The 52,626-nt window shown below is 42.6% G+C and overlaps 1 protein-coding gene across 1 annotated transcript; it reads right to left on the bottom strand.

Annotated features, from left to right (window-relative positions):
- Nucleotides 1-12,610: 12,610 nt before the first annotated feature.
- On the bottom strand, nt 12,611-47,016 carry LOC132818856 (prostaglandin F2-alpha receptor-like). Its single transcript, XM_060830000.1, has 3 exons — nt 46,947-47,016; nt 44,391-45,238; nt 12,611-13,194 (listed from the first exon to the last, which is right to left on the bottom strand). The coding sequence occupies exons 2-3, from the start codon at nt 45,180-45,182 to the stop codon at nt 12,901-12,903; spliced, it is 1,086 nt and encodes a 361-aa protein (XP_060685983.1). The 5' UTR covers nt 45,183-45,238; nt 46,947-47,016; the 3' UTR covers nt 12,611-12,900.
- Between the last annotated feature and the right edge of the window lie 5,610 nt (nt 47,017-52,626).

Below are 52,626 nucleotides of genomic sequence, written 5' to 3'. Positions count from 1 at the left end.
CAGGGAATCAGTGGGAAAGCTTTTGGAAATGATTCTGCCTATGGATCCACACATTATCCTGGAGACAACAGAACCCCCGACTGAAGAATGTCAGCTCACATAAAACAATTGAGGCCATCACAGAATGGGGAGACTGCATATCTCATTCACCACTTGATGCCACCCTGAGTTATATACCACAAGAGGAATTCACCTGGGAGAGTACCCAGCTGGTAAGACACGGACCTGCTTTAGTATCCACCTGACGTAATACTGGCCAGTAGCACCCACTCAATACAGTGCCAATTGATATAGTGTCCATCCAATAAAAGGCAATCCCGATGAAGTGCATGTCTGCCAAAGCTCCTACCAAATATACAACACATCACAGTGCAGTGCATATCTGGTAAATTCCCCTCCCAACATAGATCCCACCTGATACACTGTTCCCCCCCCCCCCATAATAGTGTCCGCCTGGTTCAGTTCTATCATGGTATACTGTCCACCAAATATGGTTCCATCTTTGTATAGTATCCATCTGATATAGTGCCATCTTTATGCAGTGTTCATCTGATGCAGTGCCATCTTGGTATAGTATGCAGTTCATCCTTCTCACCATGGAGCTTGACAATTTGAGGTACCCATCTGATGCCATAATAACCAAGGGAACCAAACCAGTGGGCATAGGTTTAAGGTGAGAGGGAAAAGGTTTAAAAGGGACCTAAGGGGCAGCATTTTCATGCTGAAGATGTTACATATATGGAATGAACTGGCAGAGGAGATAGTGGAGATTGTACAATTACAACATTTAAAAAGCATCTGGGTGGGTATATGAATAGGAAGGGTTTAGAGGGATAATGTGTCAAATGCTGGCAAATGGGAAAAGATTAATTTAATATGTCTGGTCGGCATGGACGAGTTGGGGACGACCCAAAGGGTCTGGTCCCTACAATGTAAGTCTCTTTGCTTTTCTTTGCTGCCCTTGATTATTGTACACTTTATTTTATATTGTTACAGCTAACCCAATTCAGAAAAATAACTTGAACTGGGAGAACTGACCACTCCCTACCATTGGGAGAAAGTGAAGACTGCGGATGCTGGAGATCAGAGTCAACAGAGTGGTGCTGGAAAAGTACAGCAGGTCAAGCAGCATCCAAGGGCAGGAAAATCGGCGTTTCAGTCATAGGCCCTTCATCAGGAAAGGCTTATGCCCGAAACGTCGACTCTCCTGCTCCTCGGATGCTGCCTGACCTGCTGTGCTTTTCCAGCACTGCACTCTCAACTCCCCTGCCATTGTCAATTGCACATTTCCAGACATTTTGGCACCTCTTCCTGTATAACATCTCTTGGAAAAAAACCCAGGGGCAAAATAACCTTGTTAATGTGACGGGATCGTCACAGTGGTCCTTTACCTTGTTGAAGGAGTTCATAAAAGCAAAATGCTGTGGAGAATGTGGACTCCTTCTGAGAGTTTAACTCAGAGTGAAGTCGGAGTCCCCATCAAAGATGTAACCATTTCCATTCCATGGTTGAGTAGGCTGCTGGTATTTACAACTGTACCTCAACAGGAACCTCCAATTTCGATTAGATTACTTACAGTGTGGAAACAAATCCACACTGACCCGCCGAAGCACAACCCACCCAGACCCATTCCCCTACATCTAACACTACAGGCAATTTAGCATGGCCAATTCACCTAATCCACACATTTTCAGATTGTGGGAGGAAACCAGAGCACTCACAGGAAACCAACGCTGACACGGGGAGAACGTGCAAACTCCACACAGAGAGTCGTCTGAGGTGGGAATTGAACCCAGGTCTCTGGCACTGTAAGGCAGCAGTGCTAGCCACTGTGTCACCGTGCAGCCTACAGTGAGAGAGTCATTCTTGGAACAGTAGCCAGGTCTTTGGAAGAAGAGGACAGGATAGAGTAGAAAATGTTTTACCTGGATCATGTTGGACCAACTATAGTCATACTGCAGGATAGACTCCCATAAATAAAAGAAACATGAACAGTAACATCCCACCAAGGAATGAGGCACTTGTTGTAGTCAGGTCTCAGTCAGCAACACTCTTGTCACTGGGTCAGAAAATTGTGAGTCCAAGTCTCCTGTACAGACACATGATAGGTGTTTGAACAGTATCTGTCCACCTTTGAGTTGGAAAATGGATAATGCTGTGTAACTACATAACCAGTCAGCAGAATTCCAAACATTTTGCTGACACCCAGGAGGATGGGCACTCACAGAAATATGTCTCATTAATATATATTTAAACTGAGTGAAAATAACTAACAAGCAGTTAATAATTTTTTGAAATGAACGTTTTGCAAATTTACCCGACCTTAACAGATCCCGAGCTCTCGATTCCCTTGAGACTTGTCTTTGTCTTGCCAATGAGTCACTTAGGTCCAACCCATTAAAATTCCTCATTCAAAATCTTCTGCCTTTCCACCTAAATCAGCACCTCCATGACCCCCCTCAAAATACATCTTTGTCAACCGAAACAGAACAAAGAACAAAGAAAATTTACAGCCCAGTAACAGGCCCTTCGGCCCTCCAAGCCTGTCAAAGCCTGTTGCCCAATTCTTAAGCATCTGTATCCCTCTGCTCCCCACCTACTCATGGATCCATCCAGATGCACCTTAAATTAATCTACCGTGCCTGCCTCTACTACCTCTGCTGTTCCAGACACCCACCACCCTCTGTGTGAAGTACTTGCCACGTGTATCCCCCTTAAACTTTCCACCTCTCACCTTTAACATGTGACCTCTCGTTATTGAATCACTCATCCTGGGAAAAAGCTTGTCTCTATCCATCCTGTCTATACCCTTTATGATTTTGTAAACCTCAATCAGGTTCCCCCTCAATCTCCTTTTTTCTAATGAAAACAATCCTAACCTACTCAACCGCTCTTCATAGCTAGCACCTTCCATACCAGGCAACATCCTCGTAAACCTTCTCTGCACCCTCTCCAAAGCGTCCACATCCTTTTGGTAATGTGGTGACCAGAACTGTACACAGAATTCTAAATACGGCTGAACAAAAGCCTTGTACAATTTTAACATGACCTGCCAGCTCTTATACTCAATACCCCATCTGATGAAGAAAGCATACCATATGCCTCTTGACCTTTCTATCCACCTGTGCAGCAACCTTCAGGGTACAATGGACCTGCACTCCCAAATCTCTCTGCCCATCAATTTTTCCCAAGGCTCTTCCATTTACAGTATAGTTCGCTGTAGAATTAGACTTCCCAAAATGCATCACCTCACATTTGCCTGCATTGAACTCCATCAGCCACTTCTCTGCCCAACTCTCCAGTCTATCAATATTCTCCTGTATTCTTTGACAGTCCCCTATGCTTTCTGCTACTGCATCAATCTTTGTGTCATCTGCAAACTTACTGATCATACCAACAGTGCCCTCTTCCAGATCATTTATGTATATTACAAACAACAGTGACTCCAACACTGACCCCTGTGAACACTGCTGGTCACCTTTCTCCATTTTGAGGAACTCCCTTCAACCACTACTCTGTCTCCTGTTGCTCAACCAGTTCTTTATCCACCTAGCTAGAACACTCTGTACACCATGTGACTTCACTTTCTCCATTAGTATACCATGGGGAACCTTATCAAATGTCTTACTAAAGTCCATGTGTGTGATATTTACAGTCCTTCCTTCATCTATCAACTTGGTCACTTCCTCAAAAGAATTCTATTAGGTTGGTAAGGCACAATCTACCCCCACATAAAATCACGTTGCCTATCACTGAGAAGCCTGTTCATTTCCAAATATAAATAGATTTTATCCCTCAGTACCTTCTCCAGCAACTTTCCCACCACTGACATCAGGCTCACTGGTCTGTAGTTACCTGAAAAATTATCCTACTACCCTTCTTGTACAGGGGGACAACATGAGCAACCCTCCAGTCCTCCGGCACCTCACCTGTATGTAAAGATGCTACAAAGATATCTGTCATGACTCTAGCTATTTTCTCTCTTGCCTCCCTCAGCAGCTTGGGATAGATCCCATCCGGTCCTGGGGATTTGTCCACCTTAATATTCTTTAGCCTACCCAACACATCTTTCCTCCTTATATCAACACGATCCAGAGTAAACAAACTTCGACCTCTAATTTCAGCATTCTTCACCTCCCCTTCCTCAGTGGACACTAATGCAAAGTAATCATTGAGACTCTTACTCACTTTCTCAGGTTCAACACACAACCTTCCTTCCTTATCCTTGAGTGGACTAATCCTTTCTCTGGTTACCTTTTTGCTTCTTATATAAAAATAAAAGGCCTTGAGATCCCCCTTAATTCTGCTTGCTAAAATTATTTCATGACCCCTTTTAGCCCGCTTGATTCCTCGTCTAAGATTGGTCCTACTCTCCCGATATTCCTCCTAGGCCCGTTCTGTTCTTAGCTGCCTAGACTTTATGCACGCTTCCCTTTTCCTCTTGGCTAGTTGCACGATTTCTCCTGTCACCCACGGTTCACGGATCTTGCATTTCCTATCCCTTGTTTTCAAAGGGACATGCCTATCCTGCACAATCTTCAACCTATTTTTGAAAGTCTCCCACATATCATCTGTGGACTTTCCTTCAAATAGCAGAAATTGCATAATGTGCAAGTTATAGCCCAATAGCTACATGGTCATTCTGTTACCCTGGAATAGGGGTCACGAGCTGACATTTTAGCAGAGTATCCATCTGGTATGGAACCACCATGGATTAGTATCCATCTGGTATGGGCAGCACGGTAGCTCAGTGGTTCACATTGTTGCCCCACAACGCCAGCGACCTGGGTTCGATTCCAGCCTCAGGTGACTATCTGTGTGGAGTTTGCACATTCTCTCTTTGTCTGTGTGAGTTCCCTCCCACAATCCAAACATGTGCAGGTTAGGTGAATTGGCCATGCTAAGTTGCCCATAGTGTTCAGGGATGTGTCAGTTAGATTCATTAGTCATGGTAGGGGATTGGGTCTGGGTGGGTTATTCTTCAGAGGGTTGGTGTAGACTTGTTGGGACGAAGGGCCTGTTTCCACACTGTGGAGATTCTATGGTATAATAACCATCCAGTATCGTATCTAGCTGGTAGTGTCCATCCACTATCGTGTCCACTCATTGTAGTGTCTACTTATTATAGTGCCCACTCAGTATAGTTTTCAACTGTGATAGAGTACACCCTTTATAGTGTTCATCCATTACAATGCCCACCTACTATACTGTTTACCATTACAGCTTCCACCATATGCCATCTTGAAAGAGTGTCCACCTGGTATATAGAACCACCAGGTATAATTTCCATCTGGTGTAATGTCCACCCATTACAGTGTCCATGTGGTAGTGTCCACCTAGTATAGTATGCGCCCACTACAGTGTCCACCCATTATAGAGTCCACTTACTGTCATGTCCATCTGCTATAGCATCTATAAAATGTAGTACCTACCATTTATAACATACACCCACTATCCATTATAGTGTCCACCCATGATAATGTTCATCCATTAAAATGTCCATCTATTATAGCGTTCACCATGTTAGAGTTCACCCATTATACTCCCTACCCACTATCGAGTGAACCTGGTATTGTACTTACGTATGTAGTGTCCATTTGGTAAATTTCTTATTCACTGAGTCTCCCTGATTTAGTGTCTGCTAAGTAGAATGCACTCTTAGTATAAGTGACCCCTTGTTATGGTGTCCATCTTACATAATGACCACATCATATAGTGGCCTTTTGGTATATTGTCCACCTGACCTAGTGACCATCTCATATAGTTTCTACTTGGTATAGTGTCCACCTTGTTTGCATGGCTATGCTCATATTATAGTCAGACCAGTTTTACACCAACATCACTATGACTGGTGACTGAGGGGAGTATCTAGTGATGGGAGTAATGAGATGTTGGAAAATGAATGAATGTTATCAGGTGGGAGAAAGTGAGGACTGCAAATGCTGGAGATCGGAGTCGAGAGTGTAGTGCTGGAAAAGTACAGCAGGTCAGGCAGCATCCGAGGAGCAGGAGAATTGACATTTCGGATGTAAGCACTTCATCAGGAATGAGGCCTAACTTTTGGATTATCAGGTGGGAGGGAACTTGCACTGGGGAACCAGACCCCAGGAATCAATTCGGCTGCTTTCCTTCAATGGATAAGGCATTGAGTTGAAGGCACAGTCAGATGGAAGTTAGACTTTAAGCATAAATAGTCGATGTTGTGTTGATGCTTTCCAGATAATTTGATCATTTGGACACTATACCAAAAGTGCAGTAGATTGCGTGAACATTATATCAGGGAGACACTATACTGAGTAAGACATTTACCAAATGGGCACTCATTTAATCATGAAGTCATTGCAAGCCGGATTGAGAGTCCCAAATAGTGGGACTGTCTGTCTGGTCCCTGGGTGCGGGACGTCTCTGAAAGGATATTGGATGGGAAGGATCCAGTTGTTGTGGTCCACGTTGGGACAATCAACATAGGCAAGGCTAGGAAAGAGATCCTGTTTAGGGATTATCAGGAACTGGGAGAAAAATTAAGGAACAGGTCCTCAAGGGTTAAAGTCTCTGGATAACTGCCCAAGCCACATGCAAATTGGCATAGAAACATGAGAATAAGGGAAGTAAACACATGGCTTAAATGAGTGGTGTGGGGAAGAAAGGTTCCTTTTCATAGGGCACGATATCAATATTAGAACAGAAGGGATCTGTGCTCTCCACCTGAACTGAGCTAGGGCCAGTGTTCTAGAGAAAAGGGTCAATAGGCTGGTGGGGGTGAAGGGAACAAGACGTATAATGGCCAACTGGAAGCAAAGCTGCACGTTAACATCTGTGGGGGTGGATTCAACTGCATGGAAAAGTATGAAAAAAAGGAAAATTCAGGAGAGATTATTAAAGTCTCCGGCACACAAAACAGGACAGAGTGTCTGCAAAGGATTAGAAATCAAACTTCAAACGTACTGAATAAACAAATGGCAATAAGAAGAGGGCCAGTCAATACAGGACTGAAGGTGTTGTATCTGAATGCGTGCAGTATACACAATAAGGTAAATGAGCTTGGGATGCAGATCGAAATTGGCAAGTATGACGTGGTGGGCATCACAGAGAAGCAGCTGCAAGGGGATCAGGACTGGGAGCCAAATATGCCAGGATATACATCCTATTGAAAAGACAGGAGGTGGGCAAAGTGGGTGGAGTTGCCTTATTAGAAAGAAATGAAATTAAATCAGTAGCAATAAACAAAATAGGGTCAGATGATGTAGAATTTGTGTGGGTAGACTTGAGGAACAGCAAAGCTAAAACAAAAACCCATAATGGGATTTAGCCCCCAAAGTAGTCAGGTCTTGGGGCACAAGATGCACTGAGAGGTAGAGAAGCCATGTAAGAAAGGCAAGGTTACGGTGATCATGGAGAATTTCAATATGCTGGTGGACTGGGAAAATCAGGTTAGTTGTAGATCATAAGAAAAGGGTTAATTTGGGAAACACAACAAAAATTCATCCTGAGGAAAAAGGAGCATACCAGAGGGAGGATGAGGAAACCATGGCTGACCAGGGAAGTCAGGGATTGCGTAAAAGCAAATGGGAAGCACATAATGTGGCGAAGGAAGCCAAAGGATTGGGAAGCTTACAAAACCAATAGAGGACAACGAAGGAAGAAATAAGGAGGGAAAAGATTAAATATGAGGGCAAACAAGCCAGTAATATTAGAAAAGATTGCAAGAGTTTCTTTAGATATATAAAGGGCAAAAATGAGAGGCAGAAACGGACCTCTGGAAAATGACGCTGGAGAAGTAGTAATGGGGAACAAAGAAATGGCGGACAAACTGAATAAAAACTTTGTGTCAGTCTTCATGTGGGAGACATGAGTAATATCCCAGAAATTCAAGAGATTGGGGGGCGAGAGATGAATATGGTGGCCATCACCAAGGAGAAGGTGCTAGAAAAGCTGAAAGGTCTGAAAGTGGATAAATTCCCTGGACCAGATGGGCCACACCCCAGAGATCTGAAGGAGACAGCTGAAGAGATAGCGAAGTCTTTAATGGTGATCATTCAGGAATCACTGGAGTCAGGGAGGGTCCCAGAGACTGAAAAATCACTATTGTAACCCCTCGTTGAAAAAAAGAGTAAGGCAAACAAAATCGGGAAAATCTAGCCCAATTAGCCCGACCTCAGTCATTGATAAGATTTTGGAGTCTGTTGTGAAAGATAAGATTTCTGAATACTTGGAAGTGCATGTAAAATAGGGCAAAGTCAGCAAGGTTTCATCACGCAGGTGTCATGCCTGACCAATCTGTTAGAATCTTTTGAGGAGGTAATGAACAGGTTAGAGCAAGGAGAGCCAATGGATGTTATCTATCTGGATTTCCAGAAAGCCCTTGACAAGGTGCCGCACAAAAGGCTACTGAGTGAGATAAGGACAGAGATGAGGAGAAACTTCTCCACCCAGAGAGTGGTGGGTGTGTGGAATGCTCTGCCCCAGAGGACAGTGGAGGCCCAGTCTCTGGATTCGTTTAAGAAAGAGTTGGATAGAGCTCTCAAGGATAGTGGAATCAAGGGTTATGGAGATAAGGCAGGAACAGGATACTGATTGAGGATGATCATCCATGGTCATAATGAATGGTGGTGCAGGCTTGAAGGGCAGAATGGCCTATTGTCTATTGGCTCATGGTGTTGGAGGTAAGGTACTAGCATGGTTAGACCCTTGGCTGTCTGGCTGAAAGCAGAGAGTGGGGATAAAAGGGTCCTTCTCAGGATGATAGCAAGTGACTAATAGTGTTCCAAAAGGGTCAGTGTTGAGACCACAACTTTTCATTTTATATGTTAATGATATGGATGAAGGAACTGAGGGCATTCTAGGTAAGTTTGCAAATGAGACAAAGGTAGGTGAGGGTACAGGTAGCATTGTGGAGGCGGGGAGGCCGCAGAAGAATTTGGAAATTGGGCAAAGAAGTGGCAGATGGAGTACAATTTGGGAAGGTGTGAGGTCATGCACTTTGGCAAGAAGAATAGAAGCATGGACTAGTTTCTAAATGGGGAGCAAATTCAGAAACCTGAAGTGCAAAAGGACTTGGGAGCTCTAGTCCAGATCTCTTATAAAGCAAACTTGCAGGTTGAGTCAGTAGTTAGGAAAGCAAATGCAATGTTGTCACTCATCTCGAGAGGACTATAAAAGCAGGAATGTACTTCTGAGGGTTTATAAAGCTCTGGTAAGACTACATTTAGAGTATTCTGAGCAATTTTGGCTTCCAGACCTCAGGAAGGATGTACTGGCCCTGGAGCAGGTCCAGGGGAGGTTCACAGGAATGATCCCAGGAATGAAGGGTTTAACATATGAGGAATGTTTGAAGACTCTGGGACTATACTCAATGGAGTTTAAAAGATGAGGGAGGATCTGATTGAAACTTACAGAATGCTGACCAGCCTGGACAGAGTGGACATTGGGAAGATGTTTCCATTGGTAGGAGAGACAAGGACCTGAAGGAATGGTCTTAGAGTAAAGGGAAGACTCTTTACAACTGATTAAAGAGAAACTTTTTCAGCCAGAGAGTGATAAATCTGTTAAATTCATTGCTACAACAGGCTGTGGAGGCCAGGCCATTGAGTATATTTAAAACAGAGATCAATAGATTCTTGATTGCCAAAGGGATCAAAGGTTACGGGAACAAAGCAGGAAAATGGGGTAGAGAAACCTATTCGCCATGAAGGAATGGCGGAGCACACTTGATGGGCTGAATGGCCTAATTTTTGCTCCAATGTCTTATGGTTTTATGGTCTAGAGTACAGCATGGAAACTTCAGTCCAACCCGTCCATGCCAACGAGATATCCGAAATTAATTTAGTCCCATTTGCCAACACTTGGCCTATAACGCTCTAAACCTTTCCTATTCATGTGCCTGCCCAGATGCCTTTTAAATGTTGTAATTGTACCAGCCTCCACCACTTCATCTGGCAACTCATTCCATACACACACCACCCTCTGCAGGAAAAAGTAGTTCCTTAGGTCCCTTTTAAATCATTCCCCTCTCACCTTGGACCTATACCCACCCCCAGGAAAATATCTTGCTTTTCACCCTATCCATGCCCTCATGATTGCATGAACCTCTATAATGTCACCCATCAGCCTCCAATACTACAGGGAAAATAGCCCCAGCCTATTCAGCCTCTCCCTGGAAGGTAAGTTGATTTTCTAGTGTATGCAACATTTTGAGTAGGACAGCAGTTGTGTGCTGCTGTTGGTGGTGATCAGAGCAAAATATGAACAGCAGTGCATATGCAAATCTTCTCAGCAATTTTAATTTAAAGAATTCATTCGCATTAACCCTCCTTACAGAAGAATGGGAAAAGAAATTGATCAGACAGGGAAGAGCAAAGCACATGTATGTCAAATTGACTGCCTCGTCACACTGCACACGATTTTCACTCTCAGTCACCTCGGAGTCAGAGGTTGGGGGTTCCAGTCTGACTCCAACCTCTTGAGTACAAAATATAAACTGAACACTCCGGTATAGTACTGAGGGAGTGCTGCAATGTTGGAGAGAGTGTAAAATACAGTACCTCATGATGCTATTTACAAAAGGAGTAAGTGCATTCACCCCAGTGCCCTGGGAAATAATTATCCTCCAAACAACATCAGGTTAGAATCTCATTGCATACAAATTGATTGTGGTATATCCTACACTGCAACTTTGAAAGTACTTCATGAGCTACATCGTGCTGCGGATGTTCCTGCAGATGTGAAAGCCACTACATAAATGTAATTCACGTGCCTCTTCCGTTGTAATGAATGGAAATAAAAATCAGGTGCGGTGTGACAAGAGTGGCCAACTTGACATCCCCCCACCCCCTACCCCTCCCCCCACCACTGTTGGCATCAAGCAGGTTTGCTCCATTAGCTCAGGCTCAGCCTTTACATTCACAGAGAAATAAATAAATATGGCAAGTATCAAAACAAGCATACTGAGTGAATATTTACAAGAAAAAAACATTTGTAATCTGAAGCACAAAATTCATATATTATTAGCCTGATTCTTCATGTGTATGTGTAGATCTTCAGACACATGCAGAAACTTAAAATAACTTCCCTATATTGCTCTTCTTGAGAGATTAACTTTGATGATTTTTCATAATCTTTCAAACCTAATCATGTTTGTTTTGGTCTTTTTCTTTTCCAAATCACAAAGCATTGATTTTTTTTTAGGTTTGTATGAGGTCAGGCCTCTGCAGGTTTGTCGATTCCAAGTCCTCGCTGCCTTCTGGGCATTGACCCCTCAATGATGTCCTCAGATCACAGAATCATTGCAACAGTACAGCCACTTACTTTCAACAGCCAACATCAATGGCCACATGGTGGCAACAGTGACTGCCAATGGTATCATGTAAAATCAAGGACTCATAGCTGTGCTATTGACTTGAACCCTGACATGAAGGCATTTGTAAACTCCAGAGTTGACCGATGATCGGGAGCAAGTGACAGGAGAAATGAGGGAGGTTATGAGCAGTCTGAGAAATAACGTGCAGTGCATGTAACATGTTTGGAAAGACTTTGGACCTATGATTTCCAAATCTATATGCCATTGAGAGGTTTTCTCACCTTGTGCCTGGTTCAGTCCTAGGTGGATTGCTGGAAATTGTTTAGCAAATATCTCCAGTATTATGTGACTGTGAGGAAGGCAATGATGTAGGGGAGCCAATAGCCTAGTCAGATTACCACTAGGCTGCTCGTTGAGGGACCCTGGTGTTGCTTTGAGGGCCTGAGTTCAAATCCCACCACAGCAGAAGGTGGACTGTGAATTCAACAAAAATGTGGAATTAAGAGTCTACAGATGACCGTGCATCAATTGTCAGGGGAAAATATCCATTTAGTTCACAAATGCCCTTTGGGGAAGGAAACTACCATCCTTCATGTCTCCATGTGACTCCTGACCCATCAGCAATGGGGACGACACTCAACTGCCTCTTGGGCAATAAATGCTGATCCAGCTTAATGGATGAAGGTAAAAAAGCTTGTGCTACGTTTTTCCACCCAGCAATGTTCAGATGTTTCCAGAACATGAGCAGGTGAAGCTACACTGCAGTACCTGCAGAGTGCTGCATTAACAGGAGGACCCTGTTTTGCGCTGAAGATCCCATGGCACTGTTTTAAAAAGAGCAGCCGATCCTCCTAGAAGCATGATGAGTAGGCCTCCCTAAACCAAGACCGCCAAAACAAATCAACTGTTCCATTGCATTGCCGTCACTGGGATCTTTCTGTGTCTGGCAGGCTGGTGCGTCTACCCATTAAATTTCATGTTAAAAGTCTTCCACAGGCTGAGGAGTATGTCAGGACGTCATACAGATATGAGAAGTCACAAAATCATAACAGGCCATTCAGCCTGCTGAGCCACTGCTTGCTCCTTGTGCTATTGCATTTCAAAAGAAACCAGCAATTATGCTCAACGATTTCTGTATGAACATTTCTCTTCCAGAGCCCGAGAAGCAGACTACAAGTGCATATATATTTATGGAAATCATAAGTGGTAAAGACAGCTCATATATATCTGTCTGACAGCATCAATATGAAAACTTCCAACATATTATAGTGAACTGTACAAATACATCAATTATGAATTGTAATGATGTCCAACCTTGATAGCTTCATGTACCCAAATGTGAATATTGCACAACTTTATGAGCCATGAGTAAAATGTGAATTAATGTTTCAGCTCATTTGCATGTATTCTGCAGGAGATCTTTACTAACAGATCTTGGGTTTTGTGATTTGCGATTTATTTTTCAAACCTTCCAGACCCACAATGCTTGAGGAGGGCACAGGTAAGCCATTGAGAAATTTAAGCACAATTGGAGACCTCCACAGTCCAGTTATGGCTCTGACAGCCCTGATATAACACATGGTTAAAGACAACTATCACTTGGTTTAATTTATTCTCGATATCTCTGGCTGTCGTTTAACTGCAGTTAGTGAGCTTTCCATAGCAGCTGACTTAATGGTGCTTTGGAGTGAGCTGCAGTTCCAGTTGTGAAGTCTAATGTTTTGCCTCCCCATGCACATGTTCGTAATTTTCCAAATTTTCTTTAGAACTGATTTCCGAAGCAAGATATAAACCCAGGGATCCAAGATCTGGTTCCAGGCAGCCATTCGAACACTGAAGAGAAGTGAAGTTATTGCTTCTGGGCTTGCATTTAAGCTGCCTATAGTTGCCACGGATACCTGAATGAAACAGAAAATAATTTAATTGTCAGAAACAGCAATGACCATTGTTCAGCTCAATTATGGCATGTCATAGAGTCACAGAGTAAGTCTTACAGCATAGGGACTGGCCCTTTGGCCCAAACTGGTCCATGCCAATCAAAATGGGAGGAGAAAGTGAGGACTGCAGATGCTGGAGATCAGAGCTGAAAATGTGTTGCTGGAAAAGTGCAGCAGGTCAGGCAGCATCCAAGGAGCAGGAGATTCGGCGATTCGGGCATTCCTGAAGAAGGGCTTATGCCCGAAACGTCGAATCTCCTGTTCCTTGGATGCTGCCTGACCTGCTGCGCTTTTCCAGCAACACATTTTCATGCCAATCGAAATGTCCACCTATGGTAACCCCATTTCCGTGCACTTGGCCCATATCCTTCTAATCCTTTCCTATCCATGTATTTGTCCAAATGCCTTTTAAATATTGTTAATGTACCCACCTTAACCACTTCTGCTGGCAGCTCATTCCATATGCGTACCACCCTCTGGGTAAAAAAGTTGTCCCTTAGGTTCCCTTTTATCCATTCCCCTCTAACCTTAAACTGATGCCCTCTGGTCCTCAATTCCCCAACCCTGGGGAAAAAAACTGAATGCATTCACCCTATCCATGCCTCTCATGATCTTATACACTTCTTTTAGGTCCCCCTCGGATCCCACGCTCTAAAGAAAAAAGTCTTAGCTTATCCCAACTTCTCCCTATAACTCGAACATTGAGTCCAGGCAACATCCTTGTAAGTTTCTTCGGCACTCTTTCCAGTTTAATAACATCCTCCCTATAACAAGGTGACCAAAGCTGAACACAATACTCCAAGTGTGGCCTCACCAGTGTCCTCTATAACTGCAACATAACTTCCCAACTTCTATACTCAATGCCCTGACTGATGACTCCACTTTCAAAGAACTGTGAACCTGAACTCCGAGGACCCTCTGTTCCACTACACTCCTTATGGCCCTACCATTCACCATGAAACTCCTACCTTGATTTGACATTCCAAAATCTTCAAACATTTACAGAGATCTATAAAATCATGAGAGGTAAAGATAAGTTGAATAGAGATAGGGTAGAGGAGTCCAAAACTAGAGGGTATAGGCTTAAGGTCAGAAAGGAAGGATTTAAAAGGGTACTTTTTCACATGCTGCCAGAGGAAGTGGTAGAGGCAAATACAGTTACAACATTTAAAAGTCATTCGGACAGGTACATGAATAGGAAAGGTTTTTAGAGATAGCGGCCGAACACAGGAAAGTAGGACTAGTTTATTTTGGGAAACCTGATTGGCGTGGATGAGTTGGATTGATAGGCCTGTTTTTGTGCTGTTTGACTCTATGACTCTATTTCTGTCAAATTAAGCTCCTTTGAAATCACAACTCAGTATATTATGGGGCAGATTCTTAAACTTGTTGACCTGTTTCAGTTGTGGGAAATGCAATAATTTGGAATTCACAACCGGTTATGACCCTTCAGCTCCACGGCATGTCATCGAATCCCTAATTTGCAAAATGCAGCAATTTGAGTCTTCACTGACCTTCCTATGTAGTCCCAGCCCCACCGCCATAATTGGAGTGGCTAATTCCTCACACAGACATGAGGAGAACATACAAACTCCATAAAGACAGTCATCTAAGGCTGGAAGTGAACCCAGGTCTCTGGTAGCATGAGGTGGCAGTGCTAACCACTGTGCCACCATGACACCCACTATCACTGAAACAATTAGCAGCTGGAGTAGGCCTGAGGTCTGCTTGAGGGTGCTCTGCCATTCAGTAAGATTACATCTGGTCTGATCATGGGCATAGTTCCCACAACCCTTGCAATCCTTGCAAATTTGAAATCTGTCTTCTTCAACCTTGAATATATTCAATCCCCCAACCTCCACTGGTGGCCCTCTTTCTTTTCATCTGGAACCCCTCGAGAGGAGAAACATGTTCCCAGCAGCAATCATATCATGCCATCTAAAGACCGTTTAACTAGTAAGAGAAATGTCCATCTTTCGTTTAAACTCTGATAGATATAGGCCCAACTTGCTTAATCACTCATCTGAACAAATATCTTTCAGTCCAGGAATCAAATGTCTGAGTCTTCTCTGAACTATCTCCAGTGCAAAAGTATCCTGAACTAAATGAGGAGATTAAAATTGCTACATCTCACCACAGCAACACTTGCCTAATTTGATACTCCATCTCCCCTACAAAACAGCCAAACCATAGCGCCATGGGAAACAGCAGCAGGAGTAGGCCATTCAGCCTCTCCAGCTCGCTCATGGCTTATCCAATGTTGCTCATATTCATTTTTCTGTCTTTTCCCCTTAACCCTTCATTCCCCAAATGATTGAGGATTTACCTACCTCAGCCCGAAATATACTCAGGAATATACACAAACATTCCTTCTGCCTGCATTATTGCTTGTTGCTCGTGCATGTTAACTGTTACGAGACCAGTAACTGTTACGAGACCTGTAACTGTTACGAGACCTGTAACTGTTACGAGACCTGTGATAGTTCAGCCAGTGGAGCACAAGTAGTTTTGGACCATGATCACCTTTTGGGTCAACTTTCAGCTCAAGGCTTTTTCATAAAATTCCGAACGAAGCGACCAAAAGCAATCAACACTGAGTTCTCCTGCTCCCTCAAATTGAGACCTGATATTAATTGCAAAAAACGTGCCCAGTAATATTTTGCGATTCATGCATCAGTGATCAGCTCGTGATGCGCAAACAATTACCTCATTCCTTGAATGAACCGTGAAGAAGACAGGTTTAAGAAACTAGCTCAGAATAAACATTGAAATCAAAACTTTCTGTCATCTCCCTGTCATGGACTTGAACAATGTAGCTTCTGTCTCAGGGCTTATCAAACTGGATCAGCCAGAATTTCAGCATTTACATTGTTAACTATTGGAGGGCCTACTTTGGGAGATAGTGGGGAGAAGGTTATAACCTGAGGGAGCTGCCAGGGTACAAAGGTCCCAACAGTTGCTCATCACCCACTGTTGGCATTGTGCCAGCAACAAGGCAGGAGCCAGAAGGCCTGGTCAACTTTGACCCAACCGATGTCCTTCAGTCAGTAAGGACCACACAAGGGTCTGTTTAGGCTGATATGAGTCAGTTAGTTCAGTTGGCTAAACAGCTGGTTTGTCATGTAGGGTGATGCCATGGGTTCAATTTCTGGATTGGCTAAGGTTACCATGAAGGATTTGCCTTCTCATCTCTCCCCTCACCTGAGGTGTAGTGACCCCCAGTCATCTCTGTCCAAAAGATGATTTATTTCATTGTCCAAAAAGTGCGGCACTGGAAGGGCACAGCTGGTCAGGCAGCATCTGAGGAGCAGCAGAGTCAACATTTCGTGCGTAAGCCCTTCATCAGGAATACCTTAAACATTGACTCTCCTGCTCTTCGGCTGCTGCCCGACCTGCTGTGCTTTTCCAGCACCGCACCTTTTGACTCTGATCTCCAGCATCTGCAGGCTTCACTTTCTCCTATTTATTTCACTGGCTTTGAAGAAGTGTCACTGGGTTTAAAAAATAAAATTAAGAACCAAGTAAATAAGGGCCAGGGAATATGCGGTAGCTGAATGTTTTGGGAGCTGATGTGCCACAATTTGAATTGCAATGAACATATCTGTAGCAGTTATTGGTTGCTTGAGGAACTCCAGTTCAGAGATGATGAGCTGAAGTCTGAGCTTGGGTTTGTGGAGAGAGTGACCCTCCAGAATATTTAGTGGGGAGAGGGACAGAAAATATTTCTCTCTTCACAGATGCTGCCTGCCCTACTAAACATTTCCAGTTTTTATTTTTGTGCACCTACTTTTCTGAACTATTGCTACGATGAAACTTGGCACTAATACAATCACTCCACCCAATGTCTTATTCCATGGAACTCCTAAATATTTACCAACCTCATTGACGTCAATAAAATTGGCTGCAGCCAATTTGTGCACAGTAAGGTGCCTCAATAATGAGATGATTGATCAGTTCATAAAAAAAAACCCCAAGGAATTGCTGCAAGTCAGAAACAAAAACAAAAATTGCTGGAAAAAAGGACTCAGCAAGTCTAGCAGCATCTGTGGAGAAAATGTAGTTAATATTTTGGGTCCAATGAATCTTCATCAGAAGTGTTTGTAGCTGGGAAAACGTTGCTACGTATACTAAAGATGGGGTTGGAGAGGAAGGGGGAGGAGAAGTAAATGTTAGGTGGAGATTGAGCCCAGAGAGAGAGAGGGAGAGAGAGAGAGCAACAGTTGTGCAGACAAAAGATAAGGTAAAGTTCAGCCTGACAGAATCAAAATCTGTTAATGGGGTCTATTAATGACTGAGGGGATTAATACAGCTGTACTAATCCATTCAGTCGCTCAACACATTGGAAGAAAAATATTCTCCTCATATTTGTCCCAAAAGGGGCAATTTCTTTCTTATTCGTTGGTTATGGGCAACAGGGGCTAAACTAGCATTTCTTACCTCCCTAATTGTCCACAGGAGAGTAAGGAGACACATGTAGGCCAGACCAGTAAGGGCAGCAGATTTCCTTCTCTAAAAGACATTAATGAACCAGGTGGGCTTTACCTGACAATGAATAATATTTTCATGGTCATCATTAGACTATTAATTCTAGATGTTGTTTTAAATTTAATTCAAAATCTCTATCTGCCATGAGAAGATTTGACTCCAGATGGACAGCAGATTAAGGGAAAATACCACAAGGCCATCCATACTGCCTAACTCCTTATTTTAAAACTGCGTTGACTCGTCCAGACTCACTCACAAGTGCAGACTCGTTTTCCATATCTCCTTCATCAACCTCTTCTATCTTCCTTCGTCAGGCAGAAGATACAGAAGCTTGAACATATGCACCAACAGGTTGGAAATCAGCTTCTTCCCTGCTATAATTAGCCTGCTGAATGGACTCTCTCACTTCAAATAATGTTGATCTTGCTTTGTGCACCTCCTGTGTAGCTGTAACCTTGTACACCTCAGCACCCTATGATCTGTATGTCCTTGTTTGTAATGATTCACCTGTACTGATCACAAAACAAAACTTTTCACTGCACTTAGGTACACAAGACAACAATAAATCAAATCAAATCATGACCATTTAGAAGCATATACACTTATAACAAATCACCCCTTGCTTTTCTAACCTCTGATGAAAACTCGAAGAAAGTGAGGATTGCAGATGCTGGAGATCAGAGCTGAAAAACGTGTTGCTGGAAAAGCACAGCAGGTCAGGCAGCATCCAAGGAGCAGGAGAATCGATGTTTCGGGCATAAGCCCTTCTTCAGAAAGGCTTATGCCTGAAACGTCGATTCTCATGAAAACTTGCCCAGCCTGTATGACCTTTCCTCAACAGGCAACCCACTTATCCCAGATAATAAACCTAATACACCTTCTCACATCTGCCTCTATTGCATTTACATCCTTCATTAACTAAGGAGACCAAAACTGTGTGCAGTATTGGACCAACACACCCTATAAATGAAGCACAGCATCATTACTTTTATATACTTTTTCACGCAGAGGGTGTCACGTGTATGAAATAAGCTGCCAGAGGATGTGGTAGAGGCTGGTACAATTGCAACATTTAAGAGGCATTTGGCTGGGTATATGAATAGGAAGGGTTTGAAGGGATAAGGGCCAGGTGCTAGCAGGTGGGACTAGATTGGGTTGGGATATCTGGTCGGCATGGACAGGTTGGACTGAAGAGTCTGTTTCCATGCTGTACATCTCTATGACTCTATGTTGAATTCCTCTCCTAATAAAGCTTAGCATCCTCTTAGCCTTCCTGATTAGGTCTGCTCAGTCCATGAGCCTAATTTTGAACTTCTGTTGGCCTGTCATTATAATCCTCCATTTTGTCCCCTTATTCCCTGACCTCCCCGTTCTTCACCTGCTGTGCCATTCAAATTAAGCTCAATGTTAACTCAAGAAAGAACAACTCATCTCTGGATTCTGTTTCAAGGAATAGGGGAGCTCAACAACATTGTCTTCACTTTCAAAAGGCAGCTCCTCACCATTCTAACATTTATACCTCCTCTCAATCACATCCTTTATGTTTGCTTATTGCCTCCTTCGGCTGTGACCACTTCCAGTCCTTCAGTTACTTGATCTTCCTAAGTCCTCCACCCTGTCACAGGCCATTTCATTTGTCATTCTTTCCACCTTTTCCATTTTCACTTTCCTAAAAAGATGATTACAGATCTCACTTTTCTTGAAAGGTCAATGATTTGAAAGGTTTGCAAATGTCCCTCAGGGAAGGAAATTGCCGTCCTTTCCTGGTGTGACCTATGTACGACTCCAGACCCACAGCAATGTGGTTGACTCTTAACTGCCCTCTGAGCAATTAGTGACTGGCAATAAATGCTGGACTGGACAACGATGTCCTCATCCCACCAATTAATTTTTAAAAATTAATCTTTCATTTTCTCTTTACAACTGCTGCGTGAACTGTTGAGTATTTCAAGCATTTTTCTGTTTATTTTTGTTCCAACAATCATCGAATTCTGATTGCGTAAATGGAACAGCACTCAAACAGGTTTCCCTGCTTTATATATAGATCAAGCATTGTCAATCCTTTATTAGGGCAGGTTTTCAAATTCACCCAGAAAATAAAATAGATGCATGTTGAAGCTGCATCTGATCGATTTAGAATTGTATAAATGACAGATATTCCAAGCTGTCACACTGAAATCAACCAGGGAAAGATTCGAGGCACACCCGAATACATAAACATTTATATCGTCTTGCAAGTACAAACTGGATCAACTCAAAAACTCAAAGAGCTTATGGGATGCTCAATAGAGTGAATCAAGTGTGAACCAAAGTGGAAAACTGAAAGAACTGCAATTGCTGGAAATCAGGAACAAAAACAGACCAGCAGGTCTGGCAGCACCTGTGGAGAGAAATCAGAATTAACATCTGGGGTCCAGTGACCCTTGTCCAGAACACTGATTTCTGTGAACTAAAGTGACACTCTGCCATGTATATTGAAATTGGAGGAGGAGGTGCAACTGTCGACACTGAATTAATAATGCTGGTAGTCAATTATGAATGCAATCTGTTCTTTCAGATACAGAGGTCTTTTCCTTTGCACCCTGCAGGGTAGTCTATCAGGATGCTCAAATTTCTAAACCCTTGTCAACTTTTATAGGTGTGCCATCGTGAGCATTCTGTCTGGATGTATCACTACCTGGTATGACAACTGTACCATTCAAGATCGGAGACAGTTATGGAGAGTGGTGAACTCGGCTCAGACAATCACAAAGGCCTCCCATCTGTGGAATCCATCTACCAGGCCCGCTGTCAAGGAAAGGCCGCCAACATTCTCAAAGATCCATCCCACCCTCGCAATGTTTTTCCACAACCTCTAACATCAGGGAAAAGTCACAGAAGCCTGAACACATGCACCAGTCGGTTTCGCAACTGTTTCTACCCTACTGTTATTAGAATACTGAATGGACTCTCAAACTCTTAACATTCACCTGTACCGGTGTTTTTGTTTTTGCCGCTATTTACCTGTTATTTACTTATCTTTGCTACTTAACTCTGTGATCTGCCTGTATTGCTCGCAAGACAATGCTTTTACTGTGCCTCGGTACACGTGACAATAAATTCAATTCAATTCAATGACAAATCACTGCCTTACCTAAGAGAGTGGAATAGCATCTTCACAGACAGAAAGGCAGGGTCTCAGGTTAAAATCTCATCCAAAGGAGAAGCCCCATGGAGAGTGCAGCACCACCGCATTACTATATGATGCAAATCTCTGAGGTGGAGCATCATTTGTTGACTGAAAAGCAAGCACTTTGCCACAGCATTACATCAAAAACAAGAAAAGCACTCATCAAACCAAACAGTTTGCATTTATATAGCTGCCTTCACAACTTCAGGGCTTGTCAAAGCACCTTACAGCCAATTAAGTATTATAATTTGTAATTCCTGCCATACTGCAAAGAACTTTCTCACATCGTTTGCCATCCTAAAGTGTTTCAGAAGAGTGCCATCAATAAAAATGTAACCTCAAGCCACATAACGAGATATTTGGACAGATGATTTAAAGCTTGGTCCAAGAGTTTGTTTTTAAGGAGGATCTTAAAGGAAGGAGCATAGATACATGGAGAGGTTGAGGAAATTACAGAGCTTAAGGCCAAGGAGCTGAAGACATGGCCACCAATGAAGGCACTATAAAATTAGAGCATGCTAGAAATTTGTAGGAACACAGAGGTCTTTGTGGGTTTTATGAGGAGCTTGCAGAGTGACAGTGTGTATGTGAGAAGGAGTGACATGGTCATGTGCAAGGTTATGAAAGAAAAATTATGAATGTTAAAGCTGAACAAAATTGGAGCAATATTGGTCAGAGAACACGAGGGAAATAGGAAAACAGGATTGGTGCAAATTAGAATACAAAAAAGCGTTTTGTATGAGCTTAAGTTTACGAGGCAAAGGACTTGGGAGGTTAGCCAGGAGAACTGAGGAATACTTCCGTCTAACAGCAACAAAGGTGAGAGTTTCAGCAGCAGATGAACGGATGTAAGGGCAGAGACAGGAGATGACCTGGGGTTAAAAGCAGGGCAGTTAATAGAGAGGATATGGTGTTGGAACATCAGCTCCATGTAAAATTGTGTGCCAAAGTTGCAAACAATCTGGCTCAGCCTCAGACATTGGCAAGAGAGAGAAATGAAACTGGTGGCTAAGGAACAGAGTAAATGATGGGAACCAAACTATACTCTCCAGGTTACTGTGACCGAGGTTAATCTGCTCCCACCTCCCCACCATCACCAACTCCCTTGGAAGTTGTCCACATTCATGTGTTGAAAGTACAAACTTCAAATCAAGGGCAGACTTGCCTTTTATTCTTGAGGTTCAGGTTTGGAACATAACATCACATCCCTAACAACTCAGTATCTCTGTCCTTTGTTGACTGGCTCAGAAATGCTGCCTGGTTTGAATCACACTGATAAGTGAAGCAATACCCCTTTGTTTTCCCTTGACGACAGCGAATGATTTGGATATCTTCACAGTAAACAATGTCCAGTCAAACAGTCAACTATTTGATGGTGCTCCCAGTCATTGCAAGATTTGCTGAATTTATAATAATTGGCATGGGTTGCCATGACCCTACATATTATAAATATGTAGCTCTCTGCCAAGAGTAGTGAGTCAGTTATGGACAAAACCAACTTTTGGTCCAGAATTGTACCAAAATCCTTCCTTTGCCTTCTCATATCCAGTACTGACAACTCACCCGCACCAAGGACATTGACCCACTTTCTCCTTATTCAAATACAGACAGGCCTGCAGTATATTGATAGTGCTTCCAGTTTTTAGTTCAAGTTTGGAACTTAGCACATAGAACAGTACAGCTCAGTACAGGCCCTTCGGCCCTCGATGTGTTGTGCCAACCTTTTATCCTAAGATCAGACTAACCAACATACCCTACATTTTACTATCATCCATGTGCCTATCCAAGAGTCACTCAAATGTCCCTAATGTATCTGACTCTACTTCCACTGCTGGCAGTGCATTCCACTCATCCACCACTCTCTGTGTAAAGAACCTACCTCTGACATCTCCCCTTAACTTTCCACCAATCACCTTAAAATTATGTCCCCTCATGACAGCCATTTCCGCCCTGGGAAAAAGTCTCTGGTCATCCACTCTATTTAAGCCTCTCATCATCTTATACACCTCTATCAAGCCACCTCTCATCCTTCTTCGCTTCGATGAGAAAAGCCCTTGCTCCCTCAGCCTTTCTTCATAAGACCTGCCCTCCAATCCAGGCAGCATCCTGATAAATCTCCTCTGCACCCTCTCTAAAGCTTCCACATCCTTCCTATAATTAGGCACCAGAACTGAACACAATTTCTGTGCTTCTTTCTCTGTTGACTGCCTGCATTCTGGACATCTGTCAAAACTAACATCTCCAAGTACCTGAGGACACTTACTTACATTGAAGGCAATGTACAAATAGATATAAACATATGACATAGGAGCAGGCGAAGACCAATCTGCCCCTTGAACCTCTTCTACCATTTCTGATTGCTTTTATCGTCAAGAGGATTGATGCCACTCCATGAGTTTAGTTTCCTTACAGATTGGTTCAAGGAAACTGCAACGTTGAGAACTGTCTTGAAGTTTAGAATTCAAAGTAACATGATGTATTCTCCATTAATACTAAATATGGCACAGATACAACAGGTTCTGAAATTATAGGTACACGTGGTAATCGATCTTTGTCATGTACTTGTGACCATTTGCTTTCTCTGTCTAGAGTGTTCTACCTCTCGCCATACTGTGCTATTTTTACTCAGAGATGTGCAGCTCATGACATTGTTGCCATCCTTCTCCAGGGTCCTAATGCCCTTACTTTACAATTGTGGCCTTACATCCACTTTTCTGCTTCCCTCCAATATCTTGGTTCCCTCCTCAATGAAGAATCTGAGTAATTCAGTCTCACAAATATTTAAGGATACAACCAATGCAGCTTTCTGAAGAGAAGATCTCCACAGACCTCTGAGAGATAAAGATTCTCCTCATCTTCACTTTAAGTTGGGAATCCCTTATATTTAAACCATGCCATGTAGCTCTAGTTTCTCTCATGAGGGGAGACACTCTCTCAACGCTCCCAACCTGCCAAGTCCCTTCCCAATCTTGAAGGTGTCAGCAAGATTACCTTGCATTTTTCTAATCTGCAGTTTAACATGCACAGCGTGTCCAACAACAACTTATATTTAATTAGCACCTTTGATATTGTGAACAGCCCTTTACAGAAGAGTTACCAAACAAATCTGACACACTAACTGCTATTCCACCACAGAAAAGTCATTAATAGTTTATTTGTAACTCAGCTGCTACCTTTGCCCGCGGCTGCAATCTGGCTTTGATTCCAAAATGAATCAGAAGTATTAAAGAGTTTATTTCATTTGAATTCATACAACCACAAAAATGTTTGCACGTAAGAAAACCTTTAGCCCTCGCTTTTGTGGCAGTACTGGATATTCAACTTCTATTGTCAACCTTAATTCTATTTCCCTGCATGCACGTGTAAGTAGTGATTAAACTTACAGGAATTTGCAATGTTAACCACTTGGCGAACAGCATATTAGAACATAGAACATAGAAGGATACAGCGCAGTACAGGCCCTTCGGCCCTCGATGTTGCGCCGACCGAATCCTACCTAACCTATACTAGCCCATAACTTCCAAATGCCTATCCAATGCCCGCTTAAATGAACATAAAGAAGGAGAGTTCACCACTGATACGGGCAGGGCATTCCATGAACTCACAACCCGCTGTGTGAAGAATCTACCCCTAACATCTGTCCTATACCTACCACCCCTTAATTTAAAGCTATGTCCCCTAGTAACACCTGACTCCATTAGCGGTAAAAGGTTCTTAGTATCTACCCTATCTAAACCCCTAATCATCTTATACACTTCTATCAGATCTCCCCTAAACCTTCTCTTCTCCAATGAGAACAGCCCCAAGTGCCTCAGCCTTTCCTCATAAGATTTTCCTACCATTCCAGGCAACATCCTGGTAAACCTCCTCTGCACTCGTTCTAAAGCTTCCACATCCTTCCTATAGTATGGCGACCAAAACTGCACACAATACTCCAGATGAGGCCTCACCAGAGTCTTATACAACTGCAACAATATTGTTACTGACCTTAAAGAGCAAAACATTTCAATCTGATTTATACAGAAGCAGTTATCTGTATTGAGTTTTCAGAGGTATTGAGGAAGTTCTGTATTGCGAGAGGACCATCTTTCAGTTATGTTAAACTGTTAAAGCCCATCTATCCTGTCACATTAATGTAAATGGTATCACAGAATTTTTGCAACAATAGCAGAGGAGACCAACAAGTGCTCAGACTAGCTTTCATCTCTTAAACAACATAACAAAAACAGATCTAAAAGTAGAAATTGCTGGAAAAGCTCAGCAGGTCTGACAGCATCTGTGAAGAGAAATCTGTGTTAACATTTCAGGTCAAGTAATCTTCCTCTGAACTGAGAAAGGATCACCCGACCTGAAACGGTAACTCTAATTTTTCTTCACAGATGCTGCCAGACCTGCTCAGCTTTTCCAGCAATTTTGCATTTTTGTTTCTGATTTACGACATCCATAACTCTTTTGGTTTTTATTAACTACAACAGATTACCAGTTTGTTTCATATTCAGCTCACTCAGTGCAAATTTTCTATAGCTTTCCTGAAACATAACATTTAAAACCCTTTTCATTGACTGCAAAGTGGTTTGGGAAATGATGAGACTTTAAAAGTTGCTATCTAAATGCACAACATTTTTCTTTCCATTATAGCTTTACACTGGAATTCCTAAACATGGTAATAAGTTGCCTTTCACATCCTAATGAGCAAGAACAGATGCTATCAGTAAGTTGAGCAAAACAATCCAAGAAGCTTTTATAGTTTCACATTTCTTTAAAGTGATCATTTATCAATGATCACTTTAATGCACCATATTAAATAATACTAAGATAAACATAAGATAGAGAATTGCTAAGCTACAGAAATGAATTGGACAGAGTCCCAATTCATTGTTCCTTGTCTCTTAAAGTTTGATTAAATTTTAATATAAACCAACGTTCGGATGAAACTTTGCTGGACTCAGAATGCTAGCTCTGTTTTTTGTCTACAGATATTGCCAGACTTGCTAAGTTTTTCCAGCATATTCTGTCTTGTTAATTTAAATGTCTTTGGTTGTGTCATTATTGGACTACAACTAATGTTAGGCAGTTTGATTATCACTGAATCACAGAATTATTGGAGTGCGAAAGGAGCCCATTTGGCCCATTGTGCCTGAACTGGCTCCATTACCTAGTACCAATCCCCTTGGATTTTTTAAAAGAAACATATGCTTTAATACAGGTTGGCATGGTATCGCTAAAATATCTCAACGTTTATAGCACAATGAAATGCTTTGTAAATGTGCCGTTGTTGACTAAACATTTTTTATCAGCTATGTTGTGAATTGGTAGATAATCTGTTGTTTTTGCTGGGTGCTGATTGAAGGCACATGTGGAATGCTCTGCAAAAGGCCCATTGGACATTTAACTGGCCCCTCGGTCCTCAGCTCGGTAACACATGAGATGGAGCAAGCTGTAATCAGCTCACAAGACATCATGCCCTTTAGGAAAATGGAAATATTCTGAATGGCATTCTCAGAATAGGGCAACACCATCAAATATATCACAAAAGAGTAAAGGAGGAGGTGAGGAGCATTTTCTTCGTGTTGCGCACCTCAGAGAAATCAAATGTAATCATCACTTGCAGAGCTGAAGCATAGAAAATAGGAGCAAAACTCGGCCCATCAGCTCTTCAAGAAAGTAGCTGCTGAAATGAAATCAATAGCAGGGCTGTGGGTAAAGAGTGGGGAAAGGATCTACTTGAATAATTCTTTCAAAGAGTTGACAGGAGGCCCCAGGGCTGAATGGTCTCCTTTTTGACAACCTTGGGTGACTGTCTGTGTGGAGTTTGCACACTCTCCCCGTGTCTGTGTGGGTTTCCTCTGGGTGCCCCTCCCATTATCCAAAGATGTGCAGATCAGGTGAATTGGCCGTGCTAAATTGCCCAGAGTGTTCAGTGCATTAGTCAGAGGTAAATATGGGATGGGCTACTCTTCGGAGGGTCGGTGTGGATTTGTTGGGCCGAAAGGCCTGTTTCCAAACTGTAGGGAATCTAATCTAATCAGGACGATTCTGCACTAGCTATTTCTGAACCAAATATCACTGTGCTAGATACTTAATAAGCATCTGTGCTTTCTTTCGTCATTGAAACGTCCCAGTTGAGATCCAGACTGCAGGATTATACCAAGGACAAGGCAAGTTCAAAACTCAGCCATCGAAGGTGAAGAAGCAGGAGGTAGTGGTTAGACAACTTTGGATTCAAACACATAAAAGCCATCAGATGAAAAGAAGACTGAGTGCAGTCATATAGCACAGAAACAGACCTTTCGGCCCAACCAGTCCATGCTGACCATAATCCCAAATTAAGCTAGTCCCACCTGCCTGCCCTTGGCCCATATCCTTCGAAACATTTCTTATTCATGTATACTACTGAAATTAATAACGGTAAGAAATCTAGAAATAAGCCTGAATCTCAGGCCTGCAATATCCATGCTACTTTCATTCCACCATTTTAGCGTTAAACTATTTAAGAAATTAAATTATCAATGTGTTAACATTCTAAATGCCTAGGTTTCAGGTTCAAATCCCTCTCCAGGACAAACATCAAGGCTGATGCTCTTGTGTAGTACTGAGGGAGGCACTAGCTTTCAGATGAACATAACATAAGAACTTGGAGCAGGAGGAGGCAGTCTGGCCCTTCAAGCCTGCTCCGCCATTCAATAAGATCATGGCTGGTCTTTTCATGGCCTAAGCTCCACTTACCCATACTCTCACCGTATTCGTTCATTCCTTTATTGTTCAAAAAAATCTATCTTAGCTTTAAAAATGTTTTCTGAAGTAGCGTCAACTACTTCACTGGACAAGGAATTCCATAGAGGTAAAAACAATGACTGCAGATGCTGGAAACCAGATACTGGATTAGTGGTGATGGAAGAGCACAGCAGTTCAGGCAGCATCCAAAGTGCAGCGAAATCGACGTTTCGGGCAAAAGCCCTTTATCAGGAATAAAGGCAGTGAGCCTGAAGTGTGGAGAGATAAGCTAGAGGAGGGTGGGGGTGGGCAGAAAGTAGTATAGAGTACAATGGGTGAGTGGGGGAGGGGATGAAGGTGATAGGTCAGGGAGGAGAGGGTGGAGTGGATAGGTGGAAAAGGAGACAGGCTGGTAGGGCAAGTCTGGACAAGTCATGGGGATAGTGCTGAGCTGGAAGTTAGGAACTAGGATGAGGTGGGGGAAGGGGAAATGAGGAAACTGTTGAAGTCCACATTGATGCCCTGGGGTTGAAGTGTTCCGAGGCAGAAGATGAGGCGTTCTTCCTCCAGGCGTCTGGTGGTGAGGGAGTGGCGGTGAAGGAAGCCCAAGACCTCCATGTCTTCGGCAGACTGGGAGGGGGAGTTGAAATGTTGGGCCACGGGGCGGTGTGGTTGATTGGTGCGGGTGTCCTGGAGATGTTCCCTAAAGCACTTTGCTAGGAGGCGTCCAGTCTCCCCAATGCAGAGGAGACCGCATCGGGAGCAACGGATACAATAAATGATATTAGTGGATGTGCAGGTAAAACTTTGATGCTTGTGGAAGGCTCCTTTAGGGCCTTGGATAGAGGTGAGGGAGAAGGTGTGGGCACAGGTTTTACAGTTCCTGCGGTGGCAGGGGAAAGTGCCAGGATGGGAGGGTGGGTTGTAGGGGGACATGGACCTGACCAGGTAGTCACAGAGGGAACGGTCTTTGCAGAAGGAGGAAAGGGGTGGGGAGGGAAATATATCCCTGGTGGTGGGGTCTTTTTGGAGGTGGCAAAAATGTCGGCGGATGATTTGGTTTATGCGAAGGTCTGTAGGGTGGAAGGTGAGCACCAGGGGCATTCTGTCCTTGTTACAGTTGGAGGGGTGGGATCTGAGGGCAGAGGTGCGGGATGTGGACGAGATGCGTTGGAGGGCATCTTTAACCACGTGGGAAGGGAAGTTGCGGTCTCTAAAATTCTGTGGTGGTGGAACTGGTCCTCCTGGGAGCAGATACAGCGGAGGAATTGGGAATACGGGATGGCATTTTTGCAAGACATAGGGTGGGAAGTGGTGTAATCCAGGTAGCTGTGGGAGTCGGTGGGTTTGTAAAAAATGTCAGTGTCAAGTCGGTCGTCATTAATGGAAATGGAGAGGTCCAGGAAGGGGAGGGAGGTGTCAGAGATGGTCCAGGTAAATTTAAGGTCAGGGTAGAATGTGTTGTTGAAGTTGATGAATTTCTCAACCTCCTTGCAGGAGCACAAGGTGGTGCCAATGCAGTCATCAATGTAGCGGAGGAAGAGGTGGGGAGTGGTGCCGATGTAATTACGGAAGATCAACTGCTCTATGTAGCCAACAAAGAGACAGGCATAGCTGGGGTCCATATGTGTGCCCATGGCTACCCCTTTGGTCTGGAGGAAGTGGGAGGATTCGAAGGAGAAATTGTTAAGGTGAGGACCAGTTTGGCCAAACGAATGAGGGTGTCGATGGAAGGGTACTGTTGGGGACGTCTGGAGAGGATAAAACGGAGCGCTTGGAGGCCCTGGTCATGGCGGATGGATGTGTAGTGGGATTGGATATCCATGATGAAGATGAGATGTTGGGGGCCAGGGAAACGGAAGTCTTGGAGGAGGTGGAGGGCGTGGGTGGTTTCTCGAACGTATGTGGGGAGTTCCTGGACTAGGGGGGATAGGACAGTGTCGAAGTAGGTAGAGATGAGTTCAGAGGGGCAGGAGCATGCTGAGACAATGGGTCGGCCAGGATGGTCAGGCTTGTGGATCTTGGGAAGGAGGTAGAACTGGGCAGTGCGGGGTTCCCGGACTATGAGGCTGAAAGCTGTGTGTGGGAATTTCCTGAGGTGATGAGGTTCATTCCATAGATTCACAACCCACTGGGTGAAGAAACTCTTTCTCAATTCAGTCTTAAACCTGTTCCCCCTAATTTTATGGCTATGCCCTCTTGTCCTAGTTTCACCTGCCATTGGAAATATCCTCTCTACTTCTACCTTATTTATTTCTTCATAATTTTATATGCTTCTATAAATATCTCCCCTCATTCTTCTAAATTCCGATGAATATAATCACATTCTACCCAGCCTCTCCTCATAAGCGAACCCCCCTAACTCCAGAATCAACCAAGTGAGCCTTTTCTGCACCCCCTCAGTGCCAGTCCATCCTTTCTCAAGTAAGGAGACCAAAACTGCACCCAGTACTCCAGCTGTGGTCTCACCAGCACCCGATATAGCTGCAACAAAATCTCCCTGCTTTTAAACTCCATCCCTTTAGCAATGAATATTTATACATTGATCAACATCACTAAAACAGATAACCTGGCCAGTGTCACATTATTGTGAGTGGGAGCTTCCTACGATCAGATTGGCAGCTGCTTTCCTACATTACGGGGTGGCACGGTGGCTGAGTGTTTAACACTGCTGCCTCACAGCACCAGGGGCCCAGGTTTGATTCCAATCTCAGGCGACTGTCTGTGTGGAGTTTGCACATTCTCCCCACGTCTGTGTGGGTTTGCTCCAAGTGCTCCGATTTCCTCCCACAGTCCAAAGATGTACAGGTCAGGTGAATTGGTCAGGCGAAATTGCCCATAATGTTAGGTGCATTAGTCGGAGAGACACGGGTCTGGGTGGATTTCTCTTCAGAGGGTCACTGTGGACTTGTTAGGCCGAAGGGCATGTTTCCTCACTGTAGGGAATCTAATCTAATCATTACATGAGTGACTACATTTCAAAATTGGTTTGAACTGTTCAGTGGTTATTAAAAGCTTTTATATAACTGAAAGCCCTTCTTTTTTTTAAACCTACCTGAGGTAGCCCAGTTATGAAGCATTTTGTTAAAGTTTTGACCCTGTTAGTATTATGCAAGAATGTATGGATGCACGTACAAACTTACAATGATTTTGAATTACTGACGTGGATATTTGTGGATGTTAAAGTCTAAAGACTCAATACAGGGACTGTGGTAGTACAGTGGTGGTGAGCCTGTAGCACTGGGTTTAAGGACAACTGCTCCAGAGGTATGTCAAAACACCTCTGGGCAGGTTGATTAGAAAATATCTGTAGATTTTACGCAAGGTGATGCTTTTTTTTCAGTCACCGCAGATTGTCATCCATTAAATGTTGCTGTCATTGACATCAGAAATTGAGTCATTTTTGACTAACAATGATAACTGATGGACCAACACTTAGTTGAGAAGCTTTTGGACTGATTGATTTTTATAGTAATTTGAAGGAAACCCTATAAATTGGTGTTGTTAATGAAGGTGTACAAGTAGTCAGCTATAGTCATAGAGTCATATAGCACAGAAACAGACCAAAAGAGAAAATGCTGGAAAATCTCAGCAGGTCTGGTAGCATTTGGTTTCAGATTCAGCATCCACAGTAATTTGCTTTTAGAACATAGAACATAGAAAAATACAATGCAGTACAGGCCCTTCGGCCCTCGATGTTGCACCGATCCAAGCCCACCTAACCTACACTAGCCCACTTTCCTCCATATGCCTATTCAATGCCCGTTTAAATGCCTATAAAGAGGAAGAGTCCACCACTGTTACTGGCAGGGCATTCCATGAACTCACGACTCGCTGAGTAAAGTATCTACCCCTAACATCTGTCCTATACCTACCACCCCTTAATTTAAAGCTATGCCCCCTCATAATATTTGACTCCATATGTGGAAAAAGGTTCTCATGGTCAACCCTATCTAAACCCCTAATCATCTTGTACACCTCTATCAAATCACCCCTAAACCTTCTTTTCTCCAATGAAAACAGCCCCAAGTGCCTCAGCCTTTCCTCATACGATCTTCCTACCATACCAGGCAACATCCTGGTAAACCTCCTTTGCACCCGTTCCAGTGCCTCCACATCCTTCCTATAGTATGGCGACAAAAACTGCACACAATACTCCAGATGCGGCCGCACCAGAGTCTTATCCACAGAAACAGACCATTTGGCCCAACCAGTCCATGTTGACCATAATCCCAAACTAAAGTAGTCCCACCTGCTTGCACTTGGCCCAAATCCCTCCAAACATTTCCTATTCATGTACTTATGTAAATGTCTTTTAAATGTTGTAACTACACGCAATCTCTGGATGTTCATTCCACACACATATTACTCTCTGTATAAACAAATTGCCACTCATGCCCTTTTTAATTTTCTCCTCTCACCATAAAAATAAGACCCTCAATCTTGAAATCTCCCACCTTAGAGAAAAGACACTTGCTATTCACTTTATGTATACTCCTCATATTGTGTTGCAGTGACAGTGTCCGAGTGACTGGGTTCAAATCCTATCTGCTCCAGCCATCTGTTGTAAAATGTCCAAAGAGCTTGATTAAAAGCAGTCAGCTTATTCATAGGATTGTTTATCTCCCATTGTGAGAGATTTATTAGTTGAATTTTAGTGAAAGTACATGAGGTGCTGTGGTCCATCCTCAGCAACAGAATTGTAATCAACCACTATATATGACCCCCCATGGTCCAGCATACCCATCCCTCTACTATTCAAGCTGGGCAAACAATCATGCTTCAGGGAAAATGCATGAGGCTGAACAAGGGCAGTTCCGGCAAACCAAAAAAAAATGATGTGCTTCCCTGGTGATAAATTTGTGCAGAACAGCAGAAGCAGCACATGATTGACAGAGCTAAGAGATCCCAGTCAATAAAGTATGGTGCAAGAAAAAGCACAGCAGGTCAGGCAGCATCTGAGGAGCAAGAAAGTAGACATCTTGGGCATAACGCTTCATCCACTCCCTTGCTCTTCAGATGCTGCCTGACCTGCTGTGCTGTTTCCAGCACCACACATTATCAACTCTGACTTCTCCAGCATCTCCACTATCTCCAAGAGCTAAGAGACCTCACAACCAACAGTTCAGATTGAAACTCTGCCATCCTGATGGCAAACAATGAGCCAACTAATTAGAGGAGGATCCACAAGTATCTCCATGTTTTAAGATGGGGTGTCTTGACACATTTGTGCAAAACACAAGAACGCAGCGTTTGCGAGCATTTTCATCCAGAAATGCTAAGCAGCTGACCCATCTCCTGAAATCCCCAGCATCAGAGACACCCACTGTCAGCCGACTCGATTCACCACACGATATCCAAGGAAAAGAGATTTCATCCGTGGTTAATTAAGGAAGTTAAAAATGGTATTGAAATGAAAGAAAAATGCATGCTTCCACAAGGATGAGTGAGTGACGAGTCAAAATATTGGACAGAATGTAAAGAACAACAAAGAAAGACCAAAAGATAAAAGGAGGGAGAAATTAGAGTATGAGCAAAATCCAGTTGGAAGTATAAAAGAGATACGAAGATTTTCTACAGGTATTTAAGAAGGAAAAGAAGAAGTAAAGTGACCGTTGGTTATGTACAGAGTGACTCTGTTAGAAATGAAGAAATGGCAGATGAATTGAACAAATATTTTGCATCTGTATTCGCTGTGGAGGATACAAATAACATCCCAGAAATAATTACTGTCACCAGGGAAAAGGAGTTATTGGAACTAAAGACTGACATGTCTCCGGGTCCTGATGGACTGCATCTTACAGTTTCAAAAGAAGAGGTTGCTGAAACAACAGATGATTCCGGAAGTAATAAGTATTGTAGTTAAAGAAGAAACTCATAGACATGATGTACTTCGATTTCCATAAGGCATTTGACAATTGCCCAGATATGATCCTCTTTAAAAAAAGCAGCACAAATCCAAACTGGCCAATGACTACTCCATCAGTCTCCATCAGCAAAGTAATGTCATCAACAGGTGCTATCAAGTGGCACTGACTCAATGATAACTTGCTCACTAATACTCAGCTCCTGATCTCACTACAGCCTTGGTCCACAGATGAAGAAAAGAGCTAAACTCAAGATAGGAAGTGAGGGTGACCACCCCTGACATCAAGTTAGCAATGAACCAAGTGTGGATATCAAGGAGCCTTAGCAAAGTTGTAGTCAATTGGGATCATGGAAAAATATTCCACTGATTGGATGATTGTACAATGTTCAGCACCATTTGCAATTCCTAAGACATTAAAACAGACCATATCCAAATACACCAAGACTTGGGCAACATCAAGCTTGTACTAATAACTGGCAAATAACAGTCATGCCACACAAGTGCCAGGCAATGAGCATATCCAGCAAGAGTAAATTCTGGGATCGCTCCTTGACATTCAATGGCATTTCCATCACTGAACCCTCCACTATAAACGAACTGGGGTTAACCATTGACTAGAAAATGAACTGGTTCACCCCTATGGGGATCGTGGCCACAATAGAAAGTTAGAAGCTGTAAATTCTGCAAGTCACCTCCTGACTCCTCAAAACCTGTCTACAATCTACCAAGTACAAGTCATGGAATATTCTCCTTTTGCCTGGATTACTGGAACTCCAAAAACGCAGAGTGCTGTCTCCAGTTCTGGTCACCCAGTCATAGGAAGATATTATTAAGCTGGAGAGGGTTCAGAAGTGATTTACCAGGATGTTGCCAAGTGTGGAAAGTTTGAGTGATAAGAAAGGCTGGATAGACTGGTTAGGTTTTTTTCATTGGACTGTCGAAGGTTGAAAGGTGACTTGTTAAAAGTTTATAAAATAGAGATATAGATAGAGTTGATGGCAGTTGCCTTTTCCTTAAAATAGGGAATTTCAAGACTAGGGGATATATTTTTAAAGTGAGAGGAGAGAGATTTAAGAAACACATAAGAGGCAAATTTTTCATATGTGGAATGAACGTCCTGAGGGAGTGGTGGATGTAGGTACAATTACAACGTTTAAAAGACATTTGGATGGATACATGAATAGGAAAGGTTTGGAGGGATTTGGGTTAGGAGCAGGCAGGTTGGACTAGTTTAGTCTTGCATTATGTTCAGCACGGACTGGTTGGACCAAAGGGTCTGTTTCCATGCGGAATGACTCTATGACTAAGACTATTAGGATAAAGCTTGATTACTACCCCTTCAACATTCACTCCCTCTACCTCTGAAATGTCCTGGATCATCCCGAAACATCTATTTTCCTGGTCCTCCGATGTTGCCTGACCTGCAGTGCTTTTCCAGCACCACTCTAATCTTGACTCTGATCTCCAGCACCTGCAGTCCTCACTTTCACCCTGGTGCATCATGGCAGGTGTGTGCTGTAAGACCACAAAATGCAAGAAGTAGGCCATTCAGCCCATGAAGTCTACTTCAGCATTCCATAAGATCATGGCTGATTTGGTCATCTTTAATTCCACTTTCCTGACTTTTCCCCATAACCATTAACTGCCTTATTTTTTAAAAAATATATCTTACTCAGTTTTGAATATACTGAATATCTGAACCTCCACAGCCCTGTACAGTAAAGAATTCCACAGATTCACACTCTCAAGAGAAGAAATTTCTGTTCATCTCACTTTTAGATGTGTGACGCCCGTACTCTGAGATTATGCCCACTGGTCCTGCTCTCTCCCACAAGGGGAAACTACCTTTCCGCATCTAATCTGTCAGATCCTCTACATATATTTCAATAAAGTTGCCTCTCATTATCCTGTATTCCAATAAGTATAGGCCTAATCCACTCACCTCGTCCCATAAGGCAGTCCCTCCATACCCGATACCAGCCTAGTGAACACTCTCTGGGCTGCCTCCGGTGCCAATATATATTGCCTTAGATAAGGGACCCAAAACTGTTCATAGCATTCCAGCTTCGCAGCAAGCCACCAACAGCACATTTCACGCTCACAATCTCTACCATCCAGAAGGCCAAAGATTCAAGAGAACACCACCCACATGAAAGTTCCCCTCCCAACCACACACCAACCTTACTTGCAATGACATCCTTTACTTTTGCTGGATCAATATCCTGGAACTCCCTCCCCAACAGCAAGTGCAGGTGTCCCGACATCCCAAGGACTGTTATAATTCACATAGGCAGCATATACTACCATCTTCACAAGAACAATTAGGGATGGTCCAAAAATGCTAGTGACGCCAGATCTGATGAATAAGTAAAAGAAGTAAGAAAGACTGTCAGGTATATTAAGCTCTGATAATAAAGAATCGATTGTAGGTGATGGCAATACTAGCTATGACTTAATAGCAATACATCAGCTTCTTAGGTTTAAATCACATTTCACACACTCGACTACATAATCCAGGCTGCTATTCCAATGCAGTACAAACGGAGTGCATGTCTCTCAATCAGACATTAAACTGAGGCTCTGTGTACCCTTACCCTGTAAAAGGTCCCATTACATTATTTAGAGGAACAGAGTACATATTTGGCCCAGTAATTATCCTCAAATGCATCAGCAAAATACAGTTCATCTCATTGTTGTTTGTGAGATTTGTCAGTCCATTTTCTGCACTGCAACAGTGGCACCACCTCAGGGGTATGACAATGGTTGGAAAGCAATTTTGGGCACTTTAAAAGCTGGACCTATATAAATGCAAATTCTTTGTGTAAAATTCTCTAGTTCCCTGTTTTAATAAAGGCCTAAATGCAATTCAAGTAAACCCCAAAGTCAAAACCGCCACAGCACAAAAAAAACATGGATCAGTGTTTCTTTTTGAAACCAGCGCCATTGACCTAACTTTGACAAAAGCCAGTGTTTGCTTCAGGGTTCTGAAAAAGTCATGAGCCTGCTGGGTAAAATTTATTGTTTTGTGGAATGGAATGGAAAATGTGAACCTGGGACTCAGATCCCTGATCTTTCAAGATCTTAATGTCTTCAGTTTAGTAGAGAGAGAATATAGAAACCATTCCAAAGAGTGGAATAGCTTTGAAGGGACCCAAATTTTGGTAGAGGATAGTTTTAATTTGTACATGAGAGTGACATAGTCAAATATATTAACGAAATACAGGCGAGATAACTATGATTTTTATTCCGACTGTGTGTTATATAGAACATACAGCACTGAAACATGCCATTCAGTCCCTTCAGTCTATGCTGGTGATAACATTCTGTAAAAGAAAAATATTGAGTATGGCATGGGTTAACCTCAAATCAATTTATTTGGGAAAGATTAAGAAACTCTTAAGATGGCATTAGCAATGACATGAGAAAACAGAAAGGAATTTAGTTACAAAAACAGAAATTGCTGGAAAAGCTCAGCAAGACTGTATATGGAGAGAAACCAAATTCCTCGGTTCTAAACTCTGATTTCTCGTCATACATGTTGCCAGACCTGCTGAGCTTTTCCAGCAATTTCTTTCGTTGTTTCTGATTTCCAGCATTGCAGCTTTTTATTTGGGAATTTAGTTAGCCTGATTTCTAAGATTCTTTTTATTCTTATTCAAGACAGGTTGTCAAGACAGAATTTAGAAATGCAAGCAAATTCAAAATGCTGCTGAAATAGATTAGATTCCCTAGTGTGTGGGAACAGGCCCTTCAGCCCAACAAGTCAACACTGACCCTCCAAAGATTAACCCACCCAGATCCATTTCCCTCTGACTAATGCACTGAACACTATGAGCAACTTAGCATGGCCAATCCACTAGACCTGCACATCTTTGGACTGTGGAAGGAAACCTACACAGACACAGGGAGAACGTGCAAACTCCACACAGACAGTCACCTGAGGCTGGAATCAAACCTGGCTCCCTGGTACTGTAAGGCTGCAGTGCTAACCACTATGCCACCATGCCATCCCAAAATAGCAGAGTGCCAGCCATGACAATGAAGAATTTAAGGCTGAGATAGGCACATAGAAGATAAGGGGAGCTGATTAAGGCCAGAGAGTTTATACCATTTTTGATATGCAATATACACAATCCAAGATATATGGGAATCAAATTATTTGGCTGAAACAGAACATTTCAGAATTTGATTAGTGCGCTGTCTAAGTGATTTACAATGTATAAATATTTAATGTTTCTCTCTTGCTGGCAGAGTCTGTCCTCAGAATGCTTTCTGCGATAGTCCTTTCCTCACATTGACTCAATAAATGATCATTAAACCTGTACCTGGGACTCATGAGATTATTTTATGAAAAAATTAACTTCAACAGTTCCTTCTATCATTCTTCATCTCACCCGATCAGTGTATCATCTTAGTCCTGCCCTCATCTTGTACTTAACTCACTTTCCCTTAAAGACACCTACGCTATTCACTTTCACTAATCTTTGTGAAGCAAGTTGCATCTTCTCACCACCCTTTATAGAAAGATCTTTCTACTTGGACTCCTTATTAATTTATTAGCTCAGTGGTTAGCACAGCTGCCTCACAACAGGAGGGACTTGGGTTCAATTCCAGCCTCAGGTGACTGTGTGTGGAGCTTACATATTCTCTGTGCGGGTTTCCTCTGGGTGTTCTGGTTTCCTCCCACAATCCAAGGATATACAGGCTAGGTGGATTACCCATGTTAAATTGTCCCTAGTGTCCAGGGATGTGCAGGCTTGGTGGATTAGCCTGGGGAGACGCAGGGTTACAGGGATAGTGTAGGGCGCAGTGTCTGGGTGGGATGCTCTTCAGACGGTTGAGATGGGTGCAATAGGCTGGATGGCCTGTTTCCACGCTTTAGGGATAATATCATTACAGTGATCATGGTGATTCATACTAACAGCCTCTAGTTCTGGTCTGCCCAACTTATACTCTCTCCCCACCCATCACAACAGCAAGATCGCACAATCTCTTGGATTGCCTCTGTGCATATGGTTATTGTGCAGAATGAGTACCGCAGAGACCACGATTATTAACCCTGGAGATTCTGACTTGTCACAAAAGCGATTTTGAGCATTCAATGAGAACATCCCCTTTAGGGTAAATTCAGTTCCTGCAGTATTGCATTCAACTATTTGAAAATAGTTGGTAACTTTCAATTCTGACTAACAATAGGAGAGCCGCTCATTGTAAAGTTTTCGATGTGTCACTCAAGACAGTTCAGGGGTTTTCGAAGAGGAGTTCAAGGTTATAGAAATTAGTGAATATGACAGAAGGCGAGGTAAAGAAGTAACTGTAGTTAGTTGCACTGCAAAGAAGGCAGCTCAAGCACAAACATTCTGTGTAGGGGACTCAGTGAGAAATCGAGAGCAGGAGGATGGTTTTGTACTGTCAAAACTCAGGAGGAACTTCCAGGACTTAGTAGATAGCTAAGTGTTGGAGGCACGACTCAAACAGAGTGATTGCTGGTTTTGTGTTGCCAGAGGCCATGGAAGGAAACTGTGAGCATTAATACTTCAGTACAGCTGGTAAGGTGGTCAAAAAGTTCATAAGGAGGACTCCCTGGATGTCACTGAGCAAGACTGGAGCTCAGGCACAAACCATGCTAACTGGCCTGCAATTCAGGACTACAGGTAGAAAATGGCACTCAATTAGTTTAGGATATCTGGTCAGCATGGACTAGTTGGACCGAAGGGTGCATTTCCATGATGTGCATCTCTATGACTCGATGACTCTAACAGATCATAGAAAAGAAGAGTGATTGATCAGAACCAGAACATTCATTGAATCAGTCAATGACAGAACATCTCTTGTGAAGCAGTTAAAGACCATATCTGCAAATGTGAAGAATTGTGATCCCTTGTGAAGTTTAATGAGATTTCATAACCCACTATGTCATTAATGCCTGTGGGGAGCAGCTAAGGATGTGAGCTGGAAGAAATCCAGTGGCTGACAAGGGAAATCTGATTTAGATGCTTGATTTCACCAACAATCTTTGTTTCATTCCTGACTGGAAGACGGGATAGTGAGATATTTTATTTCGTTTGAGAAAGTTGCAAAACAAGTGAAGAGGCCAAAGGACTCATGGACATTGAAGCTGCAATATTTGATCATTCACAAGAGCAGTTCTTAAACTTTGAGATGACTGAAACCATGGCATTAATATCAATTAGATAATTCCTGATGTCTACCAGGTAAGGTTTGTGCAGTAATGTCAAAACACATTCAAACAGCCATTTGCTGATTTCACTGGGGTAAAATGAACAAGATGGAATTGATGGTGCCATTCATTGAAGTTAGAGCAAACCTTTGAAAATCTGAGTGAAATTGTGAAAATGGAAGAATTCAGGAATTGCGCTTAAGTCCTATTTCATAGAATCATAGAGTCAGACAGCATTGAAACAGGCCCTTCAGCACATCATGACTATGCCAACCAACAAACAGCAAACTACAGTAATCCTATTTACAAATGTTGACTAATCCTGCTTCTCAGAACTTTTTCCAATAACTTCCATATCACTGTCATCAGCCTCGCTGGTCTGGAATAACCTGGTCTCTTCCTGCTCCCCTTCTTGATCAAAGGAACTACATTAGCTATCCTCCAGTCTTTCAGCACTTTACCTCTGGCCAGCGAAGTATTAAATATCTCCATCTGGGCCCAGCAATATCCTCCCTTGCCTCCCATAGCAGCCTGAGATACATTACATTGGACACAGGGGATTTATTCCTCTGCATGCCTTGTAAAACATCGAATACTCCCACCTTATTAATCTTAACATGTTCTCGAATTTCACCATCCCAAGTGAAATTCCCAGCTACAATGTGAACACAGATGAAGTATTCCTTTAAGACCTCACCACTACCTTTTGGTTCCATGTCCATATTGTCACTTTGGTCTTGAATAGGGTCTACTCTTTCTCCAGCTATCCTCTTGCTCTTAAAACACTTATAAGATGTCTTGGGGTTTTCCTTTATCCTTTCTGGCAAAAATATTTCTTTACATTCCTAACTTCCTTTTTAAGTAACTGTCCACTCTATATTTTTGAAGAGCTTCCCTGTTTTTAATGTGCTGTACCTGACATATACTTTTTATTATCAAATTCTTAATATCCCTTGATGGACTTGCTGCCCTTGTCCTTCACTCTTGGAGGAATGTGCTGGCCCTGAATTCTCACCATACTACAAATGTAGACTTATCTGCAAATAGCTGCTCCCAATCTAATGATATTGAAATCAGCCTTCCCCAATTTAGACTGTTCGTCATGTTTACAAATGACCTGGATGTGGGCATAGAAGGATGGGTTAGTAAATTTGCAGACGACACTAAGGTCTGTGGAGTTGTGGATAGTGACGAAGGGTGTTGTAGGTTACAGAGAGACATAGATAAGCTGCAAAGCTGGGCTGAGAGGTGGCAAATGGAGTTTAATGTGGACAAGTGTGAGGTGATTCACTTTTGTCGGAGTAATCAGAATGCAAAGTACTGGGCTAATGGTAAGATTCTTAGTAGTGTCGATGAGCAGAGAGATCTCGGTGTCCAGGTACACAGATCCTTGAAAGTTGCCACCCACATTGACAGGGTTGTTAAGAAGGCATGCAGTGTTTTAGCTTTTATTAATAGAGGGATCGAGTTCTGGAGTCATGAGGTTATGTTACAGCTGTACAAAACTCTGGTGCGGCTGCACTTGGAGTATTGTGTACAGTAATGGTCACCGCATTATAAGAAGGATGTGGAAGCTTTGGAAAGGGTGCAGAGGAGATTTACTAGGATGTTGCCTGGTATGGAGGGGAGGTCTTACCAGGAAAGGCTGAGGGACTTGAGGCTGTTTTCGTTGGAGAGAAGGTTGAGAGGTGATTTAATAGAGACATATAAGATAATCAGAGGGTTAGATAGGGTGGACAGGGAGAGCTTTTTTCCAAGTATGGTGACGGTGAGCACGAGGGAGCATAGCTTTAAATTGAGAGGTGATAGATATAGGACAGATGTCAGAGGTAGTTTCTTTACTCAGAGAGTAGTAAGGGCGTGGAACGCTTTGCCTGCAACGGTAGTAGATTCACCAAGTTTAAGTACATTTAAGTCGTCATTGGACAAACATATGGATATACATGGAATAGTGTGGGTCAGATAGGCTTCAGATTGGCATGACTGGTCAGCGCAACATTGAGGGCTGGAGGGCCTGTACTGCGCTGTCATGTTCTGTGTTCTATGTTCTATGTAGACACATAATCTCTGCTCTATTCTTATTCTTATTTTATAATGACTTTGAAAGTTAGAGTTATGGTCACTTTCTCAATTCTCCCATTGACACTTCAACAACTTGATTGGCTTCATTCCTAGTATTAAGTCTAGCACTGCCTAATCTCCTGTCGGACTTCCTACATACTGGCACAAAAAAAGACTGTCTTGGATGGACTTTGAAAATGCAACCCCATCTAATTCTTTCACACTAAGGTGAGCCCAGTTAACGTTGGCAAAGTAGAAGATCCCTACAAATTGTATCTCGTTTAGTGTGCATTAAAGAGGCATCAGTTCTGGCAGATGCATGTAATTATTCTCAAAGACCATAATACCATAAGACATAGGAGTGGAAGTAAGACCATTCAGCCCATCGAGTCCACTCCGACAGCGAAGCATTTGTCAGAAACAAAAACAGAAATTGCTGGAAAAGCTCAGCAGGTCTGGCAGCAACTGTGGAGAGAAATCAGAGTTAATGTTTCAGCTCCGGTGACCCTTCCTCAGTACTTGACACTTGGCATATGGAAACCAATGGGGCATCAGGAAGAATATACAGGAGGCTGAGTTTAGCGAGAAGGCAGAAGATTTTCTAGTTGAAGAAAATTATAACATAGAGAAGGAACGTGATGTTCGGATATCAGTGTGATTTATTTGCAACAACATGGGACCCATAAAAGCAAAATAAAAACCAAAAGAACCACAGCTGCTGGAAATCAGAAGCAAAAACAGGAATTGCCGGAAAAGCTCAGCAGGTCTGGCCGCATCTATGGACCATCTGTGTAAAAGCAAACTATTTTCAAAAATAGGAATTGGTGGAAACACTCAGCAGGTCTGGCAGCATCTGTGGAAAGAAATCAGAGCGAACACTTTGGCTCAAGTGGCCCTTTCTCAGAACCCTGCATTCCTTTACTGCATCTGCAGTTTTGTTTGCTTCTTTTCCCAACTGTTTTCAAACTGTATTCAAAGTGTTAACTCTGCTTTCTCTCCATAGATCCTGTCAGACCAGCAAAGTTTCTCCAGCGATTTCCGGGGTTTTTTTTGTTTTAGCCTTGCCATTGCTGTCCATGGAGCGATCTAATAATCTTCAAACAAAAATAACATCCCGCCAATATACCTTCCAAGGCACACTCCTGGGAAAAAATATGCAAAAGACGTATTAAAAAGAGAGTCAGGAAGGAAATGTAATTCACTCTCAGTAAGAAAGCTACATTCATTCACTGCCAAAGAGTTCACACATATTAGGTTTCTTCTTTATAATTACTTGAGTTTAAAGTCAAACAGTAGGTCTGTGCGTGTGTGTACAATCTAGGATTATTGTGCAATAGTACTAACAGAGGCTTACTTGTAATCTCATGGTAATTTTTAAATTGAAGGAACGTATTCCAGAAATCTTTGTTTTGCACCTTTTGTTCAGAATACTCTAAATGGCAAAAAGTGAATATTTCAGAACTTCTTTTTTTCTGAAGGCACTACTGTTCGTGCAAATTATTGTTGTAATCCCTTCACTTGACTTTCACATACTAAATAAGTCTTCCTTTTTCAAAAGTCTGTACATTACGTGCACGCACCACCACACATACAGCTGAGAAATGGAACATTTTATTGAAGTATTCAAGCTTGTTAATGGAATTAAATCTATGTGTAGGATTGTTGCAAGCTTCCAGACCAGGGACACAGGGAAAAGTACTGAAGAGGGAAGGAGGACAGAGGATTTAGATGTTGTTGCTCATTACTGAGTGTGATGATCTTGCTCAGAGGGAGTCTTAAGAGAGCCCATGGGAACAGATGCAAGGAAATTGGATTAATATTTAAGTGGGTAGTAGAGGGTATGGACACTCCATATAGTTGCTAAAATACTGAATAATTGAGCTATTAAAATAAAGAGTATTAATGTTTGACTGCAGTTATAAAATGCTGAAAATGTGTTGCTGGAAAAGCGCAGCAGGTCAGGCAGCATCCAAGAAGCAGGAGAGTCGACATTTCGGGCAAGAGCCCTTCTTCAAGATTTCATGCCCGAAATGTCGACTCTCCTGCTCCTTGGATGCTGCCTGACCTGCTGTGCTTTTCCAGCAACACATTTTCAGCTCTGATCTCCAGCATCTGCAGTCCTCACTTTCTCCTGCAGTTATAAAATAGCATAGCCTTCCATCACTGGCAATTTCCTACTATGTATTCTGTCCAAAAATACAAAATACATTGACTGATTGACAGATGAAAACTGGTCCTGAAATATTGTAAACACACAAAAGTGGTTCAATGATTTCCTATCAAATGATATAAAGGCACATCATTTACCTAAGGATTATTTAATAAGAAAATGAATTCACACAACTTTGCTAATTATGAATTTTGAACTTGCTTTTAAGACCACTTAACGCTCAACAGATTCTTATATAACTAGCCATGCAATCTTAACATAAACGCAATTAATATTCAGTTAATATTCTTGGCAGTGCACTTGCTTATGCATTTGTGTATAAAATATAATGCACATAACATAACCATTGTTAATCCACTTTTCAGATTTGGTTGTCAAAGGGCTTTATAACAACAATAACATTTTTTAAAAAGGGAAAGATTTTACGCAAAGGTGTTCATCAGTGATGGTAAATATTTGGAAGTAAGCATTTGGTGCCAGAAGAGACAATGTAGGTGGGTTGGCTTACCAGGAATGGACCCCAACAAACACAGGAGACAAGCATTATGGTCATTAATTGGACCAACATTTCTACGTGGTGTGATTTCCCTTGTCTGTTGAGCTTGTTCTTGATGTGAGATCTCACCAGAGCCATGCCACTAATGGTGTTGCATAAGAAGGAAATGCTGAGAGCAGTCAATCCCAAAGACGAGAACAGGAGCAGAATTCCACTGTCCACCCCAAACTTGATGTCCTTTGTGTTTAGGAAGCACCAGGTCTGAGTGCATTGAACTGTATATTTTCCAAAGTGGAGAACAGGAAGCAAAGCGATTACCAGGGCAAACAGCCAAGTGCCACCCAGGATAAGCATGACACGGCGTGAAGTCACCTTGGCAGAATGAAAAAGGGGCTGAGTGATGCCCAGGCACCGTTCAATTGCCATGACGCTGCCAAGGAACAAGGCTGAGAGGCCAAAGAAAACCATGCTGGTTCCTAAAAATGGGCAGAGATGTCCCGAGGAGTCAATCCTTGCCCAGTTTTTGTTCATGGCGTACACCCTGATGGTTATGGAGCCAGTGATGATATGGCCCAAGCAGTCTGTGCAGACCAGTCCGCTGGCAAACAGCAGGAAGGATGCTCTCCATTTCTGTCTGAACCTTTTGTAGGCCTTCACCAGAATAGCCAGAGCAACACCATTGGAGAGGACGCCAATAGTCATGAAGATAAGCGGGATGTGAATGGATCTCGACTCATCGGCACAGGTGTTGTTGGTGGTGTTGGAGGTTGATGCATTTGCGATGATGTCGATGTGAAGCATCATTCAGGAGAGGCCTGTTTTGTCAAAATTCATCCTGCAATATCGTCCAATATGATGGTCTGAAACCGAGACAAGACATTAACAAGGGCACAGTTTTACATTGGACACCTAGGGGAGGGGTGATGGATACCACTTTGACAAGGAGACAGCACCAGAAGTATCCTATCTAGCTCAACTGAAACACAAATGCAGTTCATTTTGGTTCTTTGTCAAGTCAAATTTTACCCCACAACTTAAAAAAAACACATTAACACATTAAAGTTGATAATATGTTTACTGAATACACAGAATTGAGATAGATAGATAGATAGATAGATAGATAGAGAAAGAGAGAGTTGTACACCACGGAAACAGACCCTTCAGTCCAACTTGTCCATGCTGACCAGATATCCTGAATTAATCTAGGGCCATTTACCAGCTAAATTTACCTAAACCTTTTCTATTTATGTGACAACCAGATGCCTTTTAAATGTTGTAATTGTAGCAGACTCCACCACTTCCTCTGACAACTCATTCCAAACACCCACCACTGAAAAAGTTACCTCTTAGGTCCCTTTTAAATCTTTCCCCTAGGGGGCTACATAGCTGGATACTTAGATGGATGGATGGATGGATGGATAGATAGATAGATAGATAGATAGGAGTTTCCTTAATCAAATAAAAAAAATCCATGCCAAAGAACTTACCTCAGCATTTTGATTTCTGCAATAATTTCACACCAAAATATTAATTACAAATGACCAACAATCACTGAAACGGCCAATTCTGAACATAGAAAGTAAGAAGCTAAATTAATTTGCCGTAAAGGAAATACTTCAACGGGTGACAGCAATATTTGGTTGGAGATTTGGAAGGGAACAAGCTCCTTTTGAGTTTTAAAGAGCAGGGCACAGGCGCCGGGGTTATTGTGAGCAATGAGCGAGACTGTCTGACGCTTTGTATCTGACACGAAACTGGACTGATTCCCCCATCTCATAGCGTCATCTGCAAAGGCAATGTGTCTGCGTCAGTCTGTGTGTGTGTGTGTCTGTCTGTCTGTGTGTGAGTGTGGGTGTCTGTCTGTGTGTGCGTGTGTCTGTGTCTGTGTGTATCTGTGTGTGTGTGTCAGTGTATGTGTGTCTGTGTCTGTGTGTGTGTCAGTGTATGTGTGTAAGTCTGTGTGTGTGTTTCTGTGTGTGTATGTCTGTGTGTGTGTGTGTCTGTCTGTGCGTGTGTCTGTGTGTGTGTCTATGTGTGTCTGTGTCTGTGTGTGGGTGTGTCTGTGTGTCTGTGTCTGTGTGTGTCTGTGTGTGTGTGTCTGTGTCTGTGTGTGCCTGTGTGTTTGTGTCTGTGTGTGTGTGCCTGTGTGTGTGTGTGTGTGTGTTAGCCTGCACTGGACAGGACAGATCCGGGAAGACTATCTTTAAAGTAGAAGCTAACGTTCTCTGAAAAGCACTGGACCCGAAATGTTAACTCTGTTTCTGTCTGGACAGACGCTGCCAGACCTGCTGAGTTTATCTAGCAATCTCTGATTTTCCTCTCCAAAGCACATCAGTGAAGCCCCAACTCAAGCGGAATCCCGTTTTAAAACAAGAATCCAAATTCTATTTGAGAGTAAGAAGGAGCTAAATATCATTCGCTGATTTTAAATCTATTTCTCGCACAGATTGCTCGTTTCAATTATTTGACAATCTCTTTTTCTCAATCGGCTCTGTCTGCAGACTCCCTGCGATTGGAACAGCTTTTAATTTCAACTTTCCAGAACGTGGGCACGAAGATGAGACTTACTTTGAGAGTTCCCGCAGGGTTCGGGTGGAATTCTCCAAGGTAGCAGGCGCTGGTCTGCTCTCTGTCAGCTTGCCATCCAGTCTGCTATTTCTCTGTCGATTTTACCCGAGACGAGAAGCCAATATTTGTGAAGACCGCCCCGTTCCCCTGGAGACTGCTCACTCCACCTTTTTTTCCAGGAAGAGCGAGGAACGCGAGTAAATAAAGACCGAGTTTAACCGCCTTCGGGGCCAAGAGAGACTGAGGAACGAGGGAACAGTCAGGACTCCAGATGCTGGAAGCCAGAGGCGATAGGCATGAAGCTGGGAGAGCAAGTCAGCCAGCATCCGAGGAGCAGGAAATTCAATGTTTCAGGCTGAAACCATTCGCCAGGACTGAGGAACTATCCTGGATATAAGATGGGACCCACAGGACCAAACTAATAGCATCAAACATACCACTGGGCAGAGCAGACAGAAATGGTAAAGTCAAGCAGCACTGAAACAGGCCCTTTTACCCAACTCGTCCATACTAACCAGATATCATTAATTAATCCTAGTTCCATTTGCCAGCAATTAGCTGGCCCATATCCCTCTAAACCCTTCCTATTCATATACCCATCCAGATGCCTTTTAAATGTTGCAATTGTACTAGCCTCCACCACTTCCTCTGGCAGCTCATTCCATACACACACCACCCTCTGAATAAAAAAGTTGCCCCTTATGTCTCTTTTTAATCTTTTCCCTAAGGGGTAATTTGGATAAAGACAGACAGACAGATAGATAAATAGACAGACAGACAGATAGATGGATAGACAGATATATAGATAGATAGATAAACAGACAGACGGATGGATGGATAGATAGATAGATAGATAGATAGATAGATAGATAGATAGATAGATAGATAGATAAACAGACAGACAGGTGGATAGACAGATATATAGATAGATAGATAAACAGACAGACAGATGGACGCATGGACGGCACATTCCATACACCCATCACCCTTTAGATGAAAAAGTTATCCATCAGGCCCTTTTTAAATCTTTCTCTTTTGGCTGAAACCCATGTCCTCCAGTTTTAGACGTGAAAAAAGACATTGGCTATTCACCTTATCCAAGTTCCTCATGATGTTATAAACCTCTATAAGATCACCCCACAACCTCCTAGACTCCACAGAAATAAGTCCAAGCCTCTCTGGCCTCTCCTTATTACTCAAACCTTCTTGTCTCAGTAACATCCTTGTAAATCTTCTTTGCAGCCTTTACACTTTAATAGCATCCTTCCTATAGCAGGGGGACCAGAATATTATGCAGTACTTCAAACGTAGCCTCACCAAAGTTCTATCCAGCCATAATTTGACAAACCAACTCCTCTATTCAATGTTCTGATGATGAAGGGCAGCTTGCCAAATGCTTTCTTCACTGCCCTGTCTACCTGTGATACCACTTTCAGAGTACCTCATCCTAGGTCTCACTGTTCAACAAAACTCCCCAGGGTCCTGCCATTAAGTGTGTAAGCCCTGCCCTGGTTCATCTTATACAAATGCAATATTGTGCATTTATCAAAATTAAATTCCATTCACCATTCCTATGGTACAGGTACAGTTACAGGTACAGTTACAACAGTTAAAAGACATTTGGACAAGTACATGAATACTAAAGGTTTGGAGGGATATGGGCCAAATGCAGGCAGGTGAGAGTAGTTAGTTTGGGAACAGGATCATCATGGGCGGCTTGGTTCAAGGGTCTGTTTCTGTGCTGTATTAATCTAAGTGCTTCTGAATATCTCTCCTGAATGATATGGCTTTAATTTTGAGACCATGCTCCCTCATTCTAGAAGCTCCAACAAGTGGAAACAGTTTTAATTTTATCCACCATGTCTTCCCCTGTTAATATCTTGAATACTTTGACTAGATCATCCTTTTAAAATTCTAGCGAAAACAGACCCAATAGGTGTAATTTCTCATCATAACTTAAGCCCTGAAATCCAGGTATCATTCTTGTAAACTTATATTGTACTCCCTCCAAGGCCAATATACCCTTCCTATTGTGTGGTGCCCATATCTGCTCACAGTACTTCAGGTAAAGTCTAAACAGGGTTGTGTATAATAGCGGAATAACTTCTGCTCCTTATACTCCAGCCCACTCGATACAAAGGGCAGCATTCCATTACCCTCTTGACTATTTTCTTGACTTTGGCTCAGTTGTGGGGTATGAAAAATGCATAGCCTTAATTGATCCACTCTGGATTACAGGAAACAAAGTTATAAGAGAACAACAGACAGAGAAAGCTATGCCTGGCTGAGAACCAGTCAGATTAGTTAGTCAATGGTTGAGTAAGAATAATTGCTACACAAAATGGACAAAATTGTGGTGTAATGGACTTTCCGGTCAGCCAGGATAATCTTCTGCAGATATGGATTTTTGGTGAAACTTAAATTCCATTAACACAATCTATAACTATGAAATTTTCCACAGTGATAGTGACCAATTGATTCATTAACGGCCTTTAAAGAAGGAACACAGCCTTCCTTATCTGACCAATAAGTGACTGCAGATTTACAGCAATGTGATTGACTCATAACTGCCCTCTGGAATGGTCTAACAAACCACTCAAGGGTATTCAATGATAGAGAACAAATGCTGACCTTGTTAGTGACATCAACAAAAGAATTTTTAAAAGGAATGGGAGCAATAACAGAAAGTGTATTTAAAAACAAGTTATATCAAGTGAATCAAACTTTAGATTAGATTAGACTTACAGTGTGGAAACAGGCCCTTCAGCCAAACAAGCCCACACCGACCCACCGAAGCGCAACCCACCCATACCCCTTACCTAACACTACGGGCAATTTAGCATGGCCAATTCACCTTACCCGCACATCTTTGGACTGTGGGAGGAAACCGGAGCACCCGGAGGAAACCCACGCAGACACGGGGAGAACGTGCAAACTCCACACAGTCAATCGCCTGACTCGGGAATTGAACCTGGGTCTCAGGCGCTGTGAGGCAGCAGTGTTAACCACTGTGCCACCGTGCCACCCACTAAGAATATCTTCAAGAATATCTTCAAGCAGAGTGGATAAAAATATTAAATATACAGTCATAGAGATGTACAGCACGGAAACAGACCCTTCAGTCCAACTTGTCCATGCCGACCAGATATCTCAATCCAATCTAGTTCCATGTGCCACCATTTGGCCCATATCCCTCCAAACCCTTCCTATTCATTTACCCATCCAGATGTCTTTTGATCACTAAGAATAGACCTTTGAGTGTCCTTAATAAGGGCATGATAGAATGGCTAAGACAATATTTTTCTTCAGTCTTTCCATTGGAAAAGGAATTTATATTAGAGAGATACTGAAATGGGTGAAATTTAGTAAATAGAAGGAACCTTACGATCTAGACAAGGACATGGGCTAGCGTACATGGGAGCATCAGCTGAAAGCTTCCTAAGTCATGCATCTACTGACTTGGGCATAAATTGCTGTATCTTCATTGTGGTGTAATCAAAAGGCCAAACAGTCACTAAGCAAACTACATTGGTCCAAGATGGTCATTCACCAGCTTCCCAAGGTATGTGAAATAATCACATCCCACGAATAAATAAATGAAACTAAATATGTAGAGCACCATTAATATGGTAACTCCGGATGCACTTCAAGAAGTGTAACTGAAGAAAATTTGATGTTGAGCTGCAGAAATGGAAGCGAAGAAAACTTATCAAAGACAAAAGGTGTGAATTAAAGAAGAGAGACTTATAGTGTGGAAAGTTTCAGAGAGGAAATTTTATCATGAAGGGAGCTGAAGGAACACTGGAGTAAAGGATACTGGGGTGCAAGAGAGATCAGAATTGGAGATAGGCTGAGTTCTAAGAAAGTTGCAAGACTGGCAGGACCTGTATAGACAGTGAGGGACAGGGTCAGGAAATAGTTCGAACACAAAGATGAGAATTTTAAATTTGAAACATTGCCTGATTCAAGTCAACAACATGTTAAAGGCTTCCCTAAAGTTCCTATTCACTGAATTGCATCATATTTCTCTCATCTGTTTTCAATCCAATTCCTGCGCTAAAAGTTCCATATAAAGGAAATTCCAAAAGATAAACACCATAAGAGAAATGAAGAAGTGCTTTAAGTTGCAAAGGCAAAAACGAACTTTTCAAATAGACATCCGGAAAGGAAAACATCAGTATTTCAGCTTTTAGATCAGAAGTGAAAAACAATTGGAATTATTTCTGAAGGGCAACTTCTGAAGTAAGAGAGGTCAACTTGGACATAACCGAATGACAGACTACTTTTTATTTATCCAGGGGATGTGGTGTTACTGACAAGTCCATTACCCACCCAAACCTCATTGCCCTGTATTTAATTGACTTTTTGGCCATTGGAGAGGGAAGCTAAGAGTCAACCACAATGCTGTGGGTTTGGATTTAGATGTAGAGTAGATCAAGTAAGGATGGTAGATTCCCTACTCTAAAGGTCATTAGTGAACCAGATGGGTATTAAGTGGGTCTTAATCCCAGATTTATTACTGTATTCAAATTGTAATTTGAACCTAACATCCCTTGAGTATCAGCTTGGCACTTTCAATGGGAGAAAGTGAGGACTGCAGATGCTGGAGATCGGAGTCAGGAGTGTGGCGCTGGAAAAGTACAGCAGGTCAGGCAGCATCCGAGGAGCAGGAGAGTCGATGTTTTGGGCATAAGCCCTTCATTAGGAACATTTCCTAATCAGAAGCCTTTCATGATGAAGGGCTTATGCCCGAAACATCGAGGCTCCTACTCATCGGATGCTGCCTGACCTGCTATGCTTTTCCAGTGCCACACTCTCAATCTTGGCACTTTTAGTGACCAACCCAGTGAAATTACCACTGTGCTGCTATCCCCCGATGGCACAGAGTATTTGCAGCGGGCATTTGAGAATCCCACAAGGTCGATGAATGTACTGTTAACTATGTTAACAGATCCCATGCCAAAGATAGCTACAAGCACCAGCAGGATATTTGAATCTAGATTTTGCAATAATCTAGAAATTGATGGGGGATCTTTCCTTATTTCTGGTGAGAACCTACAATACTATTCTGAGCTTTTGGCATTGCCTTGTCTTCAATGTCAACCTTTGAATTCTGGTACTTCACACTTTAATTGGCATGAATGATAATGGGTGAAATTTGCAAATCTTAACTACTAAAAATCAGCATGAGGCTGAATGATTTTTTTTAATTGAATTTCCTTAATGGAATCATAGATTAGGTAAAGCACAAACTGGGAAGTGAGCTCACATTTCACAATAAGAAATTAATATCTGTAGCTTTTTTTAACCTCAGCTGACAATTGGAAATTAAGTGCCAGAAATGGTCGGTTTCTTTCTCCTTTATTCCCAGAATTTCCAACAGATTGCCAGGTCGAGATTAGATCGTGGCACAAATGTTAACCCATATCTATTTATTTTGAAGATATAATTTGTAAATATCACAGAATCCCTAAAATGTGGAATCAGGCCATTTGGTCCAACGGGTCCACACTAACCCTCCGAAAAGCATCCCAGCCAGACCCACCCCACCCCTGTAACCTACATTTTCTTATGGCTCATCCATAGCCTGTACATCCCAAGACACTATGGGGCAATTTAGCATGGCCAATCCACCTACCTTGCACACATTGGACTGTGAGAGGAAACCAGAGCACCCAAA

Source organism: Hemiscyllium ocellatum, chromosome 9, assembly GCF_020745735.1.
Source record: "Hemiscyllium ocellatum isolate sHemOce1 chromosome 9, sHemOce1.pat.X.cur, whole genome shotgun sequence".
Lineage (NCBI taxonomy): Eukaryota > Metazoa > Chordata > Chondrichthyes > Orectolobiformes > Hemiscylliidae > Hemiscyllium > Hemiscyllium ocellatum.
Note: the sequence above shows the minus strand (reverse complement) of the source record. Positions and strands in the feature narration are given on the sequence as shown.

Excerpts from the sequence above, each read along its gene's own strand:
- LOC132818856 (XM_060830000.1), bottom strand. The coding sequence starts at position 45,182 with ATGATGCTTCACATCGACATCATCGCAAATGCATCAACCTCCAACACC. Across the intron at positions 13,195-44,390 it reads TTTGTTGGGGTCCATTCCTG|GTATCCGTGGCAACTATAGG; the intron begins GTAAGCCAACCC and ends TGTTTCATTCAG.